The sequence below is a fragment of the Myodes glareolus genome, chromosome 8 (genome assembly GCF_982192425.1).
Source record: "Myodes glareolus chromosome 8, mMyoGla1.1, whole genome shotgun sequence".
NCBI lineage: Eukaryota > Metazoa > Chordata > Mammalia > Rodentia > Cricetidae > Myodes > Myodes glareolus.
Window position 1 is genome coordinate 18,731,131 of NC_142033.1, and position 72,089 is coordinate 18,803,219.

The window sequence follows — 72,089 nt, forward strand, 5'->3', positions numbered from 1 at the left end:
AGGAATGGTCATGGCCTTCATTCTTTTTCTTAAGTGTGCACTAATTTGTTGCAGTGCTGGATCCAGCCAGCTCCAAAGACCCACTCTCACTAATTCTACCTGGGCCCTATGTCTACTGTGGGGAGGGTAAAAGATCAGGGATCATCAAGAAGGCCAGATAATCAAGTCTTAGAAAACAAAGTTAAAGAATCATTGACATAGGATTGCTAGTTGTTTTCATGCCCCAAGAATGCTTGGTGGAAGTGATCCCTAAGCCTGAAGCAGTAAGCAGCCGTGTCCTTGGTCCTCTTGACTGGTTCCTTGAAAGACTTCAAATGTAGTGTGTTCATCTGCATTCGCTTGATCTACATTTATACTTTTAAGTTGTTCCCTCGTAGCTAACCCGATTGATGTGTTAGGATTTTCAGTAGGTACTGAGAGAGCACCACTAAGACTTTGTTTTCCATTATTGGTTGGAGGTTCAGTGCTTGAAGAGTGAAGCTTTGCTAATTTGGAGCTAAAGCACGGTAACTTAACGATGGTCGGTGGTCTTTGCTGCTGCATCTCGCCCTCACTCCCTTGGACTTCACTTTGTTTGCTGTCTGGGCCAGAGCCTTTGTCAGGGATACTGATAACGAGCTGTTCAGGGGTAAGTTCAGCAGTTCTTTCACTGAGCTGGCTGCCTTCAAAAAATTGTTTCAGAACATCTCTCCGATCTCCTCCAAGGTCACTTTTAAGACAGGGTGTGTCTTTTGGCTGAGTAGAGCTGGCTTCAGGAAAGGCCTTACTTCCTGTCTCCAGTTGGTTCTTTCCAGCATATAGTGTGTTCCCCCTCAGAGCAGGCGCACCATCTCCGAAAGGACTTGGGTTTGGACTCTCTGCAGTTAGTTTATTCTCTGAGATGTTTCTTTGACTAGGTAAGATGCTTGTTGGGGAGACATAAGATCTTGCATACTTGGTATAACTACTTTCTGTATACACAGGACTGGTTTCCTTGTTGTCCCTTGGTGCAAGACCATAGGATGAAGTGTAATCTTGTAGAGCCAGCACATTGTCTTTGTGTCCCGTGGAGCCACTGATACAGCAGGAACCTCTCTGACTTTGATGAAATATGTGTGCTTCATTTTGACCTAATGGGTAACTTTGATGAACGAAATCTGGGAAAGCTAACTGTTCTCTCTCTGGTGGACTTAAGCTACTAATTTGTAAATCATAGTTCAAATTCTCACCTTCAAGCCATGCTGGATCCTTTGGAAGTCTAGCAGGGGAGTTTGTGGAATAAGGATGGTTCCTCTCTTGGTTTGGTATATTAGATTTGTGTAGATTCGTTGACTGACCCCAGCCATTTCCGTTGAAATACGGCTTATTTTCTTTCTGCTTCTTTGCTTGATTTCCGTGGTCCCAGGAGGTCCATGATGGAAAGAGTGTGCTTTCTTCTTGTCCTATGGCATTATCAATATAATAATTTCTGGGGTCCACAGGTGGTGCTATAGTAGGACCTGGATTATATATAGGGAAATTTTCTTGTGGGTTCCAAGGATAGAATTCACTGTAAGGAAAAAGTTCCTTGGTTGGATTCCCTAGGGAGTAGGGAAGGTATTCCTTTGGTAGGGCTGAGGCATATTTATCACCTTCGTACTGCCCAACTGTTGGTCTTCCCTTGAAGAGCTCATCATCACCCCATTTACTTTGTCCTGGAAAAAGTTCATCTTCGTTTGGGTCAATTGGATCCTCTTCATTATACTGCTCTGTCTCCTTCTGGTCTAGAGAATTCATGGGGTACTGTGGATGTTCTGGTTGCCCCAGGGCACTGGGAGAGCTAACCCTCTCATTCCATGTATTGCTTCTAACGTATGGTGAGTTTTCATTAGGATGATAAGGATTGTTATAGTCATGGTAGAATACATTTCCTCTGGAGCCATAGGAAGGATAAGGTAAAATTTCTTTCTGCCTCCCATGATCTTCCTTTAAGGGTGGAATGATTTCTTGCCGATTCCAGATTTTTCTCTCAACAGGAAAACGTTCTCTTGTAGAAGGGGTTTCCTTAGGATATGTAGGTTGTTGATGTGTACTCTGCTTTAATTCTGGTTTCTTAGTTTCTGATTCAAATGGGGTCCTTCTTGGCTCTAAAGCTATTCCTTTGGGCAGATTCTGGTTTTGGATTTGTCTTTTGGGACTTGGCACTCTTCTGGAATCTTCTCTTGGGAAGTAGGAGTTTTCTTGTTGATCAAAAGAATTAAAATTTGGGCCTATCCTGCTACCCTCAGGGCGAGGCAAATTATAATTTGGTTTGTTAATTCCATAGTGTTGAGAGCTTCTCCAGGGGTTAGCTGTATCTTTTGTAGGGCTGACTGTTCTTTCTTTTTGACCTGGTGACTTTTCCTTTGGATTTTGGGTTTTCACATTGTAACTGTCAGTAACCTGTTTAGGACCCACTGAGGCCACATTGGTTCCCACAGGGTGTTTATTTGAGGCAGCATTGGCTCCCACAAATGGTTTATTTGAGGCAGCATTGTTTCTCACAAATGGTTTATTTGAGGCCACGTTTGTTCTCACAAAAGGTTTATTTGAGGCAGCATTGGTTCCTATAGATGGTTTATTTAGGGCCGGATTGGTTTCCATGAAGGGTTTATTTGAAGCTGCATTAGTTCCCATGAAGGGTTTATTTAAGGCCTGATTGGTTCCGACGAAGGATTTATTTGGGACCGGATTGGTTCCCAGAAAGGGTTTATTTGAGGCTGGATTGGTTCCCATGAAAGGTTTATTTAAGGCTGGATTGGTTTCCATGAAGGGTTTATTTGAAGCTGCATTAGTTCCCATGAAGGGTTTATTTAAGGCCTGATTGGTTCCGACGAAGGATTTATTTGGGGCCGGATTGGTTCCCAGAAAGGGTTTATTTGAGGCTGGATTGGTTCCCATGAAGGGCTTATTTAAGGCCGGATTGGTTCCCATGAAGGGTTTATTTGGGGCCGGATTGGTTCCCAGAAAGGGTTTATTTGGCCTGGGCGATTTTCTTCCAAAATTTACTGGATTTCCTGCAGAGTTGGGATAATTGACTCTTGAAGTAGGAGGGGAAGGTTTGCGGTAAGTTGGATTTCCTGGAGGAGTAGTTTGTTTACCTTCCCAAGCAAAGGAATTCCACTGAGGACCCCTTTGTACTGGTGGGTTTTGATACCCAGGTCCGTTCTTTCTGGGCTCCATGGGACCAGTGGTTTGCCATTGTCTTCCTGAAGGATAATTTCGCACATTCGGATAAGGATAATTCTCATAAATGTTTGGCTGACTTGGTCTCCACGGAATCTGGTTTCTCGATGCTCCTTGGCCTGAAACATTTACTTTAGGGAGAGGGAAGACGCCATTTTGAACTGTAGGGTTGTTCCCAGCATTCGGGCCAGGTCCCATGTTCCCTGTTGGGCTAGTGTCATTTCCGCCTTGAGTCCCTCCAGGAATTGACTGAGTGGAGTTAGCCTCTGGCATAGTTGAGTTAGTGGAGGCCTCTGGGGGCGGATCGTCTGGGGGTGGGTCCTCTGGTTTAGGAGGATCTTTTTCTTTGGGTTTTTCATAATCTTCAAACATCTCTTCTGAATAATAAGGACGACCCCCAAAGCCGTGATACCCATAAAATGCATAGTAAGGGTTCTGTAAGAAAGAAGCAGGAGAATTATTCTTTGTTTCCTTCTGTGGTGTTGCTTGGAATTGCTTAGGGCAACAGGGAAGCCTCCCATGCCGACTTCTCGTAACACTATAACCTACACTTTCTTTCTAGAAGTTTGAAGCCTCCATTCTATTCTCTGGGTGCTGAATATTCTCTCTAGCTGTTAAACCCAGATCTTGAACATTAGGATTAAAATCCATTTTTGACCTAGGATCTCACTGTCTTACTCTTCATTCAGGCCTTGAGTTTTAGAAATTGAACCTCCTGAGTGCTGTTACAGACATGAGCCATCATGTCCAGGTTAACGTTTATAATTCTTAAAATTGTATCTAGCTATTTGTTTTTGAGGCAGAAGCTTATCATATAACCCTGGCTGGCCTGTAACTTGCTATGTAGATCAATCTAGCCCTAAACTTGTGATCATCCCCCTGCTTTGGCCTTCAGAGTGCTAGGATTCCAGGTGGGACATCATGATTGGCAGTTTTCCTTTTTGATTCCATCCTTCCCATCCTCATGTTCATAATCTCGTTTTATACATCTATGTTGTTGAGGAATCAGTTACATGCTAGAACTTTGAATATGGATACATGCTTTTACCTCACAAAGGAAAAGCCTGTCTCACAGTTGTTTAAGGCTCCAGACTCTTCCAAATGAATGCACCCATAACTAGTTCATCTCCCCGCTGAGGTCATTCTCCAGTATTGCACATCTAAGGAATGTTTTCTATGCCCAACCCAGTTCTCCCAGATTCTTCTTTCTCTTTTATTTCCCCAGACAGTAATTACCAAGTCCAAGCATTGTCTCTAAACATTCATCCTTGTCCTGTCTCCCTTTGTGCCCGTTACTCCCCAAATATTATAGCTTTCTTCCTGGCTACCGTGTGCTTCATCTTACTCACCCCTCTGGAGTAGGAGAAACTAGGGATGGGTTTCGGAGAATTACAACATTTTCCTTTTTAAATATGTGTTTAAAGTTGCCTTTACCTTAAAGAATAAACTCTAAATCCTTTAGCATAACAAGGAAAGCAGTATGTCTTATTGACAGACAGATGTGGGTCATAGTCTCTTTTTCCCCCTTTTTGTGCTGTGACTATTGACTAAGTTCTCCTTGTCCGTTTGTAATATAGAGATAATAATAGAATAGTAGAAACTACACAATTTGTCATGAAAGTCAAATGATTATATATATAATGATTATATATATATAATATATATTATATGTCTTCATATCTGGAATTTTGCGTCTAATAAATGTTGCATATTATAATAAAAATGTTAAAATTTTTACAATCATCTGAGCTATGACCATGACATTTAACCTTATTATCTTTTCCTTAAACTTGATGTGGTTGCAAATTATATCTACTGTTATTTCTCTGAGTCCTTGCACATGGCTTCTTCCTATCTAACCTAGTCTCTCCTATGCACTTATCCTCCCCTGCATACTTGACTTATCCTTTAAGACTCAACTGGAGTGCCACAATTGTGCCCTGACTTCCCTTAGCAGAACTAGGTTTAGGATTTGCTGTTGCATGTCTGCAGCAATGCAGCCTTCTGCTGTAATCATCTTTACAGTGAATTTTAGTTGTTTATTTTTCTGGAGTTCTCCCACTTGATTTTGCTATGTAAAGTTTTTGAGTAAAAATACTGTTTTTGATATTCTAGTTTCTAGAACAGTGGGGAATGCTTAATAATTTTCTGTTAAGCGAATAACCTGTATGATTTTTTAAAGTCATTTGTGTATCATTGAGGTTCTTTAGTTTCCCCCTTGTACTGGTGATTAAATCAAAGACCTTAGGCATGTTAATTAAGTATTCTAGTACCGAACTATATTCCCAGCCCTAGTTTTTTTTTTGAAAACAAATAGGATAGAGAGGAAAAAGTTTTATTCTCATTTTGGATAGAGATGATGAAATAGAGGTGAGAAAATATTTCTAGTAACACACAGGAAGTTGAACAGTGTACCCAAAAGGTAGAATACAGATTTAGTGCCTGTGTTAATGCTTGTATTACTGTTTTACTTGCTAATGTTGTATATGAAGCTCTGAAGTTCTAGTTTCTAGGTAAAGATGTATACAATGATCTGCATCACTCCCATCTGGGTATTTTATAGTGAGTTAAAAAAAGCATTCTGTGCTATCATTGAAATAATAATTTCATTATCATTATTTTAATAACACCTTGTTCCGTTTTCCAGAAAAAGTATTGATTTCTACTTTTACTGAATGCATATCACATATTTAGGGGAGAAGAGTAAGGGAAGTCCAGGGGTCGACTAATAACCTCTAAAGAAGTTTATTTGATGACATAGTCTTGATGACATACTAAGAATTGGTTGGGTATATTTGATTACTTTCTTGGAGTATACTAAAAAAGATATAAGACTTAGGTTTAGTCCAGTTTATCCTGTAACTGAAGAGGAAAAATTGAATAGTAATTTATCTTCTCTGGATTTTAGTATTTGTACAATGAGATATTTAGGTGATAATGCAGTTTCCTGTGAAGGGAATATTCTAAGGTGATCTTAATTTCTTTCTGTGTGTGCTACTGTCTAGAGTTTGCTATCAACTTTGCAAAGAGGCCAATAGTTTTCACAGCCATTATACGAGCAAACTTTCAATACATGTAGAGGAAGTAATGTCCCATGGACATGGTGCTGGGTTTAGAAGCAAGGCTGTGTATCTGTCTCCTGTGCTGAGACAATAGGAATGCACTGCTATGTCCAATGATGTATCAAGCTTATTTAGATTATTGGCTTGATTTTATTCCACTTAAATTTTTTTTTAGGAATTTGAGTTAGAGAAGTTTTTCATGATAGATTTTTAAGTTCTTGTAACATCAGATTAAATGATAGCAGCTGATAGATTGTAAATCCTAACTGGGGTAATAGCGTCACTCCTACTTACTCCTTCTTCATTGCTGAATTTTGGGCGTCCAAAAGCTGGTGGTGGTCCCCTCTGAAAGATGAAAAGCACAATGAACATAGGTGAAATCACTTTGATTTCCTTTCTTCTTTTCCTTTTTTTAAAAAAAATTTTTAAGACAGGCTCTTGTTTTATAGCACATACATTGCTTTTTATATATGCACTATGTAGCTGGGTTGACCTTGAGTTCATGGCAGTCTTCCTGCCTCAGCCTTCTGAGTACTGGGATTATAGATGTGCTCTACTAAGCTTGGCTATATATATATATATATATATATATATATATATATATATATATGTATGTGTGTGTGTGTGTGTGTACGAACATGTGTTTGTTTGCACATGTGCATGTGTACATGTATGTGGAGGCCAGAGGTTAATGTTAGATATCTTTATTTTTCCTCCTTTACCTTATTTTTTGAGATAGGATCTCTCATTGAACTTGGAGCTTGCTGGTTGGCTGGAGTAGCTGAGTCAGCAAGCCCTGGGAGTCTCCTGCCTCCTCTTCCCATGACTGGGGGAATTGACCTATTGACTGGGGTTAATAGATATGCATACCACTTTTTTCCAATGAGGGTGCTGGGGATCTGAACTCAAATCTTCATGCTTAAATAGCAAGCACTTTACCCCTTGAGCTCTCTTCTCAGCCTTTGTAAGACTGGAGTTGTGTTAGACTGGTTCATTACTAATGGTGTTTAATACTGTGAGTGTTGTGCTCGTGAGACATTAGACTCACTATTACCTATTGATACTTACGATCTATTAGAGAATACTCTTTTTATAAGACTTTAACAAGATCCTAGGTTATCTTACTAAAACTACCCTACTTAAAATACCCACGTGCCTTAGCCATCAATCACCTTACCCCACAATCTCAGAAAGAGAGAGAGAGATTAACATTTGAGTGATAGTGGAATCCAGTTATCCATATTAGAACACATAACAATATGAGATTAAATAGTGATATTTAGTATGCTTTGTTTACATTTAAAGTTAATTTTCTTAACTAAATTTGAAGGCTCACATATGAAAAGTAAAGGCTTCCCATGTATGTGAATTATCAAACTCAAGATTTTAAAAATATTCATATTATTAAAAGTAATCTGATGCGGGAGAATTGTCTGTATTCTGTCAATCATATTTTAATAAAACGCTGATTGGCCAGGCAGGCAGTATAGGCGGGTCAACCAGAGAGGAAGTAGAGGCGGGGCAATGAGAATAGAATAAAGCTAATGAGGAGGAAGGTCCCTCCGCCACTCCTGCACAGACCACTGAAGAGGCAGCATGTAACTTGCCCAGCTGAGAAAGGTACGGAGCCATTATGGATAACATAGATCAGAATAATGGGGTAACATAAGTTGTAAGAGCTAATAAGTAGCCTGACCTAATGGGCCAATCAGTTTATAACTTATAGAGTTCTCTGTGTAATTGATTTTCTTTGGGGCATGCCGGTTGTGGGGTACCGGGCGGGATAGAAACCCCAACAAGCCGGCCCTCATGTTACAGTGATCTATATATCCAGTTCAATCTCCATTAATTTCAATTATATCTTTTGCAGAAATAGAAAACAATTCTAAAATTTTGTGAAATCACAAAGGACTGAAATAGCTAGAAGAATTCTAAACAAAAAGAGAAATTCTGGTGATAATTGTGATACCTGATATGTCTTTGTATAGTACAGAGCTATACTAACAAAGCTAGTATGGCATTTGAACAAAAGCAGACATGTACACCAGTGGAATAGAAAACCAAACCCAGAAATAAACTCACACAGCTACAAACACTTAATTTTCCACAAAGGTGTCAAAAACACACATTGGACAAAGTCAGCATTTGAACAAATGGTGTTGGTAAAGCTGAATATTCACCTATAAAAGATTTAAACTAAATCCATATCTCTCACCTTACACCAAAACCAACTGAAAATGAGTCAAGAGCTTAAATAGAAGACCTCTATCTTTGAAGCTAATAAAGGAAAACACAGATAAAACACTTGAAGATGTAGGCCTAGGTAAGGACTTTCTCATAGACTTCATTAGCACAATAAAAAATCCCAAGAATTGAAAAAATAGGAGGATTACAAAACATTAATGAGTTTCTACAAAGGATACAATCGCCAGGGTGAAGAGACAGTCTACAGTATGGGAAGGGATCATTGCCAACTGTACTTAAGGGATAAATATCTAGACTATAGAGAGAACTGCTAAAACTGAACCCTAAAAGAAATAGTGAAAGGCCAAGTGGAGAGGCAGTTATCAAAAGAAGAAATACAAATGACCAATAAACATTTGAGAAAGTATTGAACACTTTTAACTATCAGAGAATTACAAATTAAAACTAATTTTAGATTCTTTCTCAACACAGTCTGAATGGTCATATTTCCAACAAACAAATACTAAGAAACGCTGTCGTGGACACGTGGTGGAGGAATCCTGGAAAGTGCAGTGGTGGTGCAGTGACTCAGTCACTGTGGACGTTGTTGTGAAGTCACTCACTAGACTAAAAATAGAACTGTCTGTTTGACCGATCTGTACCATTTCTGGACTTCCACGTTAAGGTCTCTTAGGTCAGTGATGCCATACCACAGTGATGCTTGAACATCTGTGTTTGTAGGCTGCATTATTCACAACGACTAACAAGGGAACCTGCCTAAATAGCCATTAACAGATGAATGGGTAAAGAAAATGCACATTTACAAGGAATTTCAGTCAGTCATAAAGAAAAGTGAAATACTGACATTTTCAGGAAATGTATGTAACTGGAGATCATTATGTTAAACAAAGTAAGTCAGATTTAAAAAGAAAAATGCCACGTTTTCTGTTAATTGTGGACTCTGGGTTGTTTGTGTGTAGTATGCTTATGTGTGTTTGTGCAGCTCAGTAAAGTAAAGGACCATGAGAGCGGATGAAGGATCTTACCGGAAGTGAGAGGGAGGGAGGAAAAGAGAGTAGTGAAAAGTGCCTGTTATGAAAGCAAAAGTGGGAACTCTTGGGAGCAAGGAAGGAAAGGAAGGGGACCATTGAGAGAGGAGCCAAGGAGAGAAAGTGGTGAGGGGAAGAAATAAGAAAAGAGACAAGAACATGTATGTGTGGAAGTGCCATTATAAGGGGTCCGAAGAGATGGCTCATTTGGTAAAATGCTTTCCATGCAAGCCTACAGATCCAAGTTCAGATTCGTAGCCCCCCCCCCCCCCCCCCGAAAAAGATGGGTGTGGTGGTGTGCATCTGTAATTCTCGGGTTGGGGAGGCAGAGAGGCGTAGATCCCTGGAACTGGTTGCTTGCCAGCCAGTCTAACCAAAGACATGAATTCCAAATTCTGTAAGACTCTACCTCTAAAATAAGGTAGAGAGTGGTCGAGGAAGACAGTAAGATTTGGCTCTGCCCTCCATGTACATACGCAGACATATGCATCCCCCCACGTGCACACCTACACAAACACAGAAAGTACTGAAGTGAGACTGCCGTTGTGTATACTAATATCAAAAGTTAAAAAGAGTACATTAAGTTAGAGAAAGAAAGCTCAGAGATAGCTACAAAGTAACGTTCTGAAAATATTTGACGTACTGCATTCTAAGGGGATTATCCAGAGATGCCAAATAATGAAAGTTATTTTTGAAAAACTTAAAAAAAAGAAAATAAAAATGAAAATATATTTTGTTTCTCTTCAAGAGGTTGATGTAGGTGAGATTAATAGTCATTTTAATATGAAAATTATGTTGTTTTTAAACTATTTATCTGGAATTGCCTATGTTTCCCTATTTAAGTGGCCAATTTTAAAAAAAAGCCACCCTTTAAGGAAAAAAACAAAGTAAGGAGTGAGTTGTTCTTCATTCCAAAACTTCTTGGTCAGAGAAGAAAACAAGAAAAACCTGTTTCCTAATCAAATGACCAGTCAAGTGCTTCTTGCTGCTGAGCTGTTTCTAACAGCAGTTCTCAACCTGTGGGTCATGACCCCTGGGGGGCGTGTCAAATGACCCTTTTACAGGGGTCACCTAAGACCATCAGAAGACATGGATATATACATTACAACTCATAACAGCAAAATTACAGTTATAAAGTAGTAACAAAATTAATTTTATGGTTGGGGTCACCACACCATGAGGAGCTGTTATTAAAGGGTCGTAGTGTTAGGAAGGTTGAGAACTACTCACTGCCTTTGCTATCATTTTAGTTCAAAAAAGCTAAGTCTTATATTTAATGTTATTAATTTTAAACTTTAAGAACTCTTTGAGAATTACTTTGTAAAATTCTTTATAATGACTTATCTGTTGTTAGGGAAAAGATGTGATGGAGAGATTATAATGTAGTCATGGCTTGCTTCTTAGTTTTAAACTCTGTTTTGTGTCAGATTTGCTATATATGTTATATTATATATATAATTATGATTTCATTGAAGATATTGTGATCTCTTATGTGAGAGGATTATAGCACAACCATTTAAAATTAATTTGTTAACTTATGTTCTTAGATCCATGGGAGGACACAGGGGGAAGTAGGGGGACACACTTGGAGGAGTGGAGGGAGGGGAAACTGTGGCCAGGGTGTGAAATAAATAAAAAAATGAATTTATTTTTTAAAAAACTTACGTTATTAGTAGTAGTGATTAGGCCCTGCTCATATTGCCAACTGGTCGATAAAAAGATTTTTACTTAATTTTTTAAAATAAATTTTCTGAATAATTGCTAACATGATTTTATTACTGGTATATTACAGTATATGAACTTGTATTAGTCTTATGTGTCACATACTAACATTATATTTAATTTGCAATACATAGAAAATTCTTACCTGTGGAATTGGCCATGGTGGTTGTTGATAGGGGTAAAGCCCATTGCCAAATGGTGGGAATGGCTAGAAAGAAAGACAAGTTAGAGTTACTTGGTAGTGAGATCGAAAATGAGAAATGAAAAAAAATGATAATAAGAGACCGCTTATATTTTTGTTTGCATTAATTATCTCTTTCTTTCCTACTGTCTCTTTCTTTCCTTCTACCTCACTCGATCCCTCCTCCCCCTGCATATAGATAGATGTATGTATGTAGCTGATGGTAGTGATCAGTATGATTAAATACCATATTCAAGCAGTAGTAGATTATGGAACTCCTTTAGGCCTCACATGGCCATGCACTGTTGTTGCTGTCATTGAGAAGCTGCACTGAGGTTCAGGAAAGTTAGTGGTCCTGAATGGCAGACGTGTGACTGAACCTAGGAGTCAGACTGAGGAGTGTCCGTTTTTTCACTTCTGCATTCCATATACATATATATATATATATATATATATATATATATATAGCTGTTCGTGATAATAAAGAACCAAAGCCATGATTTTTGAAGTTTGATATAGCAGGATCTCTGAAGAAACCATGTATATATCTTCTTGCCTTATATTGTGGCTACACTTGACTCATCTGGCAGTACAGAAAGCACAGAAGAATATTACATATCATCAAAACGTAGGTCTGGAAATGCTTTAGAAGCCATTTGATTTATTCATGGGGAAACACGTCTAGAAAGGCTAGGAGACTTCCTCAACATTGTATGACTAATGAAGGCTGGGGTAGAGCTTGGTCTTTCTTTTCTGACTCCGTATTACATTTTTTTTTATTTTTAAAGATTTTTTTCACCACATAGCAAAGGTGGCCTTCTAGTCATGATCCCACCTCAGCCTTCATATTTGTAGAATCATAGGCATGTTCCACAATTCACAGTTTGATTCTGTGTTTTAAAAGGATATGAAGGGCAACAATATTTATGTTATTTTGAACTAAATAAGATTGGAATTGATCTGCCAGGAAACTTCTGATAAATGTCAAAATTACACAATAATAGTGTAGTGAATTTTGGAGGAAGCATGGACGCTGGAAAGGTATGGCCTTCTAAATCTTTTAAAAGGCATTTTAAGCCTCTGATGTGGAAGTTTTCTAGTCGAGTCTCACCTGAGGTGGCTGGGCTTCCTCTTTGGCCCGTGCTGCTTCATTTGGTGGCTCCTTTGGAGGCTGCTTTTGTGGTTGTGGCTCTTGTGGATTGGTTTGGTTGGGCTTGGCAGTCTCCTGGGTTTGATCAGTCTTGCTTGGGAAATTGGGCATTGGGGGTTGATTCCATCCATTGGGTGGCTGAGGCCACATGGGCATCTGGTATGGAGGGTATGGCGGGGGCATGTGTGGAGGCATTGGCATACCGTTCCCGTATGGGCCCATAGGCATCATCTGAAAGAGAAGCAAAAGCAGTACCATCAAATGAAGGCTGAGGTCCAGATTCTTCTCACCTTCTAAATGTAAGCTTCCAAAACCAAGTCGAGAAGCTTAAACATATCCAATAGAATTTGATTCTAAGGGCTTTAGTGAAAACTTCATTATATTTTGTCTTATTGAATGAGACTTCAGTTTTCTAGAAAGCCTGTCAAACTAATCAAAAAGAGACTTAAGAAATTTCAGTTTAAGAACTAGATGAGCTGGAGGGTGATTTCGTGGGCAAAGTGCTTACCACACGAACATGGAAACCTGAGTTTGGATCACTCAAAACCATGCATGCAAAGTTGGATGCAATAGTATGATCTGTAACCCCGTAGTGTTCTTATGGTAAGATGGGAGGTGGAGACAAAAGAATCCCTGGAAGCTCATGGGCTTCTAGTCTGGTATATGCAGTACAAACAAGAAAGAGAGACATTGTCTCCAGAAAGGCGGAGGGCAGAAACTGATGTCCTAAGTTGTTCTCTGACCTTCATACACGTGCACACACATTGTGTACACGCATCCATACAGAAAGAGCAATCTTCCTGTCTCTGAAATCCAGAGTGTAGAGATGTTTTTGGATGTACCACCACTCCAAGCTTGAGAATTTCTGTTTTTCTTAGTATAGTGATTTTTATGGAAAATTATGTCAAATTCAAAACCCATGTTTTTTTTTTCAAACCTTTGCTATATATAAAGCCAGGTAGAGAGAGAAAGGAAAATAAAAATAAAACTCAAATAATGCTCCCAAACCAGCCAAACACCAAACACACAAAACCCTTGAAACAGATCAGGTTTTTACATTGGTGAAAATGCCAACTCATAGACATTGAAACAGTAAGAACCAGAGGTTTAGGAGAACTTTGATTATGATTACTTTAGGTAAAGACTTTATAAGATGACTACTGAATGGAAAGGATTAAGACAAAATTGATGAAGTCTGTAATAATGCCACAAAAGTACAAAGTGACTCGTGATTTTGGGCAGTCACACAGTTTTGTCAGAAGATCAGCTGACCTCATGGTTTAGTTTGTTCTGAAATTTAGCATACAAGTCAGGTGATGGTGGTACACGCCTTTAATCCTAGCACTCAGGAGGCAGAGGCAGGCAGATCGCTGAGTTCCAAGACAGTTGGGGCTACACAGAGAAACCCTGTCTCAAAAAACAAAACAAACAAACAAATTAGTATACACCAGCACTACCACAAGAATAACCCATGTTCACTCCAACAAAATAAAAAAATTCACAGTTTTAATATTGTTTTAGAGAACACAAGTAGAATTCTTTCTTCTAATTTACTATACTGCTTTTGTTGCCATGACCTGTGAAAATAGCTTCTGCAAACATGAGTCAGAACCAAGTGTTCTAAGAAACATAACGATGACACCCATTTATAAAAAACACAATAAAATGAATAAGGAGAATATCTGTCACTAGGGAACAAGTGAAATGATTTATTGTAGTGGTTATCTTGTAGCTAAGACACATGATGGTAATTAGCACTGCAAACTAAGATAAGCAGCACAGATTCTGGGTATAAACATGGAAGTCTCAGAAATAATATAAAGAAAACTTACATGTGGGGCATTCATAAAGTTGAATTGATTGTATCGCATCATCTGAAATTAAAGGAATCCATTAATATTGCACAAAATGAAAAACTTTTATTCAATTAGTTCACAAAGCCTAAGAGAGGAGTTTAGAATCTGAAGGTGCAATAATCAATCTCTTTTGCGAATTCTATGAGTTTAAAACTTATATTTATTAAAAATTCTAGAGTATATAATTTTTTTGCTTCTGCATAGCTTTTCCAAAAATTTTAAATATTTAATATATAAGTCTGCTTGCCTGCATATATGTCTGTGCATCATAGGAGTGTGGTGCCCACAGAAGGCAGAAGAGAGTGTGACTCCCTGACCCTGGGGTTATAGGTTACAGACAATTAATGCAGGTGCTGGGAATCAAATCCCTATTCTCTGGAATGACATCAGTGCTCTAACCACTGAGTCATCTCTCCTACGCCATACGTACAATTTTGTATATGTGTTCATCTGTGTGCGTATGGAAGTCTGCCTTTCAGCTAATGTTCCTTAGGAGCTATCAGTGATTTGTTTTGAGACAAAGCTTCATTGCTGTCTGGGGCTTTCTGACTTGGGTAGACTGGCCAGCCAGTGAGCTCCAGGAATCCTTTTGCTTCCCTTCCCCAGTGCTGGGATCACAAGTGAGTGTCACCAAACTCAGCTTTTTATGGGGGTCCTAGGGATCAAACTCAGGTTTTCATGCGTGTTCCACAACAGAGCCATCCCCAGCCCCTGAGTTTCTGAATTTGAAATCAAACTTCATGTTGAGTTAATATTGTGTAACAGATAAAAACCCCAAAATTTACTTTGAAGATCAACATAGAATAGCAGAAATAAACATCATTTACTTTGAAGATTTTGAACGTTCTGTTTATTTGGAATTCAGGATTTGAGAACAAGATAACTGATGGTAAAGATACCTGTTGGGCTGGATGTGGTAGCACACACCTCTAATGCCAGCCCTTTCAGAGGCAGGTGGATCTATGTGAGTTAGAGGCCCTCCTGGTCTACATAGTGAGTTCTATGGCAGCTAGGGCTCCATAACAGAGTGACTCTGCCTCAAAAACAAAACAAAATAAAAATCCAAGAAAGTAAACATGCAAAGATTCCTGTTCCTACTGTGCAAGGAGTTTGACTAATGATAGCTAGTTTGAATTGTGTTATAAGTATTTACTTTTTAACACTCCCAGGTACAAATGGCTTTTTTTTTAGTGAACAAAAAGAATCCCAAAGCTAACAACTAAATTTTAACCTAAATGGACACGGAAGCACATAAGTAGACTTATAGGGGAAAATAATTCTGCTTTGATTTGAATGCAAGACTTTGAATTTTCCCTCCCTTTACCTCTTCATAAGAAATGTTATATTCTCAACCAAGTGCCAATAATCTCCTTTCCATGAATTTCTAGGTAGGGCTCTGGCACACGTCTCCTCCAACACAGAGTGTAATACATACCTCTTCACTTTTACTGCTAAATCCAGGCATTCGGGGCATTGGCATCTGGAACTAAGGAAGAAATGCAGAGCCTTAGCTGAAATAAGCTGCCAGCTGCCCAGAGCGGTGCAACAACAGATCACAAAGAAAATATCCAGCATAAAAGGAAACACTCACAGGCATGGCAGCAGAGTTACCAAGCAGACCCAGCAGAAACAGGAGAATTGCCATTTTTACATTTGGTACCTAGAATATGAAACCGAATATTATTTTGGGACAGCAAAATGATTATGCTTTGGGTTCTTTACAGTTAGCTAGGGACTAGCTTATGGGCATTCTGCAGTTAGGGACTAGCTTCCTTACTTGTCTATCAAGGAGAGCTCAGATGTATAAAGGGATTGTACCATAGTTTTATGTTAACTAGTATATATTCATTACCAAAGTCAGATTAAGAAAAAAAGATAGTTGTGTGGGGGGATGTAGAGGGAGAAGGGGAGAAGGGGACAGGGAGAGGAATGAGGGGAGACTTAACAGAGTTTATAACCTGAAAAACCATAGTATTTATGATTCTGAGTGTCTCCCTTCCAATTTGGTTTAGAAGGGTGTGGTGAGATCCAACCACATCCATTGTACATTCTCTCGGTTTCAACGGATGTGTACTTCAAAAATTAGAACTTAGAAGTTTTCTAAGATACTGTATCCTCAGTATGTATATACACACATACATACACACTCATACATATATATACACACACACACATATATATATATACAACATGTATATATAAATATTAACATTCTGATTAAATAAATTGTAGAATTTCACAGTGTTATTTTTCCTCTGTATTTCTATTATTGTTATGACTTGACCTTTATGAATGCACATTTGTTCAAGGGCTTGTCAGGAAAAAATAAGCATCCAGAGACAGAAACATGCATTTTTGTCTCTTCCTTAGAAAGTAACTGCAGAAACGAGTGTGTTCAGTGTAGGTTACAGTCTCAAGGAAGTAGAGGAGCTCCTTTCTAAATGTCTCTGAGGTTGTGGATCGTGGCTTTTGGGAAGCTTTGTGTGTTCATCTCCTTTAGTTACCCATTTCATCTTTATTGGAGAGTCACAGTGACTCTGGATTTTGTACACTCAGGGAGATGCCTCATTTTCTTTTGTGTGCATACAATGTCACTTATTTCCTTTTTTCCTAATCTATAAAATTAGGTTGGTACTTTTAATGTCCCTTCTACCTCTGAAAGAATATAACTAAGTAGTAGTTGATCCTTGTTTTTTGACTTGAAAAAATTCTCAGTGGTTACTTTGAAGTACAGTGACTGTAAAACTCTATATTTAAGTGAGGTTTTGTTTTTACAAGAGTACTTAATAACCTTATAGTTTAAAATACTAGATAATAGAAAAGGAAGTGGGGTACTCACCAAGTGACAAGACTTTGGAAGAGAGGCTGGATTTCTGCACTGAAGCAGCAACATGTTCTCACCAAAATTTTCATAAGCCTTTTGGGAAAAAATAAGGATTTTTTTCATGAAAAGAAACTCAAGTTTGAAAACAAAGCAAATAAATTAAATGAATAGCAAAGCATCACCTCTAGGGCAACCCAAGGCTTGTTAATAATTTCATCCAACCATACCCTTATTAGAGGATCCTCAAAATCGAGCTTAATCTTCGGTGCTTTTAGATTAGGATGAGAGCTAAATCAGAGAGAAAATGAGATAGGCATCGTATTTTGAGATACTTTTAGTGCATTGTTGGCAGAACTTCTTTGTGGGAAAGTGCACAAAGGTACAGTGTTAAAGGAAGAAAACCTATAAGAGAAACAAACACCAAATAAACTAAGGAGTTGAAACTTTTATCAAAAGCTTAGTCTACAAAAGTAATTTAGAAACATCATGGAATACAGTAGGAAAGTTAACAAGCATCCATAAATCAGTTCATTATTTGGCACTATATAGTATGTTGATAATGTTTGATACTCACCCAATGCCACTGAGAAGCTGCACTATATAAAAAGTAAGCTTGAACTTTGTTAACCTGTCTTTGAAATATGTTCTTACTAGTCTATGGTGGAAATGACTACAAACTGCTGAAGCCAGAGGAAGCCAAGGAGCAAGACACATTTATTTCTTAATAATAAAACAAAAATTCTTCAAGAAGGTGTCATGTTCAATACCCAAAAGACTTGACATAAAAAGATCCCTCCTTGTCAGGAAGCTTGATAGCAGGATCACATTTAAGCACTCTTGTAGACAGGCACAACCAATCAGATTTGAGAAAAATGGTTTTGCCATCACAAGAATTTAAAGTAAAAAAAATGAGTGCAAAACTTATACTGTGTTATTATAGGAGCTGTGGAATGAAATCTCTTATTACCTATAATAACAGCTCAGGAAAAGAAGCTTACAGCAGTAAGATTTAGAAGGCGCGTCTCTGTGAATTTGGCTTTGAAGTGTAGAAACTTCATTTATACAAATATATTTTGGAAACAAAAGTGACTATTAACTATATGCTACTGCCATAAACCACTGGCCACCATCAAAAGGTTGAATAATATACATCTAGTTGATATATGATTAATATGCAATTAAACTCTAATGTTATATCTGTGACCAACTCAATGCGTATTATATAAAAGCCTAGAGTATAGTTCTTTTAAAGCCCAGTGTAGCTTCGTTGTGAATTTCGGATTTTAGAGGAGCTGGCCCAAATGGCAAGTAGCTCTCAGATGTTTACAATGATATAACTTTGGAAAAACTGTAGTTGAGAAATTCACTTAGAGATGTGTGTATAGTTTCTTTGCTTGTTTATTTTTCTGCAACTTGTCTTTTCATAATAAAGGCTTTACTTCTAAATAAATCCAATTTTGTGTCTTACCAACAAGAGTGAGCTTTGTATTCTTGATTTGTCTGAGGTGCTCCAGTCATTTTATGTCTTCCTGAGAGAACATGTCTTTCATGGTGTGCTTGCTTAATTTAATGCTGGCATTTAAAAGCTGAGAAGGACTGAATTTGCTACCAGAAGCTGTCCCCTACTTCTTCCTCTTGTGTCCACCAGTGGCTGTACATGTGCTGTTCTTCTAAGGCATGGGAAGTGCGGTATGTCTTCTAGAGCCACACAGCACTGCAGTTTTAAGAGACCCTATTTCCGAAATTTAGTGCTGTAAAGAGTAAGATGGTGTTAGAATAATAGTCATTAAGTAAATTAGAGATTTTTTAATCTACATATTTGTAAGATTTGCAAATGTATATCAGATTCAAGTGTCAGGCTGTGATTGTCTGATTTTGTAGCAGTTGAGTAGCAAATATAACAGTGTGTTTACATTGATATGAATTCACAAGAAGTAGGTCACTTAGGGGCAGCGGAGCTGGAGTGTGATGCCTGGTGTTGACAGCCCTGAGATGTGTTTGTGCCATCCAGTCTTAGCACATAGGCCCTGGGAGTTGGTACCAAACTCCAGTTTTGATTGCTTCCTCAATTTAACTTACTACCTTCTAATCCTTGAAGATATGGTCTATTTCAGGAGGGGAAAGGATTTATGCGTAAATGCATGAATTCTGAACCCAGGGAGAGAAATCTTATAGATGCATTGGTTAGTAGGCGTTGCCATTAAATTGTCACTGTTTGCTTTCTTTATATTAGTTCTCCGTGCTACAATGTTGGATGTTGATCGTGGAAATTCATACTTCTATTGGGAGAACGACCTTTTAGTAGGATTGGATTGCATTATGAAAAATAACCTAAACTCTTTTTTTTCTTCAACAACCTCCCCCCACCAAAGAAAACCCAAGGATAGACTTAACTTTATAAAACATGTTGGACCCAGGCCGTAACTTTTGTACATTTACTCCATTCATTTCTTATTGTATAGTTCTCTTTCTCTTAACAATCATAGCTATCTGTGAACATGTTTTATAACATGGCTTAATTTTTTTATGTGCATTTCTTTCTTTTTTATTCAGGATTCTATTGTCATTCAAAAATGAGACTTCTAAATCTGGGACCAGAATTTGTGCATTTGTGTTTAAATGCGAGCCTGCTCCCTACACCAAAGAGAACACACATTCTTTTCTTTGCCTCTGTTCAGATTTTCTCAGTTTGTTTGTTTGAGACGATCTCACAGTATATCCCTGGAACTCAGTATGCAGACCAGGCTGGCCTCAAACTCATCAAGATCTACCTGTCTCTGCCTCCTAAGTGCTGGCGTTAAAGTTGCATGTCACCATACCCCATTGATTCAGGTTTTAAGTTACTGCGAGCAGACGTCTTTTGGTTTCTTACGTTTAGAATGGTGAAACACACTAGGTTTTAAGTTATTAGATTGAAATTTAAACTTACTATTACAACTTATCCAACTGTCTGCTTTTCTGTTGAGTAAAATGGGGTTAATACTAAATTGCTCCTAAGTTTCTTTTGAAGACTAACTTAAATATATATATATATATATATATATATATATATATATATATATAACACAATAAGTACTTCATGAATGACTTGTTAATATATCAAGGCACTTTTGTGAATGTACGTTAACTTTTAATGATTTACTGATGACTTAAGAGTAATAAAGTATAGTTTTCAAGTAAATCCTTTCTGCAGTATAGATAACAAGTTGAGTGTCTGTGGCCTGTTTTTAAAAGGTATAGTATGTAGGATCACTAAATGAAGCACGTTGTATTCCATCATGCCAAATAGTGTTTATGCATCCACCATGTTTGTTTTTATCTGAAACAATCCAGATCTCTCTAAGTATGAAAATATTCTCATAATAGAAGAGAAGAAGAGGAGGAAGGGGTGGAAGAGAAAGAAGAAGAGGTAGAAGAAGGGTATTTCTTCCTAGATCTCTCACAGATCACGTGGTGAGTAGTGCTCTATGTCACAAATCATTCAGAACATCTTCATGCAAAGTTCTGGCTTAGGTGCCCACAATTATTTACAGGTTATTAGGATGGGAAATTTACTTAGTATTTGGTTCAAATTCTGGCTTCTATAATTTACATGTTTTAAGGCCTTGATCAAGTGATGTAATCTTTTTAAACCTCAGTTTTCTTATCTGAAAAACAAGAATAGTATATTTTAATAGTTTTCCTGATAGTTTGAGATAAATTTTTAACATCTAGTTTAAATAAAAACCGTATGTAAATAAATGTTACTTTATTATGATTGATTTTTCAGTAGCTGCTTTAATATCAACCATTGACATATTTCTAAATATTTTTGAGTAATATTTCTTCTTACTGTGATTACTTATTTATCAAAACAAAAACAACTTCTGGGCATGATAGTGCATGTCTCTTATATCATCACTAAGGGGGAGGATGTTGGAGAAATATCATAAGTTTGAAGCCATACTTGGCTATACAGATTCTATTTCAACAAATAAATAAGCAAGCAAACAAGCAAATAAACAAATAGAATAAACCACCACTATCACCATCATGAAAAGAAACCTCTTAAAGAACAGCCAAAGATCTGTACAGCATTTTAGATCTTGTCCTATTTAGATTCAGCATTTGGTTTGCAAGGAGGAATGTGGCCCAGGGAAGTCAGGACCAACTGCTAGAAAGTGGTTATTTCTTTGGACCGCCCTCAAAGGTAGTAGTTACTTTGTGGAGCTCTGAGCAATCAACTCTCTTATGTATATATATTCACGACCAGATTTAAGAAGATCAGTGGGTTTGCCATATTCTCTCTCTGAGGAGACAGTGTAACCTTAAGTAAGGTCACAGGACTTGGGATTGAATGTACTGAGTCAGCGAGCATCCTCCATGGATTGGGTATTTCTTTACTTCTTACAGTTCATATGAGTGGTTATAATGCCATCTCATGAAAATAATATACTTGATCGCCTTTCCATACGTTTGTTGTAGTTTGTCTATTCATTTTCCATAAAAATATGTACCATTGTGTGTTTCCCATTCACCCCAAATTATTAGGAAATTAGAGCTATATTTGATGCTTAAATGAACAGTTGATATAGGGCACGTAAGTTCTAAAGTAGTAAAATTTTAAGATATATCTTAAGAAAAAGAACAGAAAAGTATGTAAGAAACTAAATATATGTTTTTAGTAATATACTTTTAGTTTGAATGTATGTTTTGATAAAAAAAGATAGCAAATTTTAGGGAGATGACAAGTAATACAGATACTATAAAATGCAGAAAAACCCTTTCTGACGTCGGGAGGCAGCTCTGTAATGGCATGTGATCCGGCCACTGCGGCCTCATTTCCTCTTTACTCCCATGTCTATAGTATCAGCTTGATGCATCTTTGGGTTATAGGCCAAATGAATAGGCATTGACAGTTGAGCAGAAGTAGCATTTTTGCTGGAGCCTTGCCTGTGTAAGGATGGCCAGCAGTGTCAGAACTGTGTGTACTGGAGGTGACTAAAAAGTATGTTTTAGTAAACCCAAGCTCCATGACCCCCAGCTCAGCTACCTCAGAATGCCCACAACCATTGCAGCACGATTTGACTCTAGAAGAATCATGAGGGAACATGGAAGTAGAAAAAACAACCATCTTAACTAGTTGTGGGTAAATAACATGAGATTCTTATACATGTCTTCTAATTCTGTTAGACTTCCTCCCATTGCTAGCTGTGAACTGTCTAATAAAGTCTTTTGAGAGTAGAAATATAAAACTTTTAATTGAAAAAAGAAAGTAGTGAGAATAAATGTCCCTCAATGCTGTTCTTTCACAGTGAAAGTAGCTTTGGATATATGAAAATGTGAACTTTCAGTACTGTGTGCTAGGCACTGCTTAGTGCCTTACATGACTTACTTATTACTCATAAAAACATTGCCAAATATATGTTGCAATCTACCACCAACATGTTACTTTTGAAAATGCAGTCATAATGAAGTTAAACAACTTGCCCAAGGCTAAATACTGGAATAGGGATTTGGAGCAGATCTGCTTGCTCTTAACCATTTCAATGTGTGTGTGTGTTTCAAATATACAAAGTGTGTATGTTTTTATCAGTGGTGTCAGGATACAAGCTCCAGTGTTACATAAAGATTTTCTAGATAGAAGTTCAGTGGTCTGTGAACTTACATGGAATGGGTTTGTAAATCTCAGTTCCAAATACTGACATGAATTAAGAGTGTTTTAAATATCCAATGTTGTGGCAAGTGAAAAAGTGTAAACTTTGCTTTTCTTGACAGCAGAAGACTGCACCCTCAGTATTGGGGTATGTTGTGTGCCAGGCAAGACGAATCAACTTCTAAATGAACAGTTAGAGAAGACTAGATGATTGAGTAGGTCAAAACTCATTTAGTCTTTTACGTCATCTCTTCCTAGACAACACCTAATCACTTTTTCCCCCAGAAATGCTAGCATTTCTATAGTCTGTCTACATTCAAAGGACACATACATTACAAACTCCCTTCCCTATACAAGTGCAATTTACTTACAAACCTGTTTATGGATTTTTGTATTATACCAGTGTCCATCAGAATTTATCCGTCCTTTCACAGAGAATGGCTATCACAAATCCACCTTCACTAAGTATGTTGGACTTCAAGGTTTTGTAGACCATACTTATTGTACTTTGCTCACAGATGAGCAATAAGTAGAAGCTGGGATTCTGTATGTTTCAGATATGCAGAGATCAGGATAGACAGGGAATGGATTTGCTCTGAGAACTGTTAACATCTCTTCTTTCTTGCTCTGAAACCTTCATCACAGATCTATGCAAACACAGACACAAGGGGCAGCACTAGAGTTGGGAACTTCAAGTGTGGGAAGGGTTTTCCATTTCTGGGCATATCTTGGTTCTTTCTTGCTCAAGAGTGTTCTGAGTGCACCAGAAATGCAACATCTGCACTGCTACAAGACACATAGGAACAAAATACAATTGAAAGACCAGAGGACCACTAACTGGAGAAAGATGATACTTTGGAAAAGTGAGCATTTTCCTTTTGGTGTGCCTTTTCATTTGTTTTTATTTTTGTTTATGTATATGTGTCTGTGTGAGCCTATGCCACGAGTGAGTGGGTACTGGAGTAAGCCAGAAAAGGGTGTTAGATCCCATGGGCCTGGAGTGAGTGCTGGAGACAAATTGGGGTCCTCTGGAAGTATCCAGCTCTCTTAACTGTTGAGTCATCTCTTCAGCTGCAAATTTTAGTAAGATTTTTAAAGAAAGGATTTTCCCTTAATCTTTACAGTGTGGCTTTCTGAAGACAGGAAATAATTCAAAAGATAGTGAATACTTTTAGTTTTTATGGAGCTTGTTTGTAAATAAGTAGAAGATTATACCTTTGAGAATGACAAAAGTTGACAAGACATAGAAACTTTGAGTCATTGAGAGTCATGTCCTGGTCTGTCTAGTTCTGTATGTCTGAAGTCTTGGGGTAGTCCTTAGTTTCTCTTTCCATTTTCAAGTAATTCTGTCAGCTCCGTCATAAAGATGGACACAGATGGAGAACACTTTACAAATTCCCATCTCTTGCATCCCTATAGAATTGTATTACTGTCACCTCTCTTTCTTCAGCATCTTCTCAAATCAGAAGCTAACAATACTTTAAAAATATAAGTTGGGCCCTAGCTCTCTTATGGTGGCTTCTTATCACAGCCTGGCTTGAAGTCAGTCCACCCATGGTCATAGACAGTAGAGGAGCACCAGCTGCTGTCACTTCCCTAAGCTAGTAAAATACCCAACTACATTCTAAATACTTATCCTTATCCACACAGGTAAGTGTAGTTCTTATCTCTCATCAAAGAACCTTCTTTTGGTTGGAGCAGATGGAGGAAGATCCACAACCAGTCTAAATGCAGAGAATCAGTGACTGTAGGGTACCCAGTCTCAACTGGTACATTTACAACACAACCCCCACACCTAAGGCCCAGGGAGCATCATGGAAGAGGTATAAGAAAGATTGTAAGAGCCAGAGGATCAGGATGCCTATTGTAGGTTATACTTTCTAGATATGACAGGGAAAATGGATCCATGAAATCTCAGTAATATGGCCGCCTAAACAAGACTTGCACAATAACCAAACTAGTTGACATGCTAATATGGAGGGTGACATTTTCCATGGTCCTACCTTGCAAAATAGATGAAGCAATGGCTACTGAGCAAGAATCCATTTCTCCAGCAACAAGTCCCCTGATAGTTTATCTAATTATACTCCCAAGTGGTCAGCCTTAAATACATAGGAGCAATTCTAAATGCACTTGGTATGGGTATATGTGTATATGTAATAATAATAATATTTATAGAAGAGGTCATAAATTTTAGAGGGAGCAGAGTGGAGAGATGGGAGGAATTAGAGGGGGAAAGGGAAGGGTGAAAATCATGTAAATACAGTACTTAAGTGAAATTCACAAAAATATTTCTAAAAAAGGCAAGAAAAAGATACAGACATGAGAGGTCAACCTAACTGGATTCATGTTTCTGCTCTTCCCATTCCATGTGCTATGTGTCTGATTACTTTCTTCCAGTCCAGGTATGATCCTACAGTCTCCCTGGTGTTCCTCTGGGAGGTGCAGAACACACTGCACTCATCTTTGGTAGCTATACAGGTTTTCTGTCACCTAGTTTATCAACACACTGCCATGCAGTTTCTCCTGATATCCTGACATGTGTGCCATGGTGTTCTTCTTCCCTCTTCAGTATTCTCCTGATCTTCCTTAATATCTGTCTGTCTGTGTGGTTTATGGACTTATAACTTCCTTCTTAATTCTCCTACTTAGAAAAATTCTTCTTATCCTTTAAGGACCAGCCTACAAATTCTCTTCACTGTGAAACTTTCCCCTTCTTTCCTGGAAGAGCAAGCCTTTCTGTCCTCTGTGTATCCACGGCCATTATGTCCTAATCTTGGCGGTAACATTGATCATAGTGTCCATTTTCTCTAGTGGCTGCAGAGAGTCTAGGCTTGGTAGGTGTCAAAGATGTCTTAGCTGAGCAAAACTAACTGAGTCAACGTAACTGTTTTCTTCCTATGGTAGATGACAATGGCAGCATGAAGAAGGGGATTATATGCACTTAAATGGTCCTACAAAACATTATTAGGCTAGTGGTGATGTAATCTTCTCTCTGTGAGAATGGATTGTGAGTTCTACATTACAGTCTTAACTAAGTCAGTGTCCATTGGCAGCTTTTACTACCTTTTTTTCTTACAATGACTATGGAAAATGTGTGTTTAGTGAATTAATTTGCTGAGCTGTTCTAGAACTGGGGAGACTGAAGTGAATGTCACAAATGCTGATTTTCACATCAAAGAGCTGGTGTCCTATGATAAAGATCTTTAAACCCAGGCATTTCATAAAGAATTAATATTTGTACACAGTAACCAGATATTATAAGTATATGTAGCTTTAGAATAAGCACAGTCATACTGAGGTGTGGTGGTACACACCTTTTATCCCAGTACTTAGAGGTAGAGGTTGGTGGATATCTAGGCCAGCCTCGTCTGCATAGCAAGTTGCAGGACAGCCAGGGCTACAGAATGAGACTCTGTCTCATATAAAACAACAAACACCCTTAGTCACACCTGTTATCTGATGAGTTCGTCTTGTGTAGAAGCCACTGTTATAAACCCTTTAAATGCTGACTCGTATTATTCAATTCTGAATGCGGGATTCTATTATTACTTATTATTACTATTACTATTGTTTTTTTGGAGACAAAGTCCCATGTAGTTGGACTCATATTGGTATATATCCAAGACTGACCTTGCATTTTTTATTAACCTGCCTCCAACTCCCCACTTCTGGGATTTAGAGGCACGTGCTACCATACCAGAATGATATTAAACAGAAAATTTAGTTTAAGGTTTTTGTTTTTTTCCACCTAGGGTCTTATGTGTGCTTGGCAAGTACTCCACCACTGAGCTGAATACCTACTGGGTTATATTATGATTATTTTGTTTTTAAATATGGAAACTGTGGCACACAAAGTATGGCACCAGCCAAGAAGGACAAAATTAGGATTTAAACTAACATGATATATTCCTGCTTAGTGTTTGCATCCAGAGAAATATTTTCAAGTTATGTTGAAATAAGGTTGGAGTCAAGTTTAAGTTACTTGATTTTTTTTCTCCCCATTGGTACTACACTCTGACCAAGAAGGTCCTTCAGAATGTGACAGGAGGGAGTTGGGACAGATTCCAGGCTGGAAATGTTTACGTTGAGAGATACCACTCTGCATTTAATTGTTCTCCTGGCTATAATTGTGAGGAAATTTTTATTTAGCTTATTTATCATTCTCTAAAAAAGTGTACATTCAAGCACATTTGCTACTGATTTTAGGAATTTCTGTTTTGAAATCATTATATTCAAATATCATTTCCTCAGAGCATTTTCTCCAATCATCCTAACATCCTCTTCTTCTTTCCTTCTATATTAGTTTTTCCATAAAACTTCTCATAGCCTGATATTGTACTGCAGATATCATATTCTGTTTATTACTGCTTCATAGTGACTAGAATGGTGGTACATGGTAGACAGTGCTCACTTGAATCTTTATGAAAGAAACACATTTCCCAGAACAGCAAGATAGGCAACAGTCCTTAGGATAGCATGGCATCTCCACACAAACCACGCTTGACATGGACAATACAAAACAGAAGAAAAGGCGGGACAAGCTTTCCAAGTCTGCTTTTACAGGGAGAACTATATTTCATTAACTTGGCTTGAAAGTAATAAATGACATTCTTTAGGCATTAGGTAGGCAAGCCTTAGAGAGCCAAGATAGTCTGTCATTTTAGGCCTCTCCTCTCCTCTCCTCTCCTCTCCTCTCCTCTCCTCTCCTCTCCTCTCCTCTCCTCTCCTCTCCTCTCCTCCCCTCCCCTCCCCTCCCCTCCCCTCCCCTCCCCTCCCCTCCCCTCCTCTCCTCTCCTCTCCCTATCCCATTCTCTCTTTTTTCCCTTCCCATTCCTCCCTCCACTTCTCTCTTCTCTTCCTCTCCTTTTGTCCTCTCCACTCTTCTTCCTCTTCTTTTCCTCAACCCCTTTCTCTTTGATTTCCCCATGTCAGAAGCAGTAACAGTATCTCATCATCCATAGACATTGTCCTGTTCCTGATGTTTTTGATGAGGCGAGGAATTTATTCTTGTTTCTTGAAGTTTACATGTCTGGAGAAAGCCACTAGAAATGCTGTTCAACATATGCTAGACATGTAACACCAGGGTTGACATTTTTAATGTTAGTTTTCCCAAAGCATATCTTTAACAACCATACATTTCTGGCTTGTGAATAAATTAGAATGTAAATGCCCATCCACCATGGAAAGTGCACAGTTATTCCTCCTCTGTGCTCACTACAGTGTATCTTTATGCCATTATCAAACTGGTCGTTAGATGAGTCTCTGGGTAGAAAGCTGCTGAGCCTGGGAAAGATGAAAGCTGAGGGCGAGAGCAAGATGAGGCATCAGCAAAGGTGTTATGGCAAACAGCTTTATAATGATCATTTCTCAGACTAGAAATTTTTGTTTCTAATGTCTGGCTTCTGTGGACTGTGGCTGCTGCTGCTTCTGATGTCTTCCCAGTCTCTGATGTTTATGGAAGAAAGTAACCATCTAAACTTCTGGTTTGTTTTCCCTTGTTACCCAAAGGAACTGGTCTGGCTGTCTGTTGATATCATCTGATTGGCTGCCGCACTGTCTATAGGTTGCAACCTTTTAGTGCAGAACAGTTCTTCCTCCTCAGCCTTCTGAGTCGTGGGACTACAAGTGTGAACCACCATGTGAGCTTAGTGCTGAGCAGTTATGAACCAAAGAGCAGCGCGTTTGAGGTTCATAGCCTTGTGTTTTTCAGACTTTTATGAAGAGAATATTCTGACTTCTAAGAAAATTTAAGCACTCAATCTGTGTCAGTTTGAATGTCATCTCATCTGTGTCACACACTAGTGGGTGTTTAAACAATCATCTTAGGAGTTCTTAACCTTACATCCACGGAAGAAATTTCAGTCACTAGAGTAACCAGTAAAACTGTAGGCAGAATCTTGTGTCTTCTTTCCATTTAGTTGTTGAGACTTCTATTAGCATCACAAGAAAATATATGCTTGAATGCTGTGTGGAACCTGTGTGGGTTAGCACTGACTAGAATTCTGCCTTCCAAAGCAACTAAAAAAGAGAACTTTAAGAGAAAAAAAACTTTAAAAAAACTTTCAGGTATTAATTTCCTTGCTCATAAAAGGTAAGGTGGAATTAAATCTTTGACCAAGATTATCCATGTTTGTGATAACCAGTCCTACTTTCTTTTATCTAAGCACTTAAAAAAACTTAAACGATACCTCTTCTTTGCACATGTGAATGGAAAAGCCATGCCACCTGATATAAGTTAAACAATGCTATTTATATGTCACATAAAAATGCCTTTATGCCAGTGAAAAGGAATGGAAGAAATGATGTAATTATATTATGATCTCAAAAATAGAAAAAATATTAAATAATTCTTGAATCCTTGAGCCTAACTCAAGTTATCATGGTGTGATTCATGATTTCTCACTCAGCTCCTAGACCTGGAGTCCCCAAGGTAGGGTGACACCAGAACCCTGTGGGGTATGCTCTTGCAGTGTGCTCACATGTGTTTGTCACTAAAGTTTCCTTAAGATGTCAATGAAAGGACTTGAGGTATTTTACTAGCAACACCATGTTGTGTGTTGTGAATGAAGAGAGATATCTGGATTTCAGACTTCTGGGGGACATAACTGTTTAGAATCTGAAAGTCACTTTAGTTTACTAATCAGTGCTTGTAGAAGTCTGATGAGTGGGGCAGGATCTTGTTCCACGTCTGTCTAACAACAGGTTCAATGGATCTCTCACGATAACTTCCTCAGCCTCAGAGTATACAGTATTAATAGCTGTACTGACTCAGAAGCATGGTCCTTTTGTGCTTCCTACATCAGCCCTGTGAAACCTGATGATATGACTTATCAGCTGGAAGGAAGCCTCTGGGACCATGTTCCATCAGTCCCAACAAAACTCATGTCTTGCAGAGGCTACCAAAGAGATATTAAAGAGTTACTGGCAGGCAAGGTGGCATATTACACTCAATTCCCTGCTTGGGCTGTGCAAGAGCACACCGTGTCATTGGGTTTTAAAGTGGATTATTGTGCACTTCAAGCAGTGCTACTAGTTTCATATTTCTTTCCAGTGTGGAACTTGATGTGGTAGACACTGTCTCTTCTGTTCAGTTAAAAAGTTAGAATCAATTTGTTTTTAAAAAACGAGAGTGGAAGGGCCTTGAACTTCCCACAGGGCAGGATACCCTGCCCTCTCTTATGACTGAATGAGGAGGGGGGAGGAAGTAGGGGAGAAGGAGGGAAGTGGGAGGATGGGAGAAAGTGGAAATTTTGATTGGTATTATTTATAAAGTAATAAAAATAATCTGCTGAAAAAAAGAAAGAGCAATACTAGCTTGTGATTTACGCTAGGGCTAGATAAATTACCTTGCAATCTGTGATAATACAGTCCTGAGCCAGTCGTTGGTGGTGCACACCTTTAATCCCAGCACTCAGGAGGCAGAGGCAGGCAGACCTCGGTGAGTTCTAGGCCAGCCTGGTCTAGAAGAGCTAGTCCCAGGACATCTAGGGCTCTTACACAGAGAAACCCTGTCTTGAAAAACCAAAACAAAAAACAAAAACAAAAACAAAACAAAACAAAACAACAACAACAAAACACCCCTCCTCCCAAAAAACCACCAAAAACCAGTCCTGAAAGTCTTTGGTTATTTATATTTTATAAGACATAGTGACTGCTCAGGATATTGAAGCCAGTGTTATAGGGTTTGACTAACATGAAGTAGTAAACTTCAGGTAGAACTTAACCCTGCAGAAGTTCCTAGGGCAATCACTATAGTGATCTAGTGCTCTGAGGCGTGTTGGGATAGTGGAGGGTGTCAGTAAACTGTTGTTCCTTACTTACAGGAAGAAAGAAGCCCCGTGGCCCCTGTCCTTTGTATTGAAGACAGCATATCCACGTATGTTTCTTGAAGGTTAAACATTTGGAATAGAATATAGAGAATCAAAAGGTCTCTATAATAGAAGTTCTCTTTTCACATGAATATTAGGACACAGAAGACTTCAATATATTAGAAGTATCTAGAGCAATATGGGACCTGTGGCCAACCCTAGTAGGAAAATAACAGCATATAACCTTAGGTGTTTCTTTGTGAAAATTAATGCCTACTTTGTTGCTGGGCACTGACAGAGACAAGGTGTTTTTCTGTGAGCAGTTAAGTGATCTTGTCATTTGAGTTCCCCATCTTGGGCTATGTGGTGTATGTATATATATATGTATTCATTGAACTAGAAAGCAGGACACAAACACAACAGTAAAAGTGAGAAATAGGACAACAGGTCTGGAGCACATAGGTAAATTGCAGAATTGATAGGCTTAGATTTGCACATTCCTGCTTTTCTTTTAACTTTGAGAGCTTTCCCTCCATTTACAGGTCTGTCAACACAAGGAGTTTCATGTCAGAAGAGCCAGATGTTCAGGTTTGCTTTAGGCAGTACTTATTTACATTTGTCTAATGTAATCGTCAGTGACACTCCCTTCTAGTGTGAATGTATCCTAGTTCTGCAGAACCAGTTATGTGCCTGAGTGCATAATTGCTCTACCTATGAGCAGTTTATAGAGAGGAGAGTGTGTTGATGGATTTCTGTATGGTGTTTTGGTGCCAGACAGGGAACTTACTCATAAACGATGTGTCTGATAGTCTACTTTGTGTGGAAAGAGAGATAGGTGATCTAAGATTCAGTATTGTACTGACCCAAGAAATTTTATATTTGTTTCCCAGTCAGGAATTTGGAAAGAGTAAAATTGAAAAATGTAGACAGACGTTTCTGTCCTGCCTGGTCCTGTAGCCATTCAGTCCCAAAGAAACACACAGAGGCTTATATTAATTATAAACTGTTTGGCCTATTAGCTCAGACTTATTATTAACTAGTTCTGACAACTTAAATTAACCCGTAATTCTTATGTATGTCTAGTCATGTGGCTTGGTACCTTTTCTCAGTAAGGCATTTTCATCTTTCTTTCTCTGTGTCTGGCTGGTGACTGACTCTCTGCCTTTCTTCTTCCCATAATTCTTCTAGTCTGGTTGCCACCCCCATACTTCCTGTCTGGCTACTGTGCCAATCAGTGCTTTCTTAAACCAATATGAGTAACAAATCTTTACAATGTACAGATAATTTTTCCACAGAAAAATTAGAGTTGAGGTGAGTCTAGATGAAAGGTTTCTGGGTAGAACTGTCAGGTTGGGATATAGTTTGGGGACATTTGTTTCTTTTGTAAATTCCTGGGTGAAAGAAAACACAATGGCGAAACACAATAATTAAGAGGCATGTCCTTCAGGTGACATTTAGCCTCTTTCCATGGATATTTTGTTGTGTCATGTCAGTGTTTGGAAAGACTATGTGGTGGAAGGATGAAGTACGTTCAAGGGCTCAACAACATACTTTTCCTCACCAAAATTGGTTTAGATATTACTAGTATTAACCACCCAACTGAGGCCAACTTTTTTTTTTTTGAGGAAGGGTTTCTCTGTACCTTGGAGCCTGTCCTAAAACTAGCTCTTGTAAACTAGGTTGACCTCGAACTCACAGAGATCTGCCTGCCCCTGCCTTCCGAGTGATGGGATTAAAGGTGTGAACCACCACTGCCAGGCTCAGGCTCAGAGACCAACTTTGAATCCATGACCTGGGTTCACAGTATAGATGGTCTCCCAAGTGCTATGAATTACAAAGAAGGAGCAGAAGGGCTATGTGTTCCATGTGGATGGAAAAGCATAAATTCATCAGATAATTCCATCCTTCTGCTGTTACTGCTGTTGTTTTGCTGAGTTATTTCTATCAAATGGGCCTGTTGGAATAAAGGAAAGAGATGTGATTCAGCAGTTCACCTGTGTGTTTAGCTCATTTCTGACATTACCCCTCTGATGTAGGTAGTAGCATCACCATTATAGGAAACAAGCACAGACATAGAGATTACAGTTTTATATCTAATGTTTCACAAATTTTCAGGGATGATGTCCAGGATAGAATTCAGATGTGACTACATGTCTTTTCAGACTGCTTTTGGAACCACTGTCTGCAGTGGTACGGTATGTCTCAGCCATCATAGAAGTCTCTCTCCATCTATTTTACCTTTAGCAGTCACTAAGAAGGTAAATTTAATTTTTGTCTAGTACATTTTTCCCACCTCTACTCTAGGGAGGTCGGGAGAAGAGGGCCCTGCCTGAAGAGGGAGTGGGTGCAACATGTTCCTTGACATTCCCAAAGTGTTCCCAGTTTGGAAACATTTCAGGCACTTTCTTCTTTGATTATGGTCTGAACCATTCATCAGGAGATGGGGCAGAGTTTAGGTTTATAGAGCTGGGAAACTTAGGAGAAGTAGGATGAGGGGATCAGGAAGCTCATTTCCAGTGATGATCAAAACTGGGTTCACAATTTCTTCATTTAGCCAGACTCCACTGATGAATACACGCTTGTCCCTGGTAGTAAGCATGGGTTGTTTTCTACATTCTACTTTCCCATGTTGTCTCTTGTCTACATGACTCTGGGTTTCTTCTTTTTGGAGACTTCATTCTGCAAACCTTTATGTTACTAAGAAAACATGTTTGGTTCTTTTTTGCTCATCTAATGCCACTTAGGTTAAACTAGAAGCCTCATGTTCACTAATTAAAAAAGATTGTGTGTGTGTGTGTGTGTGTGTGTGTGTGTGTGTGTACCTACACAAATGTGCCATGGTGCTTATAGATGTAGGAGGACAACTTTTGGGAGTCACTTCTCTTCTACCATGTGAATCCCTGGGGATCAGCCTCAGGTTGTCAGGCCTGGTGGTGAGGCCTGCTGAGCTACCTGGCTCGCCCTCACAATCATTTTCTCCATGGTATCAGGGTTTGGTCTTTTCATGGAACTTTGACAATGTATAGTAGGCCTGAGCATGATTTTTTATTTTTTGCAGCATTGTGAGATGATGTATGTATAGTAATTGAGCTTGCCATAGACTGACTGTTTTGTTATTACTGTGATTATCGGTCAGTTGTGTCCATCCTCATTTCTGAAGGATGGGACCATAAACCTGATGCCTTGCACAGTGCCTAGGGCTTATGTAGATCTTCAGAGAACTTTGGATAAAGTAAATTAGCTAAAATAAGTTAATGAATAGCAAACAAGGGATGAGTATGCTTTTCTTAACTATTTAAGTACATATAAATAATAAGCATACAATTCCTGACATTTTCAGTGAGAAAAATCCTTTATTTAAAACAGGCCAATTGCCTTTTCTTTTCCTAGATTAAATAGTCTACAAATAAGAATTTTAAATCCAATATATGAAACCCAATAATAGCAGTCAGGGTTCTCCACCAATCGCCATTTAATAAGGTTTAAATGAAATACTTTAGAATTCTGAAACTAAGTGCTTTTGCTTAGAGAAAGAAGCAGTGTCACATTTCCTGGGTATAATGATGTCAGGATAGTAAGAGAAATTACATAGTGCCTAAGATAGCTAAGTGCTAGACCACCAAGTGCTGAGAGTCAGACTTGCTCTGATATCATTAATAGTATTTCTAAATCACGGAGACAGTTGATACATTTTATTTCAGTAAGAATGGAAGCAAGAAGGGACCTACACTATTTCTAGCCACTTGTATTTATTAATACATGCTTAGTGCTCTTGGTACCTTCACCGTAGAAGGGAAGTTAAGTGTTTTAGCAACAAGGTAGCTATGGGGACAAAGCTGGAAAGCTTGCGCAGACACAAAGTAGCGGCTATCTCAAGGTCATCAGGGCTCTTGGAAACGCCAGGCATTGTGCACTTGGGACTGGTGCACTTTGTTTCCAGGCATCATTGGCTGCTGTGTGTCTGGGGACATGGTGATATCCACGGTTGCTTCTCCATCACCCAGGGGTGTGGTAGCATCGGCTCCATAGGTTTCATAAACTTCTGCTAATTCGGGGGTAATCAGTGGGTCAGCAGCTGCAGGGGTGACGCCAAAGAGTTCCTGCCTTTGGCCTCCAGGACCCCTTGCCATGCTGGGAATGTCATTGGGGAAAGCAAGGAGTCCTGCATGGGCACCAGGTGCCATTTGTGAAAGGAGAGCTGGGTTTTCCCGGTTGCCTGGGTTGGCCTCTTGCAGCGGAGAGCCTTCTGGACCCTCTCCCTTCTCAGGGCCTTTGGTTACGGATACCGGAGAATCTACTTCCACAGTGAAGTCTCCGCCTTTGGGTGAATTGGGATTCAGTCCCCTAAGAGTTTGCCTGAAGCCTCCAAATCCTGGGAACAGAGTTCCATAGGCCATGGGACTTCCTCTTCCTCCCTGAAAAATAAATATCCATTGATGACACAATTATTGTGTGTTACTAATTCCAAGTAATTATACCTGGTATGTTCCCTGAGAAGCTGCAGACACTAGCAGAGCAGGGAGGTGGCTGATTGCCTAGTGAAAGCACACTTCTTACAGAAACCCACTTTGAAATACAGTGGAGACTATTCTGTTCTTGTCTGGGTTGGGAGAAGCCACTTCCAGGAAGGGCTGATAGAGACTCTGCCATTTTAACATTAGAAAAACAGTAAGTAAATGTCTGCCTTTTCCTTCTATGGTTGAGAGGGTTTGTGCCCAGTCTTCCTGTAACTTGTTATGACTGTTCCATGGATATCCCTGGGAGGTTCTTTTTTTCCTTTTTCCTTCCTTTCTTCCTTCCTTCCTTCCTTCCTTCCTTCCTTCCTTCCTTCCTTCCTTCCTTCCTTCCTCCCTCCCTCCCTCCCTCTCCCCCTTCCCTCTCTCTCCCTCCTCCCTCCCTCCCTCCCTTCCTTTTTTCCTTCCTTTCTTTTAAGGGAAATGAAGGAGCAGTGGATCTGGGGGAGAGGAGTGGTGGTAAGGTGAAGACTGGGAGGAGTGGAAACTGGGTGGGATGTAATGTATGAGAGAATAGTAACAACAACAACAAAAACCCAGTAAGCAGCTGAAAAGGGCTGATCCATAACTGCCTTGGTTGAGGAGGAGTGTTCTGGAGGATCTTGCTCATGGTAGTTTTCAGTATCCCTCAAATACAGCTCTATGTGTGAGTTTTTTTTTAAAATAACATTTATTTATGTATTTTATATCCTGATCATAGTTTCTTCTCCTTTCTCTCCTCTCAGTCCCCCTCATACCCCACTCTGTCTCCACCTTCCTCCCCAATCCACTCCTCCTCCATTTCTTTTAGAAAAGGCCAGGTCTCCCATGAATGTCAACAAAGCATGGCATATCAAGTTTCAGTAAGACCAAGCCCTTCTCATGTATTAAGGCTGGGCAAGATGACCCAGTATGAGGAGTAGGATTCTTTGTGTGAGTTTGACTCTTCTGCTTCACCGTGGATCCCTTCTCCCGCCCTCCCTTGCTCCCTCCCTCCTCTTCTTTCTCCTTTGCCCTTTCCCTCCAGTTCTCTTCTCCCTCTCAGACCCTTTCCTTTCCTCCCCCCTTTCCCTCCTCCTCTCCCTTCTCTTCTCCCTTCTGTCTTCTCTCTCTTTCCCGTTCCCTCTCTCTTCCTCTCCTTTCCTTTTCTTCCCCTCTCCCACCTCTTTCTCCCCTCTTTTCTTTTTTTCCTACTTTCTCCCTTCCCTTCTTTTTCCTCCTGTTCTGTTCCTTCCTTCTCTTTTCCTTAAATTAAAAACAAACTATAAGAAAATATTGATTTATTTGGAGGAAACATTTCCTCTGTGGCTGTATTTTAGAATTCTAAACTTAACATGTTTCTTTTGCTACCATGACCATGGGAATCAAAACTAGGACTATCCATATTTGGCCACAGCTGTGTGATTTTTTTTCACTGTTTTGACTCATTTTAAATCTCACCTTTAGTTTTCCCACTATCTTATTGTGTTTTTTTATAAACAATCACAAACTCTTTTGAGAATGAGGCAAAATATAATTAGATTCACTAATAAGATTGTAATTAGTATTTATCTTGGAGATTTAATTTTAACCAGTTGTGTTGGTAGTATATAAATAAAACACTCCTTCCATTCACTTTCTTTGGCTTTCATATTATCTCATCTAAAGCTGGCTCTGCAATCCCCTGGCCTGGGCGGTCTGACTTTCCTTCATCTTTCCCTTTAATAACATGGTCATTTGCCCTTATCCCTTGAATCTGACATCATCCACATGGTACCTGTCATTAGACTGCTAAGCTCCATATCATGTTGTATGTTTCTGGCACACAGAAGGCACTAACAAATGGTCAGATGGAAGTCTTCTTTAGTGATAGCATATGTACATGTATTAATTGGTGGGCCTTCTCATTGACAATGACTTGTTAACTTGATATGGTTTTAGTTTCATTTGCGTCCTAATACATGCAACTAGTAGACAGTTCTGAGAGAAAAGGTTAAATTATGTGAGGTTATTGATCTCAAATCTGAAAATTTTAACATGCACTAGCAACAAAATGATAGGCTCTCATTGACTTAAAATAATATATTCTCACTGGCTTAATATGCTTTATAATTATCAAAACTTAAATTCAAAATTTTTCCTTTTTGTTTTTTTACTTTTAAGGGCTGAAATACTTTTGAACTTATGTTGGAGACATTAGTCCTACAGGCATGGGATGTCTGTATGAAGCACACATTTTTTTTTTTTTGACTCTGAAGTGTCTGCAGCTAATTGTATTGACCTCTTTTTGAGGAGAGGTGACTCTTCTGCTTACATACAAGGAGTGGGACAAAACCCTAGGCCCAGAAATGGCCAACTTTCAGTACAAATGGTTAGAAAATGTGAGGAAAAACAAGTATTTTTGAGACAGGGTGTCGTGCAGTCAAGTCTGACCTTGATCTCTTGATCCTCCTGCCTCCATGTCCTGAGTACTGGCATTCTATGCATCATTTGCATCATCACCATTCTCAGCTCTGTAATGTTTTAAATCTGTTTTTAAAAATGTATTTATTTATTATGTATATAGTATTCTGTCTGCAGGCAAGAAGAAGGAGTCCGATCGAATTACAGATGTTTGTGAGCCACCATATGGTTGCTGGGAATTGAACTCAGGACCTCTGGAAAAGCAGCCAGAGCTCTTAACCTCTGAGCCATCTCTCCAGCTCCATTTTAAATCTTTTGATACTATTTCGTAGTTAGGCTTTCAGTTCTGGAGTAGAACAACCCAAGTCTAATGATCCTATAGGTACTTTTATGTCATTGCCTCTTGTAGGCAGAAGTCTGTAGCTGTTCTTCTGGACCATTGCTTTAAGAAGAGTTAGAAGGTAGTACTCACAGGCATTTCTTCTGAACTCATGAAGCCAATTCTGGCAGGAGCATTCTGTTGAAAAAGAAACAATGCAACACTTTATGAACTAGAAGTCCTCCTGACTTTCCTATCTACCCAAAACAAAGTAAAAACAAGCAAGCAAGCAAACAAGTATTCCGCTAAGACTTAGTAGTGCTGTGTCCAGAGGCAGAGAGCCGAGTTGTTATTAAGTAAATAGAGCCAATCTGACAGATTTAAAATGAACGTTTTCTTTAATGCTGTTGGGTGTGTCTGTCTAGAATTATGCAAATAGAGAAGTGTGCCATCTTACTGTTCAAATCATAAATGTAGACATTTAGGGAATATTTATTTGGAATAGTTTGTGTTAGGTACGAATTCTATGATTTTTAGACCTGAAGATGATATCTAATTGATGCTCTTTTACAGAAGATGAACTTACCAGTTGGTTTGCTCCATAAGACATGTAAAACATTCCTGGGTAAAACTAAGCAGAACAAAATAGTTATATAAAAAAGTGAATCTTCCCAAGATAGATCTTTTAAGTAAGTTTCAAACACAGCAGTAGAAGTAGGAGACAGAGACTTACAGCTGATGGTTTATTGTGTGCCATTGGTCCCCGAGATACGGAATGGGCTATCTGGAACACCTTTGACAGGTAGAAATCATAGCGGTTGATCAACACAGACAAATATCCACTGCAACAACTTTTAAGAGCTCCAGGAACATATCTTTTTGATCAATAAGTGTGAAATTAGTACTTAATGGTTAATAAAAAAGAAACTCAGAAATATTCCACATACATAGGCAAATAAGAAAATAAAAAATTAATCTAAGCTTTTTAAGATATGGAGATACTTTTTCTCTATGGCAGTATCTCATTGAGATCTGTACTTACTGTTGGGAACTGTGGATCAGCAAAGTCCATTAGTGGGACCTGTATCATGAAGAAGTAGTGAAACTATCAGTCAAAGCAGACAAATGGATTACTCACTTACCTTGTTTAGAATTACAGTAAAGCAGTCTAAAATGTTTCTCTGTTTTACCCTGTTTAAGTCTTGGGATGACCTATGCATTCACAACTGTCTTTTACTGACATGTCTAAAGTGAACCTGTAGGGAACATGTCTATCACGGAATTGCTGCACGTTACAGAGTAAATGGTAATGAGTGTTGGAATTAGCACATATTTGAGTGATTTGAAGTCTGGCACTGCCACTTAGTTTTAGTGTAATCCTTGGAGAATTTTGTAGCTTCTAAAAATTTGTTTTCTTAGGTATGTTTGTTTGTTGACTGTTTTCCTGAGGCAGGGTTGGTTTCTCTATGGAGCCCTGACTATCCTGGAACTTGCTCTGTAGACCAGGTTAGTCTTAAACTCAGAGATCCTTTTACCTCTGTCTCTGGAGTGTTGGAATTAAAGTTGTGCTTCAAGCCTGGCATCATCTTAGGTTTAAAAAAGTTCATAATATTTATTTCTTTAGGGTTGTAGTCAGGGCGATAGGAAGAAATATTAAATGCCTGCTACGTAGTATTGGTAGTTGCATGGCACCTTTCTTTTTCTGTCCATTACATCATTACAAGGTCATCTTGCACAGCTGTATTTTATCTGCAGAAGTATAATAATCCAATATTCTTCTTGTTATGCAGAGGAAACAATTACTGTGCTAAGTATTATCAACACTGAAAAACCTGTGAGCCTGGACGTCTCTGGACTGTCTTATTCCAAAGAGAAGGTTCTATCAGGACAAGTTTAGTGTTTTAGGACCAAGAGACATAAGTATTTAATTATGTCCTTTCAGTTAATTTTCCTTTCGTTGTGTTCGTGGGTGATCCTGATCTGCTGTCAGAAAGTTACCTCAGGTGTTGGTGTGGTCTCTGCGGGCACGTCCTGTGGCTGCTCATCTGCTGCGGTCAGTTCTCCTTCCTGCAAGGGCAGCTGTCCAGGGTGCATTGGAGGCTGAGGCCCTGGCTTCTGGGGTGTGACCTGGACACCAGTTGCTGCAGTGGGCTGGAGGAAGGGTTTCAGTCCTGGCTGGTGAGGCTGCAGGGATGGCTGTGATGGGAGAGGTGGGGGATGCACAGGCAAAGAATATTCATACTGTAGAGAAATTTGAAAAGAATGTCAGAAAGAGATGGTTCATTGAACCATGGTGCCTAGAATTTCTACAGCAAAGTGCCTGGATGTTTGCTGTTTGGAAGGGAGTAGTGTCGAAGCAGGAGGTGGAGGCAGTGCACTTGGGAAAGTTTTAAGTGTACTTACCCCTCTTGCTTTGATGGGACCTTTGTTTCTTGGGGCGCAGAAATCTATGTGTCTGAACTTTCTGGTAGAATGACTCATTTTTCTCCTCTGGGTAAGCACCACTATATGTATATCTTTATTTCACCATTTTCTTACTAGATTATAAGAATCTGTCACAAACTTCTCCCTAAGTCAACTGACAGAGAACAATATCTTATCTTTATTCCCCCCTGTATTAGTATAGCTACTAATAAGTGCTCAGTGTGTATGGGTATGTATCTAATATATTTTGTGGCTTAATAAAAGGATAAATTATTTTAAAATACTCAAACTTTTTTTTATCATAAATGTACTTTGGAAACAGCCAACAAGTGAAGAGACGGCCACTGATGACATAATTTGTGTGGTCGGTGTGGCCTTGTAGATGATGCTGATATGGAAGTCCACATAGTATTAAAAACAACTGTTGAACTACCATGTGATTTTTTGTATGTTTTTGGAAATTATTTGTGATTGGATACATATTAGTTGTAGGTTAATTACTAGAACTGGTTTGGAAGTCTCATACTAACCTGGCTCTGCTTCTGTCTTTAACCATTGCCTCAGCTCCCATAGCATTCATTACTACTATCTCAATTAACACCTTAAATATGTCCCATCATGAGCCTGTGATCCATTCTAAAATGCCCTTATTTTTTAATCCCCAAACCACGGTTTGGACGATATGCTTATTAGGAACCTAGTAAATAACAGTTGACAGATTGATATATTTATTGGTTTCTCTCAGGGTGTTGTCTTTTAGGATGGTTATTGTCATTTGGAATTAGTTTTTGTGTAATTCTTTAGGAAATTTTAATTAAAATGTATATTGTCCAGTGTATAATATATTTTTATTTCTGAGGTTTTTTTATTGTTATTACTGATGTCTTCTTTATTGTAGAGGCTATTTGAAATAAAAATGCAAATTTGTTTTAAAATTGAAAAATTTCCTGAGTAACAGAAGTTATAGGAGTTTATTTATTTGGTACTAGGGGACAGTTTTTTTTATTTATTACTAATTTGTATCTGTTGCTAGTAGGTATCAATTTTAAGAAGAGAAGTAGGAAAAGATCTTGAAGCTTGGAGTTTGAGCACATGGATACAATTAGCTTACCTGTTGGGTTTCATGTTCTGTTGGTCTTATCCATGGAAAAGAGCTATGCGGTGGGAGGAGACCATGCAGCCATAAAGTATTAAGTGCTTTCCCGAAGCCGAGTCTGGAATACTGACAGGAAGGAGGAAAGCATACATATGCTCAGTATTAGGAGATAGGAACAAAAAGAAAAGCAATACTGCTTGATATAAAATGGACAAATCAATTTTCCCTTCCAACACAATTAAATTATGTTCTGGGCCAAGTCACAATGTACCATATTCTTGGTTCAGATTTAGCAGTTGGGGATTTGTGTTTGGAACCATTTAACAAAATTATTAGTGTAAGAAATGGTTTTGTCTTCCTTAAGGAAATTTACTGCATGCATTCTGATGGTTGACTTTTTAGTGTTTTGAGACAGGATTATAGTACACCATCACTAGATTGGTCTTGAACTTGCAGTCTTTCTGCTTCAGTCTTCTGAGTGCTGGACATAGTGTTTTTACTTTCCTTTGTCTTCACATATCACTGCTACTCTGGTTCATCTTTTCAGACTGACCGTGTAACCCAGGCTGGCTCAGAGCGCACAGCATTCTTCCTGCTGTAGTCTCCAGCCGCTGGGATTGAAAGAGTGAGGCCCATGCGTGGCTATCACACTTTGCTTTGTTTTAGTCTTTTTAAATCATTCATTTCTTCTCTTAATGTTTAGGTATTGTCAATTAATAAACAAATGTTATCAATTACTGTGCTGTTGCTGTCACAGCCTCCAGTCAGGGATATTAATAATAAATATTTGAAAATAAAGTTTCATGAAGGTCTCATTCATCTCCAATAGTTACCTGAGAAAGCGCATTGAGTCCCTGCAAGCTCCCCAACTGTCTCATTGTCTATAAAAAAAAGGTGGGTTAGTGTTCTAATATATGTTAGATGTCCATATAACACAATTGATTTCTCATGATGTTTAACATTATCAAAACAATTCTTGGGTTAGGTCAACTTGAATAAAGCTAAAGTAGACACAAATGATCACTGAAAGAAAAAAATGTAGACTATAGCTTTGCTGTTGACATGGTCAGTCTGTGAAAATATTGAGCTTGCCATTCATTACATGGGAAAATGCTAGTTAATTGGGTGTCAAATTGAGACATAGGAAAATAGCTCATTCAATAGCACATTCAATACAAGAACATTTATGAAATATTGTTTTATCAACTCTCTTTTTTCTCATTTAAATTATTTTAATTTATTTATTTTACAAAATTAGCTGAAAAAGAATTTGGTAAAACAAGCAGTACAAATAAACTCTCACTTCTTCGCCCCCCCGCAGCCAAAAAGGACCTCAATATAATAGATATTAAACATTGTAAGAGGTGGTATCTAGGTAGTCTGCCAAGAATGCAATTATTACTATAGAAAGTAAATATCATTTATTTTTGAGACTAGGTTTCCATATAGAGCCCAGGTTGGTCTCCAACTCATGATCCCCCTTCTTGCTCAGTCTTCCTGTTTGTTGGGATTACAGGTGAACTCTACATGCCTGGCCTAGGGTCACCTTTTAAATGGAAAAAGAATAATGTTTCTTGCACTGAATTTGAGCTTAAATGTGAGGGAGAACCTCAATGAAGTTAGCTTTCCTTGAAAAATAACTATCTGACCCGTATATGTACTGATTGCTCTCAGATGACACAATTAACTCTGTGAAAAATTGTGATATTTACCATCCCATAGCTACTTTCTGTTAGCTTCTTCATTATAAAGCCTTCCTGTTTTACTGTGTTTTTCTAAACTAATGTTAATGCTACTGATAAGAACTTTCTTAAAAGCTAAACTTTGTGTAAGTATGCTGTGTCATGAGAACTTTTTTATCTAAGATATATGCAGCAGAGCTAAAAGAAAGCCCTTTCCAACTACAGAATAATGTATTTCAATAGCTACAATAGTTAATATACATATATTAAGTATTAATTACTAGTGTTGCTTTGATTCCCATATAAATGACCTAAAACTTAAAATATCTCAGAGTTTAAAACTGAAGTGGCATTCATAAGATAAAATTGTAATGAATGCCATTAATATTTTAGAAATTCTCAGAATGACAGCCAAAGATTTCTGGAGTAGGAAGAGTGGTAAACAATATATCATATCTATATACAATCAGAGACATGCTAGTATAGAAATTGTAAATATATACATATATATGACTAATATATAAATATATAAAATGACTAATGATACATACCTCTAGGCTCAAACTAGCCATGCCAGGAGGTGCCATGTTTGGAGCCCCAGGTTGTTGAGGAAATGCCTAAATAGAAATAGGAATGATTTTGAGATCTTTGCTAAGAAACTTCTCTAAATGCATATTTGTAGTAGGAGGTCACTGATGAATGAAACTTCTAGCAGAGAAGCTACCATATTGGTTTATTACTCAGATGATTTCGTTTTTCAAACAGAATGAAGAATTTCAAGTCATCTGGAGGAATTGTTATAGTTAGTAATTTTGCTCCCACAATTTTTTTTTTGGTGTTCATCGTAATACTGTGTTGCTCTTAAAGGAAACTGATGTACAATGAGAAATACATAAGGAAACAAAACACAAGAGTCCTTTATAGTCTTAAATATGATTACACGTAAAAGCAAAAGAGGTACATAAGCTGAATTTTCTTGTGCCGAACGTCTGTGCTTTTGACTATGGGATATGGTATGAGGTTATGCATTGAGAAAACTTATGTGACCTTTTCTTGCCTCCCATTCAAAAGGCCTCTGTGCTGTTATTTAAAAATTATTCATGGATCTGTGTTTAAACTTTTAGGTCATGGTCTGGATATATGGCTCAGCAGTTAAGAGCACCTATTGTTTTTTCAGAAGACCTGGATTTGGTTTCCAGCATCCGTGTCAGATGGCCAACAACCATCTGTAGTGCTAGCTCTAGGAGATTTGATGTCTCTGATCTCCTCAGACACCTGCACTCATGTGCACATACCCACACGCAGACACATACACTGACATAAACAGAAATAATAAAACTATCCTTAATTTTTTAGATCATACAGTGGATATTTTTCTGCAAATAGAAAATATTCCAGTACCAAGTACTATGCTATTGTAAAGCATAAGTATATTTAAAAGTAGCTTTCTAAAAAATATAAAATACTTCTCTTTCTAAGGATTTTTAATTTTTTTCATATATTAATATGCACCAATACCAGTGTCCAAAGGTTGGTGGAGACAGGAAGAGTAGAACTAGAGAAACTAGATTTTTAAATTTAAAGTTTTTTTAAAATTATTTATTTATATATTTTAGACAAGCTTATGGTATTTAGCTCAGAATGGCCTTGAACTTGTTATGTAGCTAAGGCTGGCTTCTAATCCACAACATTCCTAGCTTCCCATTTTCTTGATCAATTCTGTGCTACCTTACCTGCCAGAAAATTGGATTTTGAGAATTTTGATTTCATGAATATTCTCATTTACCTAGTGTTGAGATTGTAATTTTTTCCTTCTTAAATTTTATACTACAAGTACCTTTTTGTCTGACTGCCCATTCATCTCACATATATGGAACTTTGGGATCCTTGTCCTTCATTAGTAAGAGACTTCCATTCTGCACCTTTTTAGTAGTTAACTTTTTCATACAAGTACAACCCTACTTTCTGAGTCACAGTGCAAATTTTTCCAAATACTTCATTTTGGCTTATGTTAAAGGAAAGTCACAATGGGCAGTAAACACTTTTGGTAGTTGAATTTGTGAAGACAAGGAAAAAGATTCTGTGTGCCTGTGTTCATGTGTACACACCAGCGTGGGTACAAGAAGATGTTTAGAATTTGGGGATATTCTGAGAGCAGAGCCACCTTCACCCTTATTTTTAACTGTCCTAATTCCACATTTTGGAGAGCTCTAACTACAGGACAAAGTAGTTTGCTTATACCTGCTCCAAGTCATGAATTGAAGAGGAACATTATTTACATGGAGACAAATAGACAGAGATACATTTCCTGTGGGGAATTAAAAGCAAAAACATCTGCTCTGATGGGCAAACAAGTGCTTTTCTCCCATTCCTCAGTGTGATTCTGAACTACTCAAATGTGAATCATTATATATTGAAAGAGTGCCAATGTTTTAGGTTGATGATGGATGGCTGAAGTCGACTCCAATTTCAGCTATCATACAACACTAAGTTTGGTAGCCCCCTCAATTTTTCTTTCATTTAAAGATTCCTGTTGCATGGTAGAATCACTAAATGTGCCAACCTAATTACTAACTTTAAATGAAACTATGTGCTTTAATTTTATAACCTTGTAATGTTACTAATATATAGAGACATATACTTTTCCCCCTAAGAGGTTTTTTCTGTTTTCATTTCAATTTCATATGATAGCAAGGAACTTGATAATAAAATAACATAATGAGAACTTTAGTCTGCTAACTTTTCAAAGAGTGAAAGGAACATAGAAATTGTCTTTGAAATATCCTAAAATATTTTTTTGGAGTAGAAAAATTGTGTTTGCCTTATTGCTTTTAGAGGATAAGGCTGATGTCTGGCCACTGCAACTTTTGATTCACCAGGAGCTACACACTGTATTATATCAAGTGAGTTGGTGCCTGGACCCTCAGACTGTCTCCCCAGCATTTCTTTAGTCAGTCAGATTTGGGAGCCCGAGAGATTCCCTGGGACAGACTTACCGGCACTGCCAGACTCATTTTCACTAGGGACAGGAACAGAATCAGGCCCTTCATTTTGAAAAGTGGAATCTAAAACACAGTTGGATTGGAAAATCACATCAGGTAGAATTGCATTCACAATGGTAAAAATATATTTCCAAGAGTGAGTGTCTGTTCCTCTAAAGACATTCAGGTAAAAAAGCAAATAAACTGTAAACAACAACTGCAAAGCAAAGTGTTGCTAAACAAGTGGTTCCTGGGATGAAATGATGAACAGTTAAAATATGTAGCTGAGCACTTGTCTTTATGGAGCTACAATCTAAATGAGCATTTAAGAGCAAACTCCAGGAATATTCTTTAAGTGCTATTCACAAAATGGGTCTAGTGACCAATATTTACAAAATTTTATTCTTTGTTTAAACTCAAATAAAATTTGAAATGCATTTAAAATACAGTCAAATAATACAGAACCATTTCAACACTTACAGCTTTCAAGTTAAAGTTGAGTACATTTATCCCCTTTTATATTAGTGATTTTTCTTCCTAAAATGAATAATCTTACTACAAAAATAATATTTTGTAAGTTCAAGAGGCCCTTTACTTGGGCATGAATGCACATCTGATTAGCACATGTGATTATCCTCTAGACTTTTATACATTAGCCATTGTCACAAACATCTTAAAAAAGTTGTACAAATAAGTTTGTTTTCTTAGCTGAATGGTATTATTGAACATTCTAGCGGCTGAAATAGGCTGTTATTCAGCATCTTTTAATAAATGAAGACAAATTTTCCTTGTAGAGGTTATCTGGAGAGAGGAAAAGAGAATTTACAGCAGATATATGGAAATGAGAAAATCACATTTTACCTTAGATGCTGACATTCACTGTGCTCTCAGGCCTGATGATGCCAATCAAAATAGTTCTAAGAAAAGTAAATTAATTTTTTTTCTGGACTGTGCCTGGGGCTCTCTCTGTGTCTCTCATTCCAGAAAGATCAGAAACCTTTATTTAAAGCACCAATCCACCAATCAAAGTGAAGCAAATGCAGGAAAAAAATTGTGCTCCTGCAATTAGCCCACACCCTTTTATTGCATGTGAGAACACTGGGCCTGTAGGGTCTCGTTATTTTAAATTGTAACTCAGCCCCTGTATTTATTCAGAGAACTCGATTGCAGGGAAGACAGTGAGGGATAATGGACACCGGCTTTGAAGACAATCATTTTGGTGAGCTTGGGGAAATATATGTAAAATAGGTAGAAAACAAGCCATTATTTGTTTTGTGCAAGTGTTTATCTATAGATAAAGCTAGTGACCTAATGCCAGCATTCTCAAGATTTTGACCTTCATGTTCCTTATGGTAAAAGTAATCTTCCACCCTCACCCCACCAACACACATACCCTAGAGTGAAACTAAAATACCTTCTGGGGCTTGAAAGGAGAGATGAAAATGTTAACTAGATGCTGAAAAATTTGTGAATTTTTCCCCTCTCAGAATTTCCTAGGTATTTTCATCTGAGGATAATTGGCTAGAGATAACCATTTTTAAAAAAGAAATTTAAATTGATTCCTCTGTAAGAATTACAGAAAATTCTTGGTGCATATTCTTTTCTGGGAGAGTCAGAAAATTTAGAATTTTCTCCTGGAACCAAACAGATCTATAGTCAACTCTGCCTTACTCTTTACTCAGTTGGTTACTTGATACATCGGTATCAAACAAGATTAGCAAGTTGTCTTTGGGGGCACTTAAAGATAAGCACCAACATGGATAAGAATGATATACATATAGATAGAGCACCACCTGTTTCAAATTTTTTTCTGCCCTCTTAGTCTTCCCAAAGGTATGATTTTATAACATGGGATAACCATCTGAGACTAGTTTCTGAAGAAGGGATGACTCAGTATACACTTTAGGAAAGTAGAGATTGTGCCAATTATAGGGAACATTGAGGAAGCTGGTATTTTGGGAGAATGACACCTTCATATCCAACTGCAGACCTAATAGCTTCAAATAATGTTATACAAGAAACTCAATTCTGTTCCCCGAAGACATGGGTTGTTAAGTGAAACCCTCAGTGCTTGACATGGGGTACCTTCCCATGAGTTACTATTAGGGGAGGCCCCAGAGGGCTTCAAAAATCCTAGACTATTGCCATTACTCTTATTTGTTTATAGATAGTACCATTGCTGAAGACCACCACATGTTTTAGTTGTAGGACATAGGTCAGTCTCAAGCTGACAAAGAATCTTTCTGTTGTCTAGTTTCCCTGGTGCTAAAAAGTGGTATTCAGACCTCCAAATGGAAAGCAAGACACTAATGAGCTTACCAACTCTGGACCCCACATGCTACAATACCGACTGCTGGGCAAGATGTACTCCTTGTGACCTGACTGCAGTGGGACAACCAACTGCTTTAAGAATGGATTTGAAGCCTTGTTAATAGGAGGCAATTCTTGCCTAGGTCTGTAAACCTAGTCAAAAGCCCATGATTTGGAGACCACAAGCCCTAGAAGGGAGTCATTTTTCTAAATTGTCTTGCTGTCAGATGGCCTTAGAAATATTAACGTGTATACTTATAGATATGGGATATTTTAACCTTTGACAGGGATGTTTATTTAATTAATGCAGAATCTTGCACTGGTCAAAGTGCTAAGAATAAGTAACTGGGATGTTGTAGGAGAGAGCCGCTTGTTTGTTCTTAACTGCTCAGCCCCAAAATAATCACACAGAAACTTTACTAATTAAATCACTGCTTGGTCCATTAGCTCTAGCTTATTATTTGTTAACTCTTACATCTTAATTTAACCCATCTCCATTAATCTGTGCATCACCATGAAGTCGTGGCCTACCACCAAACTTTTATATCTCTGTCTCTGGCAGTGGCTCCATGGCTTCTTTAAACTCTGCCTTCCTTCTCCCAGCATTCAGTTTAGTTTTCCTTTTTTTTTCAGAGTTTATTAAATTATAAAAGTTTCCATTTCCGCCCCTCCTCCCAACACCCTCCCACTCCCCCTCCTCCCTCTCCTCCTCCCTCTCCATCCCTAAGAGCAGTCAGGGTTTCCTGTGCTGTGGGAAGTTCAAGTTCCTCTTCCCTCCCTCCAGGTCCAGGAAGGTGAGTATCCAAACAGACTGGATCCCCAAAATCCAGTATATGCAGAGGACACAAGTCCCAGTGTCATTTTCCCGGCCTAACTAAGTTCTACCTTGCTATCAACCAGGCCAGTTTCTTTATTCATTAACCAATAAAAGCAACCCATAGACAGAAGGACCTCCCACATCATTTCCCCTTTTCTGTTTAAATAAACAGGAAGGCTTTAACTTTAACATAGTAAAATTACATATAACAAAACAGGTATCAAGCAAGAATTATAGTTACAATATTTATATCTACTTAATCTTTTATCATAACTAAGAAAAACTATAACTAAGAAAAACTATAACTATCAATTCTTCAACTCCATCAAAGACTCCAGAAAGATATAATATTAGCTAAGTAAACAGGAAGTGCAATGTAAGCAACTTCCAAAACTTTAGAATTGACAGAGATATCTCGCTGCCTGGACAGTCACCCAAAGTTATTAAAACATTTAAATGCCATATTCTGAAGGTCGCTGAAAGATTTGAAGAATACCTATCTTACTGAAATATATCTCTATATATTTGTAAAATCTAACATGACTAGAGGCTTGACTGTTATAGATGATTTTCTATAAACCTATATTTCTTAATTATACATTGCATTTTTAAATGAGCTGTACGAATACAATACCTTAATCAAGGACAGAAATATACATATACACAGTATAACAAAATTGTCCTTAAATTTGTTTCAATAAACCAAGATCCATACCAATGCAAATCTCTAGAGCACTGAGAGTGCTCTGTTCATGAGACATTTATATCAACATCTCTGTTCTGCCAAGACCCAGGGAATATCATGGAAGAAGGGGTAGAAAGAATATAAAGATGTAGAGGAGAGCTAGAGAGATGGCTCAGCCATTAAAGGCTAGGCTCACAACCAAAAATATAAAAGATGTGGAGGAGTACTGTGAAATATTGTTTTCTTGTACTTATGAACTCACAGCAGCTTGCACAAGATCAAGTGGTCAGATTTTCCATATTGATGGGGAGGTGGCTCATTAGGACTCCACCCCTATCTCAGGAGCTATTGAGAGTGCTGGCAGCTATGGGGAGAGATAGTCATTTTTCTTTGGAGTTGTAACCACAGGTAGGTTACCCATGATTTTGTGGATTGTCTTGCACCAATATGTGGACACACACACACATTTATATATATGAGAGTTGGAAGAGGTGCACACCTTTAATCCCAGGAGTCGGAGACAGACAGATCTCTGTGAGATCAAGTCCAGCCTGGACTACAGAACGAGTTCCAGATCAGGCTCCAAAGCTACAGAAAAAACCTGTCTCGAAAAACAGACAAAAAAAATTTAAAAAAGCCAAAAAGAAAAAGAAGTTCTAGGAGAGTTGGGAGCATGTTGTGGTAAGGTGTGTTGAGGGAGTTGGAGGGAGAAATAAGGGGCAGTTACAAACATAATAGATGATACACATGCATGAAATCTTCAAAGAATAAATGAGAGAAAAAGCTGTCCTTGAAAAACTTTGTCTTGAAAACAATTATCTTTATGACACAAATATGTAAATAATACCAGTGTATTTGTAAACAGAAAATTTAAGTAAAAATAATTGTTTTATCCTTTTTTCCTTTCCCCCCCCCAAATATTCTGTGTTTCTGTCTCTCAGTCTCTGTCATGCTGTCTCTCTCTTCCGACCCCCTGCCTCAGGATTTTCAGTTGAGTAGGACTGTTGATAACTCTTCTCTCTTGATGGCTTGTGTAGCAGCAGCACCTTTCAACAGGATGTGACCACTAGGCCTCAGAGAAGAGGCCAAGTCAGTACCAGCTTGATTTCTCCAAGTCCTTTGGTCAATCGGCATGTGGTATTCAGTAATCATGTCGGTCAAGTTCTAGAAGGCAGCCAGGACCGCTGGCAATAGCCTATATTGTTTTGGTGGGCTCTTGTTCTCCCCAACCAACAACACGAGGGTGCCATCCCATGCCTGGCACTGTTTTTTTATTTTTTTTTATTTTTTTATTTTTTTGTGTTTGGCTTCTGAGCGGAGCATTATCACATTATATGCATTAACTCTATTAACTCATTCTCTCTCTCATAAGTTTATGAAATAGCAGGTTTCTCTGTGGCTTTTCCAAGCATGCTTAGGGTTATTTGTCCCTCTCTGTCCCCCCTGTTTTGTATTATCCTCCCTCATTCCTTCCCTGTTAATTCCCTCCTCTCGATGTTTACCCTCGCTCCCTTCATAGCACCTGTGTCCTGCTCTCCTCTTCCCTAGAACTTCCTTCCTTCCTTCCTTTTTTTCTTTCTTTCTTTCTTTCTTTCTTTCTTTCTTTCTTTCTTTCTTTCTTTCTTTCTTTCTTTCTTTCTGCCTGCCTGCCTGCCTGCCTGCCTGCCTCTCTCTTTCTCGCTATCCACCCATCTATTGAAATAACTTGAGAAGCAGTGGTTGGAGTTTTTCTTTGAATGTCTGGATAAATTTTGCTGTGACTCCATCGGGACTTGGATTTTTTTGTTACTTTTTTTTTTTTTAAAAAGCTATCTTTTCTCATTTTATATACCAATCCCAGTTCCCACTCCCTCCCCTCCTCCTGTTCCCTCCACCTACCTCCCCACCCCACCCCATCCACTCCTCAGAGATGGTAAGGCTTCCCATGGGGAGTCAATAAAGTCTAGCACATTGCTTTGAGGCAGAACCAAGACCCTGCCCACTGTTTAGGCTGAGCAAGGTATCCCTCCAAAGAGAATGGGTTCCAAAAATCCAGTACAAAGAGTAGGGATAAATTCTGGTCTCACTGCCAGTGGTCCCACAGTCTGCCTTAGCCATACATGTGTCACCTATATTCAGAGGGCCTAGTTTGGTCTTATGCTGGTTCCTTCCCTGTCAGTCTGTAGTTGGTGAGCTTCCATTAGCTCAGGTTGACTGTTTTAGTGGGTGTCCCCATCATGGTCTTGACCCCTTTGCTCATATCCTCCCTCCTCCTACTCTTTGACTGGACTTTGGGAGCTCAGCCCAGTGCTCCACTATAGGTCTCTGCCTCTGCTTCCATCAGTTGCTGTATGAAGGTTCTATTGGTGACATTTAAGATAGTCATCTTAATGTCAGTTCAGGCACCAGTTCAGGCACCCTCTCCACTATTGTGTAGAGTCTTAGCTGAGTTCATTCTTGTTAATTTCTGGGAATTTCTCTAGAGCCGTGTTTCTTGCTAGCCCCACAATGACTTCTCCAAGCAAGATATCTCTTTTCTTACTCTCTGTCTCTGTCTTTTCCCCATCTTGATTATCCTGTTCCCTCAAGCTCTTCCCTCTCTCTCTTTTCCCTCCCACTTCGTTTCTGCTCTTTTTCCCCTACCCCCATGCTCCCAATTTTCTCAGAAGATCTTGTATATTTCCTCTCCAAGGGGGATCTATATATGTTTCTCTTAGGGTTCTCCTTGTTACTTAGTTTCTCTGGGGCCGTGGGCTATAGGCTCGTTGTCCTTTGCTTTATCCACCTGTGAGTGAGTACATATCATGCTCATCTTTCTGGGTTTGGGTTACTGCACTCAGGAATTTTTTTCTAGTTCCATTCATTTGCATGCATATTTCAAGGTATCCCCCTCCCCCACTGAGTAGTACTCCATTGTGTAAATGTACCACTTTTTAAAATCCATTCTTTGGTTGAGGGGCATCTAGGTTGTTTCCAGATTCTGACTATTACAAATAATACTGCTATGGATATAGTTGAACAAATGTTCTTGTCGTATGATTGAACCTCCTTGGAATTTTTTTTTTAGTTAGATGACTTTTTATTATTTTTAAAATCTTTGTATTTGTTATGTGTTTGTTTAAGTTGTTGGCCTCTTCTTGATTTAATTTTGATCATGTAGATGTTTCTAGAAATTTATCCAGTTATTGTAGGTTTTCCAGTTTAATGGATTTTTTTTAAATGTTTGAGATTGTAATATATTTACTTTTCTCTCTTCCCTTTCCTTCCTCTAAGCCATCTCATATTCCCCTCCCTGCTCTCCTTTAAGTTCATTGCTTCCTTTCTGCCCCACTAATTGTTATTCCTAAATATAATCTGCCTAATACATATAATGTTGCTTGCGTGTATGTTTTCAGGTGGAGAGTGGGTTTTTAACATATTCCTTTATAACTTTCTGAGTTCCTGTGGTGTCTGCTCTTCTGCTTCTTCGTTCATTTCTAATGTATTAACTTGAGTTTACTTTTTTATTTCTTTTAGTTTATTCAGCCAAGACTCTGCCAATTTTGATTTTTTTATCAAAAAATATGCTCTTAGGTTCACTGAATCTTTTTATGTTTTTCGTTCTGTTTTCATTAATTTATGCCATTTTTTATTTCTTCTTATATGCTGGATTTGGGTTTACTTTGTTCTTGTTTTTCCAGATTTTGAGTTGATTCACTAAGTCATTTATTTGTGTGGTTTCTGATTTTTTTTAATGTATGCACTTAAGAGCTTTAAATTTACCTTTTAGGATCGTTTTTAATATGTCCCAGAGGCTTTGTGTTTTCTGTTTCCACTTTCATTTAGTTATAGGAAAATTTTGACTTCTTATTTTTAATTGAAAATAGATGATTTTTTTCTATCAATGTATTCTGACCTAACTCCTCCCAGATCCTCCTCACTTCCTCACCCATGCATATCTGTACTCTTTCTCTCTCTCTCATTATAAAACAAACAGGCATCTAAAAATAAAATAAGATAAAATAAAAACAAATCAGAATAGAAAGAAACAAGGAAGAAAACAAACAGAAAAAGAGAATAAGAAGTACAAGAAATACACACAGATGAACACATACACACACACACACACACACATGCACAAACAAAGAAATCCCATAAAAACACAACGAAACCATAATACATAAGCAAAAAGTAAAAAAAAATAAATGCCCAGATAAAAAATTATAAGACAAAACCTCCAAAAAATATCACCGAGTTTGTTTGTGTTGTCCATCTTCTGCTGGGCAAGGGGCCTGCTTTTAACTGTAGTTTGTATACCCAGTGAGACACCATTGGAGAAATATAATTTTTCTTTTATGAGTAGCTATCAATTGGAGCTATCTTATGGATTATAGATGGGGTATTGTGTCCACTTCTTCTCTCAGTACTGGGATCCCATCAGGTCCAGCCCCATGCAGGCCCTGTGTATGCTGCCACAGTCTCTGTGATTTCATTTGAGTATAAATCTTGTGTCTAGAAGGTCTTGTTTTCTTGGTATCTTCCATCCCCACTGACTCTTACGATCTTTTGTTTCCTCTTCTGCAGCATTTCCTGAGCTCTATGGGTAAGGGTTTAATGGAGATATCTCATGTAGGACTGAGTATTTTAAGGTCTTTGATTCTCTGCACATTGTCTAGCTGTGGGCCTCTGTACTTGTTCTTATCTACTGTAGGAGGAAGCCTCTCTGATGGTAGCTGAGCAAGACACTGACCTATGAGAACAGCAGAATCCTTTAGCAGAAGAGTAGCGTTTATTTCCATTCTAGCTCTCTGACCTAACTAGTCTCAGGCTCTTAGCCACCTGAGCAGTATTGGGGATGTGTTCTGTCTTGTGGGGTGAGCCTTAAATAAAATGAGCTATTATTTGGTTACTCCTACAAGATCTGTGTCACTATTGCACCAGTGTTTCTTGCAAGTCATTTAGATAGAAGGGCTTGCAGCTGTGTTGGTGTTCACCTTTCTCTTCTGGTGGAACACAGTGTACCTTCCAAATACCGTGAACACGAGGCAGAAGGGTGAATGCTCTATGTATCTACCAGCTTGATTTCTCCTGTTCTATGACTTATGTAGATGTTGTCTTCAGTGATAGGCCTTACCATCAGTTTGTGGAGAGCAACCAATAGCTACTGCAATAGCTTGGGCCTCTTTGACTAAGAACTATATTATATGTAACCCATTCCTGGAACTGGAACTGAGAGATGTCCAGTTGTGTCCTTTCCTCTCCTGTTATTTGGTGATTCCATTTAGATTTCATATATATATATATATATATATATATATATATATATGTGTGTGTGTGTGTGTATATGTATATATGTATATGTATATATATATTTCAGAAAGCTTCTAGTGTATTAGGTTTTCATATGTCTCCTTAAATAGTCCTTAGTTTTAGCTGTTTCTCCCTGTATACCCTTCCTCACCCTTCTTTATTTGATCCCTCCATTCCAGTCTTCCCACACCCATCTATAACTATATATTTCATTTCCTTTTACTAGGGTGGTCCATTCCTCTCCCCTGATTTCTTCCTCTATATCTAACCTCTGTGGTTATATTGATCGAAGCATGCTTGTTGAAGATTTTCATAACTAGCATCTATATATGAGTAAATAATACTATATTTGTCTTTTTGTGTCTGGGTTAATTCACTCATCATGATTTTTTTCTAGTTTCATTCATACCTGTGAGTCTCATGATTTTTTAAAGCTAAGCTAAGTAATATTTTATTGCACAAATGTATCACATTTTCTTTATCAATTTATTTGTTGGCAGACATCTAAGTTGTTTCCAATTTCTGGACACGACTGAATAAATGTCACTGTATTAGGATGTCGAGTCCTTTGAGTGTGTGCCCAAGAGTTGGATAGCTGTATTTTGAGGTCGATCTATTTCTTGCTTCCTGAGGAACTGCCACTCTGATTTCCATATTGTCTATACAAGTGTGCACTCGCACCAGCGGTGAATGAGTGTTCCATTTATTCAGTATCCCGAATAAATGATAGCCTGAGCTGTCATTTGTTTTATGGATCTTGGTCATTCTGACCAATGTAAGATGAAGTAGTTTTGAATTGATGTTCCATGATGACTAAAAATGTTGCAAATGTCTTTAAGTGCTTCTCAACCATTTGTGCTTTTCTCTCTTGAGAATTCTGTTTAGATCTGTATTCCATTGTTTAAATGGGGTTAGTTGTTTTCTTGATGTTCTGTATTTTGGGTTCTTTATATAGTTAGATATTAACCTTCTATTGGATGTATAGTTGGTAAAAAACCTTTTTCCATTATGTATTCAGCTGCTTTGTCTATATGAGGGTGTCCTTTGTCATACAAAAGTATTATGAGGTCACATTTATTAATCATTCTTGGTGCCCGCGCTATTGACATTTTATTCAGAATTTTTTCCTGTGTCCATGTGTTCAAGAATTCCCCATATTCTTGTCTATCAGATTCAGTGTATATGACCTGATGTTGAGGTCCTTGATCCATTTTTAGTTGAGTTTTGTACAGTTTGTTAAGAGTGGTTCAATTTGGATTCTTCTTCATATAGTCATCCAGTTGGACCACTTGTTGAGGATGCTTTTTTTCCAGTGTGTATTTCTGGCTTTCTTATAAAGAAACAGATATCCATGGGTGTGTGAACTATGTCTGGGTCTTCAATTCTATTTCATTGATAAGCATGTCTGTTTTTATGTCAATAGCTCTATAGTACAAGTTAAATTTGGGTATGGTGATACCTCCAGCAGTTCTTTCATATTTCAAGATTGTTTTAGTTATCCTAGGTTTCTTTGTGTTTCCACACGAAGCTGAGAATTGTCCTATCAAGATCTGTGAAGAATTGTGTTGAAATTTTGATGGGGATTGCCTTGAATCTGTATATTGTTTTTGGTAGGGCAGCAATATTTACAATATTCATCCTACTGATTCATGAGCATGGGAGAGCTTTCTGTCTTTTGTTATTTTCTTCAGTGTCCTCATGTTTTCATTATATGAGTCTTTCACTTGCTTGGTTTGAATTACACCAAAGTATTTTTTTGATGCTATTGTGAAAGATTTTTTAATGTTTCCTCACTGCCATTTGCATATGAGAAGGCTATTGATTTTGTGTATTAATTTTGTATCCTGAGACTTTGCTGAAAGAGTTTACCAGCTGTAGGAGTTTCCTGGTGGAATTTTTAGATTCCTCAATATATAAAATCACCTGCAAATAAAGATACCGTGATTTATTCACTTACTATTTGTATCCCCTTGATCGTGAGTTGTCATATTGCTGTGGCAACAGCAAAGCAAAAACAAAACCAAATTTCCACCCAATATAGGCAGGATAGAACCTCGTATGAAACACATAGCCAATTAACTAAATCTTCATGCCACGTTACTATTAAAAAAATTCACAAATAATATGAAAGTCCCAGACAATGTGTCTCCCCAGAAGACCACCAGTCCTGTAGAAATCTTCTCAAATGGTAGCCTCAGGGCAGAGACTTTAAAAGAAAACTTATAAACATGGTCAAAGAATTCAAGACACTTAAAGAAGATACAATGAAACAAATAAAGTTTAAGAGGATAATAACAAACCCCTGAGTGAAGTTCAACAAAACCTTCATGGCTGAATAAAGTAAAAAAGACAATTCAGGATTTACAAACTAGATTCAATGAAGATATAGAAATACTGAAAAAATGTAAGCTGATGTGAAGATGGAATTGAAAAATTTAAATACCCATTAAGGAAAGACATATAGATACAAGAGGCATGAATGCATCAGAGAGACAGGACAAGAAAAGAAGCTCTCCATGGTATATCATAATTAAAATGCCAATTATACAGAAAAAGAAAGGGTGTCGAAATCTGTAAGAAAAAAGCCATAAATTACATATGAGGGTAAACCCATCAGAATAACAGTTTATGTCTTAACAAAAACTTTAAAAGCTAGAAGAGTTTGAAGCAAAGTCCCCCAAGACCACAGATGTCAATACAGACTACTCTACAAGGCAAAACTATCTGCCATAGATGAAGAAAAAAGAAAAGCTTTCCATAACACAAACAGGCTAAGGGAATTTATGTGAACCAGCTGGGCATAGTGGTTCATAACTTCAGTTCCAGAACTTGAGAGACAGAGGCAGATAGAGCTCTATGAGTTTCAGGCCAACCTGTTCTCTGAGTTCTGGATCAGCCAAGGCTACATAGAGAGACTAAAAACAAACAAGTAAAAATGAAACAATGACTTTATGTGCACCAAACCATCCCTATGGAGAATACAAGAAGCTACAAAATGATAGCAGTCAATGCATACCTTTTGATAATAACTTTAAATATTATTGGTGTCACCTTCACAATCAAAAGGCATGAGTGAGTTGAATGAATGAGGAAACAAGAACCCATATTTTCTTTGCCTACAGCAGACTCATCCTTAAACTTAGGCACCATCTTAGAGTGAAAAATTAAAAAAAAAGTATTTTGAACAGATGGGGCTAGAAAATAAATAGGTATTGCTAGCCTAATACTGCACCCAATTTCATAAAAGGTATTCTACTGGACAACAAGCCTCAGATAAATCCTAATAAAGTAATAGTAGGTGATTCAAATGCCTCGCTTTGTCTAATATACCAATCAATTGAACAAAAAGTAAACAAAAATCATAATTAACTGACCTTAGTCTTTAAATTGACTCAACAGGAATCACAGAATATTCCAAACACATTCTCTCTCTCTCTCTCTCTCTCTCAAACACACCCACACCCACATGGTGCAGGAGAATTGTCTGTATTCTGTCAATCATGTTTTAAATAAACGCTGATTGGCCAGGCAGGAGGTGTAGGTGGGAAAACCAGACAGGAAGTGGAAATGATGTAAGGAGAGCAGGAGAATTCTGGAGAGGAGGAAGTTGATTCCTCCCACTCCTGCCCAGATCACCGAAGCAGCAGGATGTGATCTGCCCAGCTAAAAAAGGTACTGAGCCACATGGCTAAAATAGATCAGAAAAATGGGTTAATCAAGATGTGAGAGTTAGCTAAGAAGTAGCCTGACCTAACAGGCCAATCAGCATTATAACTTATAGAGATCTCTTGTGTGATTTTACTTTGGGACTAAATAGCTGGGGGAATAGGGCAGGACAAAAACCACAACAAGCAGGCCCGGCCCTCTCATGTTACACCCACACACACCCACATACCTACTCTACATCCCATAGAATTTTCTCTGAAATAGACCATATATTGGGACACAAAGCAAATCTCAACAAATACAGAAAAACTAAAAAAACATGTATTTAATCTGACTACAATATAATAAAGCTTGAAATCAAGAGCAAAAGATTCTCTAGAAGGTTCAAAACACATAGAAGACAGTAACAATAAGGAGTGGAACAAAGACAAGACCAGATACCAACACCTAGAATCTCATACCCAGATTCCTGGACAGCAGTGCAATAAACAATCATTAGCATCGAAGACAAAATATCTCCACTAGAACTCAGCAACCCTACTATAGCAGGTCCTGAAGAATGCAGTATAGCTGAAGTACAAGATAAGGACCTCAAAATAGCTATTGGGAATATGTTTAAGAACCTTGAAGAGGATAGACTAAATTCCTTAATGAAGTCTAAAATCACAGTGTAATGAAGCAACTAAAGCAGTTCAAGTCATGAAAGTAGAAACAGAATCACTAAAGAAAACCCAAACTGAGGTAAAACAAGAAATGAAAAACCTCAGAGATAAGCCTCACCAACAGTATACAAAAGATTGAAGAGAGAAACTTAGGCACTGAAGATAAGACAGAAGAAATGGATACCTTAGTCAAAGAAAATGTCAAACCTTAAAAAAAAATCTGAGCACAAAATATCCAGGAAGAAACAGTATAATAAGATTAAAATATTACAAATAATAGGAAGAGAGAAAGGAGAGGAATTCCAGCTTAAACACCTGGAAAATACTTTCAACAAAATTATAGAAGTAAGTTTCCCTAACCTAAAGAACGTGGTGCCTATTAATATGCAAGCAGCATACAGAACACCAAACTGGACTGGGATTATTTATTCCTGTGGGATTATTTATTATGACACATAAAAATCAAAACACTAATTGTACAGAACAAGAAAAGAACATTTAAAGCTGCAAGGGAAAATATCCAAGTGACGTATAAATGCAGACCTATTAGAATTACACCTGCCTACTCAATGGAAACTCTAAAACCCAGAAGGGATTGGACAGATGTTCTACAAATTCAAAGAGACTACAGATGCCAGCCCAGACTACTATACCCAGCAAAACTTTCATCACAATAGATGGATTAAAAAAACCATTCCATGATGAAACCAAATTTATGTATCTACTCTACAAATCCAGTCTTTCAGAAGGAACTTGAAGGAAAACTTCAGTCTGAAGAGGTTAACCAAACCCATGAAAACACAGGAATAAATAAATAATAATCCCAGACCAGCAAATCAAAAGACCAAAAGATTAGACACACACACACACACACACACACACACACACACACACACCCTGAATCAACAAAAACTACTCGTTGATAACTCTAAATTACCCAATAAAAAGATGCAGACTAACAGAATGTATTTGAAAATAGGATCCTCCATCCTGCTGCATCCAAGAAATATGCCATAACATCAAGGACAAACATCACCTTGGGATAAGAAGATGGAAAAGGATATTCTAAGAAAATAAACTCAAGAAGAAATCTATTGTAGGCGTTTTAATATCTGACAAAATAAGACTCCAAACCAAAACTAATCAGAAGAGATAGAGAAGAACATTACATGCTCATCAAAGGAAAAGCCCACAAAGAGGATATTGCAGTTCTATAGATTTATTCATAAACACAGGGCACTGAAGTTTATAACAGAAGCAGTGCTACAGCTAAAACCACACTATAAAGACATATGTTCAACTATGTTCATAGCAGCATTATTTGTAATAGCCAGAACCTGGGAACAACCTAGATTCCTATCATCTGAAGAATGGGTAAAGAAAATGTGGTACATTTATACATTAGAGTACTACTCCGTGGTTAAAAACAATGACATCTTGAATTTTGCATGCAAATGGATTGAACTAGAAAGCGCCATTCTGAGGGAGGTCACCCAGACCCAGAAGATGAGCATGATAAGCATGATGTACTCACTCATTGGTGGATACTAACTGTAAACAAAGGACACTGAGCCCATAGTTCTGATCCTAGAGAAGATAAGCAACAAGGTGAACCCCAAGAAAAACATATATAGATCCACCTGGAAAGTCGAAATAGACAAGATCACCTGACAAAATTGGGAACATAGGGGTAGGGGGAGAAGGGAAGGCAGAAGGGGAAGAGAAAAAAGAAGGGGAGGGGCAAGGAGAACTTGAGGGATGGGAGAGTCAAGATGGAGGAAGGATAGAGATGAGAGCAAGAAAAGAGATATCTTGGTTGAGGGAGTAGTTCTGCCTCCTTTTTTGCTTAAATCCCTGAGTCTTGAGGAGAGGGGTATTGATGTGGGAGGTGATGTATGCTGTGAATTTGTTTTATTGCCATTGGTTAATGAAGCTGCTTTCAGCCAAAGGCTTAACAGAATATAAAGCCAGGCTGAAAGAGATCTATATAGAGAGTAGGCAGTCAGTGAGACACCATGTAGCCACCAGAGGAGAAGGACGCAAGCCTCCAGTTGGAACCTTACTGGTAGGCCACAAACCTCATGGTAAAATATAAAAATAATAGAAATGGGTTAATTTAAGATATAAGAGCTAACTAGCAATATGCTTAAGCTACTGGCCAAACAGTTTTGTAAATAATATAGTTTCTGTGTGTTTATTGTGGGACTGGGTGGGACAAAAACCTCCAACAGGGTGTGATACTGACATCCCATTTAGGGCTTAGTCTCACTTTCTGCATGTTGTCCAGTTGTGTGTCATTGTATTAATTACCATCTACTTCAAGAAGCTTCTTTGATGAGAGCTCAGTGGTGCGCTGATCTATGGGTATAACAATGTTATTAGGAATCTTTTTATTGCTTTGTTCATTTAGCAGATTTATTGCATTTCCCTAGGCCTATGACCTACCTAGTCTTAAGTTTTCTTCATTAACAATTTCAGGTATGGTTTACTTCCTATGGAGTAGGCCTTTAAGCACACATTTGTACCACTATTGTTACTAGTATATCTTATAGGCAGGCCACTATGATATCTCACAGGTTTTGAGGCAAGGTGAGATTATGATTGCTCTTCTCCTCTGGAAGCATGCACAGTACCTTTCAGCAGAGTGAATGCTAACCAGCTGGACTGAAGCTTCTTTTGTAACAGCTTTATTTGTCCATTTTTGATGATGTAAGTATGCAATGTATTTAGCAGTAAAGTCTTACTGTCAAGTAGTGGAGGGTAATCATTTTTTTAATATTATAATCTTGCCAGAATTTTATTCTAGCTAATTCTCTCCTTCTCTATATTTTAATTGACACAACATATTATTTCATTATCATTATCATTTAAATTTCTTTGGTCATCATCAATGCTAATATTTTCTCATGTATTTTCTTAATGTTTTCCTTTTGAAAATATTTAATATATGTATATGTGTACCCGAGTATATGTGTGTCTACCACATATATGCAAGTGCCTGTAGAAGTCAGAAAAGGGAATTGGAGTTATAAATAATTGTAAGCTGCCATGTGAATGCTGAGAATTGAACCTGGGTTCTTTGCAGGAGCCTAAGCCATCTCTATTTTTTGATGGTTATTTCTTCATATTTTTTGGTATGCCACAGAGAAATTGCTATCATTTTCAGATTGTATGTGTTGTTTTTCTTTTAGTTAATGGCTACACCCCAATTCATTGATATTTTAACTACTATCTGGGGTCCCTCAGCCGGCAGTCAGTGCCTCTATTGCCCAAGCCAGGGCCTGGTAAGATTTCTGATTCTGTTGGCAGCTCTGCTGCGCTTTGTAGTTTTTTTCTTAATTAACATTTTCTTTTTATTTATTTTACTGAAACTACAGATCACAGTTTCTCTTCCCTACTCTCCTCCCGGTCTCTCCCCCTATGTCTCATCTACCTAACTCCCAACTACTTCTCCTCCATCTCCATTCAAAAAGGGGAGGCCTCCCGTAGGCTTGAACAAAGAATGACACATTAAGTAGAGGCATGTTGGAGCTTCTCTCTCTGTATCAAGGCTGGGTGAGGTAATCCAGCATGGGAAACAGGTTATAAAAGCCAGCTAAGTGCCAGGGACAGTTCCTGATCTCACTGCTAGGAGCCTTACAAACAGGCTAAGCTACACAACCTGTCACAGACTTGCAGAGGGCCTAGGTTGGTCCCATGCAAGCTCCCTAACTATTAGTCTAGAGTCTATGAGCTCCCAGGAGCTCAGGTCAGCTGTCTCTGTGAGTTCCCCATCATGACCTTGATTCCCCCTGGCTCGTAGAATCCCTCCTTGCTTTCTTCAGGAGGACTCCCAGAGTTTAGCCCAATTGTAGTTTTTAACTAAATGTCTAATGTTATATTTACCAATAAAGACTTGGAAATCAGATGTTGGGGTGAAAACTTGCCAGCTCAGAGAGGTGGAGAAGCAACCATTTGGCTTTCCTTTTTAGTCAGAGCCTGAATCTGGGAAGAGCTGTGGGAAAGAGTCAGTACAATCAAATTCACTCTATGGAATTTTCAAGAACTAATAGAAAATAAAAAATCAAAAAATGAAATGCCACGGTAGAGAAAATGAAACCCAACTAAAGATTGTGTTGAGAGTCTGCATTAAAAAGCTGGGCAGCTGCTACTATCTGCCATGAGGTTCAGTTAGTTCTGTTTAAATTTGTGAGTCCTGACTAACTATGCTGAGGTGAGCTTCTCAAGATGCAGCTGCTTTGGTTGACCTATGCTCTGGCAAACAACCCTTCAGCTGTGCTCCTAAAAGTAACTACTGACTCGGTTAACAACTCCACCACCTTTGTTTAAGACTTTACCTTTACATTTATTTTTCTGTGTGTATGTGAATGTGCTCTAATAGTGCATAAACACAGGTGAGAGGAACATTTCTGGGAATCAGTTCTCTTCTTCAACCATTTGGGTTTGGGTATCGAGCTTAAGGTTGTAAGATTTGGCAGCAAGTACCGTTACCTGCTGATCAGTCTTGGTAGACCCTGTTATATTTTTTTTTGACAAACATTTGAATAAATTTAAGGAAAAAAAGTCCATGAAAAGGCTTTGCATTCACACGGATTTTTCACACAGTAGAAGATTCAAATGTATTTACTACCCAGGTTCATCTCATCTCCCTCCTTTGTTTTCATGGCATGGTAGATTTCAAAGTGACATAGTAAGAAACCCCAAACAATGAGCAAATTTGGCATTACTCATAAATAAATAAATAAATAATTAAATAAGGGGATTTGAGAAAGAATTATGTATAACAGGCACAATTTGTTAAGTAAAATGTCTGCTTGCCTGGTGTGTTATTTTGTATCTCCTAAATTATTATGCACTGTTGATGCCTGTAGCAAGGCCACATAGGTGGATTTTTGGAAAAAATGAGCATTGACTCACAAACCAATGTGGAATGACTTCTGCTTTCCACATGCTGGCGATGTGGGCTGACAGAATTGATTTTACAGTAGAAATGGCGTTGAGTTTTTGCCCTGTCCAGGAGTTCATGTTATAAGAAATGGGAGAAAAATTTAGCCAACTTGACCTGTGCTGGCCAGATAGCTGCTGCGTTTGCAAAAGGATATTCATGCTTTATAGACCACCATATTAGTTTTAATAAAGGGAAGGGAAACCTCTCTTCCCCCAAATGTTACAGTCTAACTGAAGAAACAATATCAGACTTTGATACACGAACTGTCACGGGAAAACTATGTAAAAGAAGCAGGACACAAATGGCTGCGAAGGGTGTGGGATCTCTCTGATGACTGAGTTGGGAGATGGGTTCATTGTTTTCCTGCTGTGTGTCTCAGACAAGGCTCTTCATTATTTCGTATCTCCTCTTACCTGTAAAGGAGTGTAAATAAAGGATCCACATGGCAGCAAATAGTGAACTTTTAGAGAAGGGCCTGACATATTTCAAACACACCATTAATGCAGATGGATGCTGATTCAGCACAGGCTTAATCACAGAAGTGTTCTTGCAAAAGGTAAGATTTAAGTAGTGGTCTGCCAGGGATGACTATGGAAGGACAGATTGACTTTTCCATTGAGGGAGAATCTGTGACTGTGAATAAGCTGATGGCATAATGGTAAGAGAAAAGTAGATTAGTTGAGGTAAGCTGTTGCTAGCAAATTATATTTAATCAGGAGGATAAAGTATGACTATAAAGCCAACTGTAATAAACTTTTGCTATTCTTTTTTGAAGATGGATGGACTAACTGTAAAGGAAAACATGAGGCAAATTAGTGTTACATCTCCTCCTAACTCCTTTTGTTTCATTTAAGCTACTTATAGTCAAAGGACAATACCATGAAAATCAAAAACTTTAAATAATCTTATATAAAACAAAAATCCAAGCTTTTATTTTGAATTTTAGAGTTTTTAATTATAGTATAAATTTTAGTATTCATATTCAAATATATATGAATGTTATTAAATTTTATTTGTTATCTTTCTTATGTTTCTAACCTTAGTTCTTATTTCATTGAGTCCCTACTTACAACTGACTCTTGAGACAAATGATGTTATTGTTCAAGTTTTGTAGCTGGAGAAAGTGAGTTGAGGAGGATTAAGTAGTTCAGTTAAAATCATACAGCTTGTAGAGGCAATCTCTGTTTAACTATCAAAGTTGAACTATTTTTTAAATTTGGAGCTATTTCTTGATAGACAGGGATTACAGTAATGACCAAAGAATCTATATTATAACTCTCAGATGCTGTATCACAGGGTCTATGAAATGTTGGTTTAAACACCATCAGAATTTTTCCCTTTTTCTTTGAAGTTCTTGAAAAAGAAACCCATCCCAGATGGATTTGGAAGGCATTTCTGAATTTTACACACTATAAGGCAATGGTAGATGTTGTAAAAGTTCCCAGTCTGACCCACACATGATTCTTACAGAGGTAAGAATGCCCAGAAGGTAAGCAGGATTTCTTATCTCGACCCTGTTGCTTGCCTTCTGTCATCTCAGCATTTATGGCTGAAACACAGAAGTGCAGAGTGAACAAAACTTCAAGCGAAATAACAGAGGAAATGCAGACAGAGAAGCACACTCATTTGCTTTGTAGTCAAGCAGGATGTATTTATCCCTGACTGGTTGTCCTATGCTTTCCAGAATGTAATAAAATCCAGGAGAATGTCTAGTAGGCTCTTCCTTCAGACCACACCATGCACCTCCCTCTTATTATATATATCTCTCTTATCTATCCATTCTAAGAGGCTAGCATTATTATGACTTATCAAGGCATGAGGATAAAAGAGGCAGAATCAAACATCCCATCCAGGCTGGGCTAGATGACCATAGCTGTTTTCTACTCCAGCACGGGCATTGGGGAAGAACACTTGTTTCCCACCTGTTTTCCCCAGGGGATTTCAGAAGTGCATCATGGGAGCACTTCTGCCATCACACTGTAGGTCTGTTCTGCCTGTCGCCTGTTCAGACAAACCCCAAAGTGACCCCCTGAGAAGAGGTACATGATTAAATATAAGTATTATATTCTGTGCCCCCAAGAACATGACTGTTTCTAAAAACCTCATTGGAATGAAATTTTGAAAACTTTTCTTCAGACTTAGTTTTCTTAAAGCACTTAAAAAGCTGCAGAACGGCTGTTCTGTAGAGCATGCATTAGGAAATTCTGTTTAAGGTAAGTCTGCCATGGTCAGAGTCCGAGGAGTCATTTGCTGTTGTTATCTTCAGTGCTTTCCGTATAGTAGTGATTAATATTTATTAAATAAGTGACAAATAAAACAAGAGTGTGACATTTCTACCCCAGTTATTCCAGACATCACTACTTGAGATGGTAGGGTAGCACAGAGGTGTGAGGAGGGAGAGTGCTAATCTTAGCATTTTATCCAAGATAAAATGTCATCTCGCTTTATTTTCAGATGCATTATATGTAATATAAAATCATATAAATCAAACAAGTATCATATATAATCAAATGTTGTATATTAATTAACTTTGTATATTAATTAAGTGTATTAAGTGGTTAATCCTTACATTTCAAAAGAGGATGAAATGGAAACAAGAAAGTAATCTTTTATTGGATACCTACTAAATAATGGAAAGTCACTTTTCTGTTGTCCAGTCATCTCCCTTTCATGCTAGCCTTACAATGCCCTATTGTCTCAGTCTTTAGAGACACTCAGAGAAACTCAGAGAAGCTAAGGTACATGCTAAAAATATAAATAAGCTTGATATATATATCAAGCTTGATATATATATATATATATCAAGCTTAGCAGAATGTGAATCCACTTTAGTTTGGCTCAAAATTCATATATTCTCTTCCCTACTCGTATTTTCCCTAAACAGGGAATGAGAGGTGAATTAGGTTCTACTAACACAATGTCACATACTTTGAGACTTTTCTGTGCTTTGAGTATGTTGTGGTGCTTTCCATGTGTGTTTGCTGGGTATTGTCTCCATGTTCATTTCTGAGTTCAGTGTACTGAGCCTCAGAGATAGAAAAACTTACTTTGAAGAGCTGCTCAGAACTGGCAATCTCTGATTAAAGACCTGGATCAAGTTGGAGAAAATCATATTTTCCCCACTATGCATTTTTGTCTGATAGGCAATGTCTGAAGGTGTCTGTGGGAGGTAATTATCCTGGGAAAATATAGGTCAGAAATACCAAGAAATGGGTTCCTTTAATTCAATGACTCATTAACAGAGAGCAAACCATAAGAGTCAGCATACTTTAAATTTTACAGGTTTCATGAGTCAGCTAGGAGTCCAATTAGTTATAGAGAAACATTTTAATAGTATGAGAAAATGTGCTAAGGAACTAGAAGTGTAAATTGGCTAAGTAGTTTCATCTCCAGATAATTCCTATGGATTCCTGTAAATAATATTGTAAAAAATTGAAATAAAGTATTTTCAAATTTTATTTAATTATCTATCCATCTATCCATTCACCCACCCAACATTTCATCCGTCTGTCCGTCCGTCCGTCCGTCCGTCCATCCATCCATCCATCCACCCATCCATCCATTCAATCTACCTACCTACCCACCTACAGGCATCCACTTCAGATGCCGTTCTCCAGGAGCTGTTCATCATGTTTTTTTGTTGTTTGTTTTTTGAGATAAGCTCTCTTATTGGGTCCTGGGCTCACTGGTTTGGCTAGACCGGCTGTCTAGGAAGCCCCAGAAATCAACTATCCATCTGCCCTGTTCTGGGATTACACGCATGTGTCAATGTATCTGACTTTTTATGTAAATGCTGGGGATAGAACTTGGTTCTTTATGCTTGTGAGGCAAACACTTCACTTATTGGGCTATGTCCCAATCTCCAAAATAATTAACTCTTACAATGTGATAGGCATATTTTACCATCATTATCTCATTTTAAATATCAAAGTTGAATAGTGTCGGCTCTTCTGAATGATAACCATGACCCAAACTAGGGATCAATTGCTCTTTTTAAGGGGGCAAATGTTCTGCATATTTATCTATGCCTGCCTGGTTTTACTAGTGTTTGTTATCTGCCTCATCTGGGTGGGTATTTTGTCCTTTCATACTTGCTGTAATTCATTAGTGCATTTTTGTGTTCAGGATAGCTGTGGTTGTGTTTCCCTTTATGTGGCATTACATAATGTACACTGCTGAAAAAAGTAAGCACAAACTAGGATTCTTAGTTGATGAGCGCAAAATAGAAGCAAATAGACTCTCAGGCCTCATGGAGGCAGGGTGTCCTCTAAGACCTTGTAGTTGCTGTGCTGTCTGCCATCAATTTCAAGACTTGGCTGATACACTTAGGAAGACATGGTAGACATGGTTATTACCAACAGTTGCCAACTGTGGTGTAGCAGTTTTTCTAAGATTGAAACATCCTACCCTGCAGGAAAAGGATTTAAGGCAGAAGGTAAACAAATCAAAATGCCTCTGTCTCTTGGATGATAGAATAAAAGGAGTGCACCACCACCACACACACACACACACACACAAACCAAAACCAACCAAACAAACAAAATGCCTTCAGGAAGTCCCTGAAACTGACCAGAGATACCAGGCCCCATCTCCCAGAAAAAGCAACAAAGACTGCTGAAGAGTCATTCTCAGACCAGCCAAGCTTCCCAGAAGATGCAGGAACCAGCCAGGTGGCCTGGAAGAGGTTTAGACCACTAGAGTCAGTTGGAAAAGATACTCTCCAAACTGTTGTACAATTTAGAGGCTGTGCAGCATGCTCCAGGTTTTTGCCTTTGTGAGCTGTCACCCATGCTGAGGTGGGCTTTGGTAGTGTATCTGTGTTCAAGGTGTTTCTTTTCCTGTAAGTACACCCTCACCTATACTCCTGTAAATAACCCCACTAAAACTCACTAGTTCTCCAAGTTGGTCTTTGGTGAGTCATGGGCTCCCTAGCTGTGCAGACGTTTATGCTGCATCTTCCCAGGACCTTTTGTCATTGAGCACCAATTTATGCCTGAGATTTCAGTTTGAATTTCCTGAGAGGGAATGTGACTAATTCAGCTTTTAACTAGTCATACTTTGTAAAAGCCAGTCTTCAACAGAGCTTTTGAGTTAGAGCAGTCCATAGAATCCTAACTTGAACAATCATCCCTAGACCAGACCATTGTGGTCAAGAAGGCTAAGATAGTGTGACATGATAATGACACCTTCTCTGAGAGAAATGGGCTGTTATAGGCATTTCGAAGCTCCAAAATAAGGGTTGTGATTGTAAGCCATCCTTTTTGATTTGTCTCAGGTGAGCTTCTTGACCCAACTGTATCTTAAAAATAATTTAAGTCAGACTATTGTTTTGTCAATTTTTAATCTTCAGTTTTCTTCCCAGTTAGACTACTGATCTACTCATAGTCACTCTAGTATCTCCCTGTAGAAAGACCTGTATTGTGGAGGGCCGCGACCACATTCTCCATTACTTTAAGGGGCAGAGGCATATTGACCTCTGTGACTTCAAGGGACAGAGGTAGAGATTGACCTCTGTGACCTCAAGGTGTGATAGTACACGCCTTTAATCCCAATGCCTGGGAGGCAGAGGCAGATTGACCTCTGTGACCTCAAGGTGTGGTAGTACACGCCTTTAATCCCAATGCCTGGGAGGCAGAGGCAGATTGACCTCTGTGACCTCAAGGTGTGGTAGTACATGCCTTTAATCCCAATGCCTGGGAGGCAGAGACAGATAGATCTCTGTGAGTTCAAGGTGTTGTAGCACATGCCTTTAATCCCAGCATTGGGGAGGCAGAGACAGTGGGACTATAATGCGCATGTGCTTGGTAACTTTCCACTGTTGCATCCCCGCCTACTCCCGAGGCTTCATCTGGGTTGATGGGCAGCGGACCAATCCAAGAGTGACACGTCTGAAGCGAGGACTGTTTCCTATATAAGGGATGGGTTCCCCTCATTCTGGGTCTCCGCTTTGTAAGCTTATGCTCTCTCTCTCAAGACGCATTAAAGCTTTTCTGCAGAAGGATCCTACGTGTCCCGCGTCATTCTTGCTGGCGAGACGGTAGCGCGGGACACTGTATCAAACACCAAATCGTAACCTGTGTTAGCTCACAGTGACTCCATTTTATCTTGACATAGTATCAGAGAGTTCAAACTTGTTTTTGGTCCTTAGGGCTGAATAATAGGATGTAAACCAAAGGCTGTGGTCACCAGATATCCCGAGAATTAGGTAGGTATTTACGTTTGTCTGGTCCTTGAATCATGTGTCCTTAAAATAGGGAGATCTTTTTGCCTCCTTGCTTTCTGTATATAAAGGTCATGAGAAATAAATTCAGGGCTGCAATATTCACCAACAGTCCTCTTGATTCTGTTATGTATCTTGTCTCTTCTTAATCCTCACTCCCCTATTCAGGTGTTGTTTGATAGGTTGACTGGTCCTGACAATAACCTCATAGTTCTCTATGAGCACAGATTGATTAGATTGCAAAAATCAGTATGTGGCTTACAATAGGGTCATACACAGTTCATGATAGGATTGGACTTTACATTAGGCCTGGAATACATAAGATTATTTTACTTCAAACTTCTGTATATTTTGTACATTGGGAAATATCCTTAAAATGGTTTGACTCACTTGGAAAAGCTTCTTCAAGGGTTGATACTTGTCTAGACATTGCCAGTGTTGGTCTCTGTAACTTGCCTTCTCAGTCAAGGCAAGCAAATAGTCAAACAAATAGGATGTATAGATAGATATATAGCAAAATTTACTGTAAAGAAATGGCTTACATCCTAAAGGAGGCCTCCAAGTCTGTAGATATGAATTTGGTCTACTGTGGACCTAAGGAATCAATAGTGTAGTTAGTTCTAATTCTTATGCAGGCAAACTTGGAACCCAGCAGAGCTGATGTTTCAGTGTAATCTGAGGGTGGAGAAAACCCAGTGCCACAGGTCATAACATGCAAGAGAAGTTTCAGATGGCTGACTCTTCTGTTCAATTTAGGATTTCTATTGATTGGAGAAGACCCATGCAGGAAGGGTAGTATATTTGGGTTTACTCAGTAAGCTGTCTTAACTGTTAGTCTTATCCTATCCAGGAACACTTTAAAGATACACTTAGAATAGAACCTACTAAATGTTTATTCAGCCTGATACCCAGTCAAATTATAGACAAAATTAACCATTGTAGATGACTTTTATATTTCTAGGTAAAGATTTAGTTATTTCTTTTAAAAATAAAAAAATAAGTGTATTATTTAGAACTGTAAAGAATATCTATTTCTTGTTAGTACTTAGCCCAACAGCTCAGTCCTGCTAAGGTTGTAGTTATTTTATTGCTATTGTGTCTGTATGAGATGTGATGACCCATATGTGCATTGCTGTCCTCTAGGACTGGGTTGTGACCATAGGCACAATCAGCAATTGAAGGTTGACTAATAGTAACCAAACCAGTATGGAACTCTAGGATGATCAGTAGAACCTGCCCACAGAGTAGACGCTGCTGACATTTTCTTAGGCACACCTTGTACTGTGGGGAGTGATTCTTCCAATGTGACTTGTGAACAAATGAAGGTCCTTGATCTCTGTTTGGGATGTAGAATTCAAAATTATTTTTGTAATTTAGATGTCATTTCTCATATTATTTCTTATTCTCTGACAATTCTATAGTCAAGCTTTCCCAGAGGGCAAGCATTGCATACGATGACAAAATGTCTGTAGAAACAGA

At 38.3% G+C, this 72,089-nt stretch overlaps 2 protein-coding genes across 5 annotated transcripts; both read right to left on the bottom strand.

The window, feature by feature from the left end:
* Nucleotides 1–249: 249 nt before the first annotated feature.
* On the bottom strand, nt 250–17,925 carry Enam (enamelin). Of its 3 annotated transcripts, XM_085691675.2 has the most exons (10): nt 17,786–17,925; nt 17,439–17,499; nt 17,227–17,304; nt 15,979–16,047; nt 15,823–15,867; nt 14,364–14,405; nt 12,493–12,762; nt 11,346–11,408; nt 6,540–6,590; nt 250–3,618 (listed from the first exon to the last, which is right to left on the bottom strand). In XM_085691675.2, exons 1-10 carry the CDS (start codon nt 17,923–17,925, stop codon nt 250–252), a joined length of 4,188 nt encoding a protein of 1,395 aa, XP_085547801.2. The 3 variants fall into 3 exon arrangements, with proteins under 3 accessions (XP_085547801.2, XP_087764856.1, XP_087764855.1); XM_087908730.1 differs by lacking the exons at nt 17,439–17,499; nt 17,786–17,925 and having other exon boundaries at nt 250–2,450; nt 2,979–3,618; nt 17,227–17,280; XM_087908729.1 differs by lacking the exons at nt 17,439–17,499; nt 17,786–17,925 and having other exon boundaries at nt 250–2,652; nt 2,686–3,618; nt 15,823–15,873; nt 17,227–17,280.
* Nucleotides 17,926–34,398: 16,473 nt separating this feature from the next.
* Ambn (ameloblastin) lies at nt 34,399–46,910 on the bottom strand. 2 transcript variants are annotated; one of them, XM_048427994.3, is made up of 11 exons: nt 46,896–46,910; nt 46,050–46,118; nt 43,605–43,670; nt 42,205–42,252; nt 41,387–41,497; nt 39,850–40,047; nt 38,894–38,932; nt 38,585–38,644; nt 38,438–38,482; nt 38,005–38,049; nt 34,399–35,072 (listed from the first exon to the last, which is right to left on the bottom strand). In XM_048427994.3, exons 1-11 carry the CDS (start codon nt 46,908–46,910, stop codon nt 34,539–34,541), a joined length of 1,230 nt encoding a protein of 409 aa, XP_048283951.1. In that variant the 3' UTR covers nt 34,399–34,538. The 2 variants fall into 2 exon arrangements, with proteins under 2 accessions (XP_048283951.1, XP_048283944.1); XM_048427987.3 differs by having other exon boundaries at nt 39,850–40,092.
* Nucleotides 46,911–72,089: the final 25,179 nt, after the last annotated feature.

Coding starts and splice junctions, on each gene's coding strand:
- Enam (XM_085691675.2), bottom strand. CDS start 17,925: ATGTGTCTTGCTCCTTGGCTTCCTCTGGCTTCAGCAGTTTGTAGTCAT. Junction 14,406..15,822: donor TTAGCAGTAAAAGTGAAGAG/GTATGTATTACA, acceptor CTTTAATTTCAG/ATGATGCGATACAATCAATT. Junction 6,591..11,345: donor CACCATGGCCAATTCCACAG/GTAAGAATTTTC, acceptor TTCATCTTTCAG/AGGGGACCACCACCAGCTTT.
- Ambn (XM_048427987.3), bottom strand. Junction 41,498..42,204: donor GACTCAATGCGCTTTCTCAG/GTAACTATTGGA, acceptor CCTTCCTGTCAG/TATTCCAGACTCGGCTTCGG. Junction 38,483..38,584: donor CACACAATAAACCATCAGCT/GTAAGTCTCTGT, acceptor TGTTCTGCTTAG/TTTTACCCAGGAATGTTTTA.